A 55,112-nucleotide genomic window follows, 5' to 3' on the forward strand; every position below is an offset into this window, starting at 1 on the left:
TCGCGTTCGCTGCTCTACAGTGTCTAGCAGCTCTCTGACACGCTCTTGTTGTTTTGCCAGAGCCTCTCCGGTGAGCGAGTCACACAGATCTACAGCAGCGTACGGTTAGGTTCAGCTCGCGCTGCGCCCTGACGACGTCCTTGCCGCTCTCGAGTATCTTCTGGCGTTGCGCCTCCAGCTCCGCCTGAGCCGTTGCCGGGTCGATGTTCTGCGCAATGGGCGTCGCCAGCACGTTCATCGCCGCCTGGAGAGGTGTTGCCGGTGCTGCGGAAGACGCTCCCGGCGCGCCGGTGTCGCGCTCCAGCGGTGGCTTGGCCGCACGGGTCGCAGCCGCACGACCAGCAACTTCGTCCGCTGCCTCCTTGCCCGCGCCGGCGGCGCCAGCCATCATCACCTCGACGCTGCCGGCGGCGCGGCCAGCACGAGCCACCTTGGCGGGTCCGGTGCCACCAGCACCGGCGAGAGGCGCTGGCGCACGGGGACGGCGCCGAAGTAGACGCGGTGGCTGCCGAACTCGATGATGCGGCCGTTCTTGGGGAAGATGCCGCCGTTGGCGAAGCAGCCCGCGTTGTCGTTGATGAAGTCGATGGAGTAGAAGCTCTGGACGAGCGCAGACACTGTCCGCTCGCCGGCGAACTCGAGGATGCCCGCCCGAATATGTATTCCAGCATGCGCCACTTCATGCCCCACGGTGGGCGCCAACTGTCGTCGTGGTGAACAGACAGATGCCATAGGATGGCTTAAGTTGGGGCCGAATGGACGCAAGAGGATTCGGGGAGGGTTTGTGATTAGATGGGATGAACTTCCGGATGGTTTCCTCAAGAACTTAGCCAAGGCTAGAGGTTGAAGAAGAAAGACATAAGGAAGAACTCGCTCTAGATCATCTTCTTTATAGATCTCAACAGGTTACAAGTTTCTCAGTACAAGTTCTCCTAAACCTAGCTCTCTTCGTGTGTCTGCGTAAGAGGGGCTGCCCCCTCTCCTTATATAGGGGAGAGGTGGCTTACAGGGCAAGAAACCCTAATGGCATCTTTGACTAGACAAACTACTTTATAAAGCTACTTTAATCATAGATGACACCGGAGTTCTCTTTAATCGGGGATGCCGACGTCCTCCGGCTTCTTTGACCGTCATCCTTCTCTTTATCGTCGGCCCTTCGTCTAAAGTTACTTTGCTTAGCTCATCTTTGTCTTCTAGCTCCGGAGAGAATCTTTGACCAGTCCTGCCGACCTGCTCTTCCTTCCGGTGGCCCGGTATCTTCTTACCTGGTTCCGGCATACCCCTCTTGGGGATACCGGCTTAGCTCTACTTAGCTAAGTTCTTATCTGTACCTTCCGGTACGAACCTTAAACCGGTATCTTGATGACTCAAACCATCCGGTTTGGCATGCCTTTGGCATACCGGGGGTCATCCCCCCAACACACCCAGATGGAAAAGGACCTGCGCAGCACTTATGCCTTGGCTGCGATTGTCAACAAAAAGAGCGAGATTGCAGCCGTCGTGGAGCGGTACGCTCTTACTGAACTACATAAAGCTACCGAGAGCTTGAACTGTGAGTTCCTTGATCTCTGCGCCTTTTTGTCGAAAATGTCTTGTCTAATCCTTTGTTTATTTCCGTGGTAGTCATAGCTTTGAACCGCGCAGAAGAGAACAAACGGATTCACGAGCGTGTGAATGCATTAACTCAGCTGTCCTCAGTTGAAGAGATCTTCTGGCGGGAGCACTCGAAGGCTTCGGCTGTCGCGCAATTTCAGGATCGGGTTCAGCAGGTCCACAACTTCTTTGACAAGTGTTACAAAGCCATGAGGGTTGTTTGGAAGACGATGTTCCCTTTGAACGCAGTTCCCCCGACGCTCCTTACTTTGATGTCTGAATTTGGTAATGCCAAGAATATTCGAGACTTGGTACGTTCGCAGGTTTTTGCAGGGGCCAGGTTTACACTTGCCCTTGTGCTTGCCCGTTATCCTTCGGCAGGTTTGCTGTCGATTGCCAACGCGACTGGAGATTTGGAGGCTCTGTATCCGAAGGTATTGTTGCCTGCCAACATAATTGTCGATAGACTCGAGGAGAACTCAAGGGTACCTGAAGAAGGAGAAACTCCGCAAGGGTGATTTCAAGGTTTAAATGTCCATTTTGTAAATAGACAATTTGGCTATTTTATCCAAGTGTTTGGATTTATGACGCCTTTTTATTCGGTAGGTACATGCATATGTACTTTTACCATGTTATTGCCGTTGGCAAGTTTTGTCTTGAGCGAATCTTAGTTGCTCGTTTAGATGTATGTATATTGGTTGGTTAGCAAATCATTTGAGTGATCAGCTCGTGTTGCGGGTTTTGCTAAACCTGTTGTATGCGCAACTTTGCTTTCAACCGTCTTAAATTTTGACGAGCACTCCCGAATATTTCGGGTGTAGTGGTTCTGCCGATGAGCCCGTTGTTCCTTTGATATTTCCATAAGTAAAATATCGAACATGGGTTGTTGTTTATATGTATTTCCAAACTCTTGCTATTTACGGCACTCGTAGAGGCATCTATAGCGGAGGGAAAGGTGAACGTCCTTTAGCACTCGTAGAGGCTTTTTTGGAGCGCGATCTTCTGCCCTTGTACTATGTTTGCATAGTGATGGGGCTTAGAAGTTTGTCGTTACTGCAATGCTTAACAAGGAATTAAGGCTTAAGCTCTTATTAATAAGGTAAGCATGATGCTAGAGGGCGGAAAAGGGGAAGCCCTGTATATAATAAAGGAAAGAAGAAAATAAAGGCTAGTAAACTGCTTAGTCGAGGAAGGGGTTCTTCTCTTCTTCTGGCTTCTTCACCGCGTTAGTGATTGCTGCAGCGTTGCTGGTTTCGTCAGGGGTTTGAGCGGTGGTTGCCATCGTCTTGCTATCTCCTAAGCTTTCTGTGCCATCAGCTGCCGAACCCTTTGCTGCCGAGGCTTCTGCTGCCGAAGCTTCTGCTGCCGAAGCTTTAAGGGTGAGAGCGGCTGGCTTCTTCTTGGTGTCCCTGCCATCTTTTTCTTTCTTGATTTCTCATATAGACAGCTTGGGCGGAGGGTCGACGATTTCTTGCTGTGACCCGAACTTTGCAGCAATCCTCTGAAAGTCGCGATCACAATTGTCCGAGCGTGAGAAACTTCCATAGACTGTGATGTTTGTCCCGTTGTTCCCAGGCATTTTCAGCTTGAGGTATGCATAATGCGGCACAGCCATGAACTTGGCATACGCTGGTCTCCGAGTATAGCGTGATACCGTGACTCCCGAGTTCACCACTTCAAACTCGATCTTCTCCTTCCTGAAATTGTCGGCCCTGCCGAAGATGACATTCAGGTAGACTTTGCCAAGAGAGTAGCCCGGTGCGGTTGGAAGGATCCCGTGGAAGCATGTGTCTGTTTCTTCCAACATGTTCATGGTGATCCCCATACTTCTAATTGTGTCGACAAATATCAGGTTTAGCCCGCTTCCACCATCCATGAAAACTTTGCTCATCTTGAACCCCCCAATTTGTGCTTCGACTACCAAGGCAGCGTGACCTGTTTTTGGTATGGTCATCGGGTGATCTGCTCGACTGAACGTAATGTTCTGAGAGGACCATTCGACGTACTCAGGGATGTTTGCCATGATGCTTTCTGCCAAGTTGATCTCTCGGGTGAGCTTCTTCATCTCTCTTTTCGAGACACCTGTCCTATGGATCATGCTCATCTGCCCACGTGGTGGTGGAAATGCCTCGTTGGGTTGATGAGGTTGAGCTTGCTGGACCTGATGTTGCGGTGGGGGTGGTGGTGGTGGCGGTAGCTGTTGCTGGCCTGCCTGCTGGATGAGTTTATGCATATCGATGAACTGCCGACAGTCCCTGAGCAGGTGGCTAGACTTTATTTTACCATCCTTGGAATCGGTATATGAATGCAGGTAGCATGGGGCGTTGATCTGCTCAGCGTAGGGTAGTTCGGGTGTTCTCTGTTGTCGTGGTTTATAGTTGCCACGGTTCCCAGAGTTGCTCCGATTACCGTCCTGTCGATCGTCTCGCCTGTCATCATACCGATCACCCTGCCGATCAGAGTAGCCTGCGGCCACCAAGTTGTTGTCATCGTAACTGCGGTTCTTCCTTCTCTTGTTGCGATCCCTTCGACCACCCGAATCATGTTTCGGCTGGTCATCTTCTTCGTCGTCGCTGCGCTGTCGTGGCTTTCGAACGTTGTCTTCGCCATCGGCCCAGCTGTTGGCGATTTCCATTAACTTGGTTATGGTTTTCGGCTTTTGCGCCCAAGTTCCTCTATGTAGCTTTCCCGCTGAACGCCGTCGCTGAAAGCGTCGATTGCTCATGTCGACGGATACGTCTTCGGCGGCGTTCAGGAGTTTTGTGAATCTCCCGATGTATGAACGCATCGACTCCTTCTGCTTCTGGCGGCAATTCCGCAGCTCTTCGATCCCGACGGGCCTCTTGTATGTTGCTTGGAAGTTGGCGACGAAGGCATCTAATAGGTCATCCCATGATTTAACAGAACCTTTCGGCAGCCCCCTTAGCCAGGCCCGTGCTGAATCCTTCAAGTAAAGTTGTAAGCATTGCATTGCTACTATCTGGTTTCCTTTGTGCAGGATCATAGTCTGCAGGTAGTCGTCTATCCAGGATCTTGGTTCTTGCTGCCCATCGTACTTGGCGGCATCGGTAGGGGTAGGCTTGAACTTTTTGGGCGGCATCGTTTCGCGGATCTTGTAACTTAGACAGTCGGCTCCCCTGAGCTCGTCGTCGTACTCCTGGTCTTCATCCGAAGAATCGCTGTCGTCGTCCTTCCTAGCGGCGCGTCGCCGCCTTGCTTTGTCGATCCTGCTCTGGGTGATTTCGTCTCGAGCATCTCTCGCATGATGTTTCGACCCACTGCCTTGGACGGTGGTCCTTTCTTTTGGCGGGGCTAGGTTGTTCGCCAATATTGCGAGACTCTCCAGGGCACCTCGATGAGCTTGAGCCATGGATCCTTCAGGGCGCTGGTTGATGAGGTATGCGGCGAGGTTGGCCGTTGCTCCTGCAACGGTTTTCGGCCGTGGCATGCCGGCGGTGTCCATAGTCATAAAGGATTTGGTCAGATTCGACGTTATTTCTCTGGCGTCATCTTCTGAAAGCCTGGATAGTCTTGACCGGTTCTTGCCTGTTCCGTGAGTGTTTCGGGAGGCACTCCCTTGCGAGCCCCTTCGCCGTTCGCTGGATCGATCCGCCGCAGATAGGCGTCTCTCAAGGGTGGCTTGCTCTTTCGACAAGTGCTCCCGGTTTTTCTCTAGTATGGAGCGGTAAGCATTGAGGGTTCCAACCGAAGTTCCTGCGGGGAGCGGCGTGTTGTTGAGTACTGCTGCCCTTGCTGCCGCCCACTCCTCATCCGCGATGGTGTAATCGCTGTCGCGGTTGCTGGCGCTGTTTTCAAAACTTGCCCTTCTACTGGAACGGGGGGTATGGTCCTCGTCTCCTCTGCGCCTTGCGTTTCCCGTGTTATTGGCGACATAAACCTGATGGTGTGCCGTTCTTCGGGTGGTTCCCTGGATGATGTTGTCGATACTGTCCTCTCCCGATGAATACTGGGCGTTGCAGATGAACGGCGTGTCGCTTGATCCCAGCCCGTGCCTGGTGTCGCAGTTCAGGCAGTAGTACGAAGTTAGTTTCGAGGATGAGGAGTCATCCGACCCTACCGACATGGAGGACACCGAGCGGGGAGTCGAGGGCACGGGTGAGCACGTCGATCCCATCAGCCCAGCCGACAGATCGAGTGACGCGCTTGAACCCGTCGATCCGGAGGTGGGGATTCCAGCAATCGAAGGATTCCCTCTGCGTTGACGTTGTAGTGGACGCTGCCGAAGGTCATCTCCATGTTCCCTTGTAGATCTGAGAAGTTCGAGCGGGAGGAATCGCTGTGTGGAGTAAACTCGTAGGAGCCGAATCGAATCGGGCTTCCCAGGATTGGTGACGATGGTGTCGACGAAGCTGCTGATGAAGCTGCCGGCGAAGCCGCCGGCGTCATGATCGGATCTGCCGATGCCCTGCCTTGTGCCGACAGGGTTCCCACAGACGGCCCCAATTGTCGAGGGTGCTCCTCGGCAATGCCCTCCGATAGGGGCTTAGGGTTGATGGAATCCTGCAGGCTGACACGAGACATCGGTACACAGACAAGCGGGGAGAGCGATTTACCCAGGTTCGGGGCCCTCGATGAGGTAAAACCCTTACGTCCTGCCTGTCTGTTCTTGATTATGATGAAAACAGGTTACAATGGGGTGCCGAATAGTTCGGCCGTAATCTCGTCGAGATGCTAGTTGCTAGGGTAACCTAGTTCTAAGCTTCCGTTGGCTAATCTTGCTAAGGTTGATTGTGTCCCTCGATAGCCCCTCTCCTGGCCTTTATATAGGTGGCCAGGTCCCGAGAGGTCTAATCGAGTACGAGTAGGTTTACAGTAGATCTATCTCCAATCTTTCCTTGTTCGGCTTCTTCTCTGCCTTGTTCTCCAAGTAATCTTCCGCCGCACCGCCCTAGTGGCCCATCTTGTCACCGGGTACCTTCATGGGCCTCCAGTTGGACCGTGCAGGGTAGAGCAACATTGGTTACCCGAAGGGTAATGCCCACGTCACAGCAGGAGGAGGAGAGTGTGCCGAGGTGGTACCCTCGGATTCAGCCTCCTTTTCAGAAGATCCCGCAGATTTTCGAGAACCTGCGGGTTCACTATCAGTGCCAGGAGCATCTTGGTTATCATCATCGATAATGGCTCGTTCTTCGACTTCCCCACCTTCAGGAAGGGGAGGAAGAGAGACAATATCTGGATGGTTCTGTATAAAGCAAAGAGGGATGTCAATGAAAGAGTTATGCACAAGTTGCCAAACAAAAATAGAGAGTCGATAAAAAGTTACCTTGGGGAGCGCATTGGCGGCGCTATATGGTTTTACTCGACAAGAAGATGGGACAGGATCTTTTTTGCTGAGGGAGGAAATTTATCGGACAAGCTTTTCTAAGTCCTTGACCGGTAAATCCACCGACAGAGCGATCCACATCCTTGTCGCCGACATACTTCCGAGAGGGGATTTTTGCGAGCCTGCAGAGGCTGCACTCTGATTCTAAGGAAATAAGTCGTGATCTGGATACCCGATAGTTCTTGGCCGCGGGTGTTTTGCAGTTCGCGGATGCGGGTCATCAATGCTTCCATCGCCGTTTTTTCTTTCTCGGTAGCTTCTGCATCCCAGGAACGGCGGCGGTAGATTTTTTCGGCACCATCAAAGGGAGGGATGTTGTCTTCAGCACATCCATGATTTTCCTCATGAATGTATAGCCATTTTTTGCGCCATCCTTGAACTGAGTCAGGGAATTTGACATCGAAGTAATCAACATCGGGGCGAACGGAGATAACAACGCCGCCTATGTTATAAGCGACATTGGCAGAGCCATTGCGGCGGCAGAAAAAGATACGCTTCCACAACGCCCAGTTAGGCTGGACGCCGAGGAAGGATTCACAAAGAGTGATGAAAATGGAAATATGGAGGATAGAGTTGGGTGTGAGGTGATGAAGTTGCAGTCTATAAACAAAAAGCAACCCCCGAAGAAAAGGGTGAACGGGGGCAGAGAGGCCACGGATGAGATGATCGACGAAACTAACCCGATACTCCATTGGAGGGGTTGGGTAGCTCTCTTCGACTGGGAAGCACAGCGCCTTCGGTTTCTTGCTGATTTCCAGCTTCTTCAGGAGGTTGATGTCTTGGGTCGAGATTTTGGATCTCTCCCACTCAGCGCTCCCAAGATCTACGGAAGCCATCTTGGATTCAGGAGTGCTGTGCCTGGTCAATCTGCGCAGTGGCATCAACAATGGTGCAGGAACACAGTGTGAGAGTGTTTGAGCTCAGGGAGTTATGGAGCGCAAGAGGGGATTTTTGCAGAGGAGAGCAGGGAAGCGGCGCGAGCGAAAGTGCTGGAGGAAGAAGATGAAGACCTTAAATATAGGTGCGGCGAAACGGCGAACCGTTGGATCGAAAAAGTGTGCGGTAGATGATGTACATATGGAACAGGGGTAAAAAAGTAATTTCACCCTACAGGCGTTACAGTGCGAGCGCCAGGAAAAGCGGAGGACGTGTGTCCCCCACCTGCACGACGTGTCAATGTGATGCGTAATTTGGGCCCGCAAGGCAGCGAGAGAGAACATCTCGCGATTTCCAGGAACAGTGGTCGTTGTTATCGTCAGCAATGATGTCACTTCAGCAAGGAAAATTTCGAATCAACATTTTCATAAAAAAGGCGACAGCAAAAGATATTGGAGAGCTTTTGATCAAATACAAGTTTATGATCAAATGCTCGGGGGGTACTTTGGAAAATTGAAAAATTCGAGAAAGACAAAATAGAAATGGTGGGAGCCTATGATCAAATACAAATATTTGTTCATAGCCTCGGGGGCTACTCCCATCGGGAGCGCTGTTCGCGCACCCGAGAGATTTGAAAATATCGGGAGAAAAAGAAAATATAGCGGCATAAGGCGTGGAGCCTACACCCAAGCACAAGTCCTTGGCTGTAGCCTCGGGGGCTACTCCCATCGGGAACGCTGTTCGCGTGCCCGATGAAATTATAAAAAGAAAGATAGAAGAACAAGAGAGTATATTTCGAGTTATAAAGTAACTCTACATATACTCCCATCGGGAGAGCAATATAAGTCATCCGTTGACTCAATAAAATGTGCCATTCCAACAGCCGAATAAGCACTCGACAATATATTCTCAACGCCAAAGTTGCGAACAATTTCTGAATGCCGCAAAACTTTGCGAAGGTAAGACCCCAGATCCGTTCTGAGTGGCGTGGCGCCGTCTCTGACGTCGGTTTGCTACTTTTATCCGTATCAACAGATACGAAGAAAAATCCTAACGGACGCGTTAGGTACCCGATAAATATGACTGGGACTCGACAGAATGGTAAGACCTTAAGCGGCACCTGTCGAAGTTTACACCAGTATCCCGAGATCATGTCCGGGGACGTGATCTTGAAGTAGGTTTTTGCGGATTGCCACTAGAGCAGTTAACTAGTACCTGATCCGTCAGATGAACTAGCCCCAACTACCATTATCCCTGTACAATATAGAAATTCATATGAAGAAATATAGAGAAGTTTAAAGTTGTCGAGTAAATATAAACAGTGGAGATTTTCCCTGACTCTACGATTCAAGCAAAATCTCGGGAGCTATCGACATAGGCATCCCCAATGGGCTTGCCGAAGATAGTACCCGGGGTTTACTGAAGGCCCACGACTCGAAGAATAAGAAGAATCGGAAGCCCAAAGTTGATATTAAGGAAAGTTAGAGTTGTATTAGGAGATGATGTTTGTAATCTTGTGGGATGAGTTGGAAACCCTCCCGGACTCTGTAACTTGTACAATACGAATCCCTCGGCTCCACCTCCTATATAAGGGGGAGTCGAGGGACAAAGAAAGCATCGAATCATTGTCTCTCGAACCCTAGTTTTCATAATCGTCGAGTACTTTTCGGCTGAAACCTTCGAGATCTACTTGCCCTCTTCTTCCAACTAAACCCTAGTCTACAACCCGTAGGCATTGATAAGTTAATCCCTTGTCACATAGACCATTAAACAAACAGAAATTAGACCCATTACATCATAACACATATGCATCTTCACTTCTTCTGAATAAGCAACACAAAGACCACACCTAAGAGCCCTACTACAACTTTCAGAAAAAAGATTGCTTCAGTAAACAGATCAAGCATTGACACCAACTTCTCCATCACTAGCTAGTCATTGCCTGGCATTGTTACTTCTCTTTCTTTGTTCCTTAGCTCCAATGCTTCCTTCGTCTCGTCTGGCCATCAATAGGTATCAATAGCTTCATCACCTATCAGAAAATTATACTCACACAGATACTCAACGTATTCCAGCTCCCAGTGCCAAAAGTTGCAGCCACTCTGTCAGATTACAAGCCCTCAACATCAAAATCCAAACTTGGGTGAACATGCATTGAAGCTTGAGCTAGAGACTGGCAGAGATTCAATAAAATCGAATAAAATTAAAGACATGCAGCACACAGAAGCCACATTTATTGCTTACCACATGGTTTTTGCACTCGTAGAATACCCAACCGTTGTGGTCGTCGGTGACGGAGACGTACCGCTTCACGATGAGGCTGCATCCGGGGCATGCAACATGGGGAATGCAGGGCGCACGACGACGGAACAGCGAAGAGCGGACAGAGCTTGACGCAGACATCGAGGCCACCTACGACGACCCGCGACGAGAACTTCGATGGAAAAATTGCGCCGCCAGCAAAATCTCGGTCTAGGGTTCTGTTTTAAAAAGATGGGAATTTCGAGCGGAGATGGGGATATAGGGTAGTTGTGCTGGTTTAGTATTTTACCCCTCAGCCTTCTCCAATCTTCGACGCAATACCCTCCCGTGACTGACAGTGGGCCCAAATGCGCGCCAACGGCCACAATACACCGCGCGTCGACACGCGGTGATTGTCGATGGGACAACCTGCCGTATTTAGTTATCGTATTTCGCGTATTCTTGAATGTGGTGATGGAGCCGGGCAAGGCAGCCGAGTTTAGATACGCATCATGTATTTTACTCGCGTGAATAGACCAGTCACTTTGCTCACGCCTTTAGCCTAAGGTTTTAACCATTTTCTACTCGCACGGACCAAAATGGAGACGTTCGACCTCGGGCCGCTAAACCACTCGTTCTCTACAGAGTGGCATCATCTATGTCATTTGAACGAAGATTCAGGTCACCCTTTCGCACCGAATGAAATAAGATATGATGTACTTCCTCTGTTTTACAAATATAAGACATTTTAGATATTTTAAAGTGGACGAGATATACATCATATTAAGTGAATAATACACACTAAAAATAGATTAGATAGATACCAAAGTAGATGAATCTACAGAAAAACTAAAACATTTTACATTAGCAAATGGAGAATGAAGGGAGTACCCTATTATTTTATAATAATGCCCCCAACCGTGGTTACTGGCCCTCTCGTGCCGTCTGTCTGGGGGCCAGAGTAAAAAAGGCGAGTGTTCTTTGTTTTGTTTTTTCCAGATGGAAAGGTGAGTGTTGCGTTGGGATGCGCGTGTATGAGGACGGGTCGCTGGGGGATAAGATAACAAGACTCAAAGGATTTGAGCTAAGCCCTTTGAATATTTTCATTTCACAGGTAGGTTAAAAGATGGGGTGAACAAGGGGGGCTTGTATATATATGTCACCTGGTAGGTGGATTCAGTCTCCACTTTCCCTGCCCCTCCAGTCGACTCCATTCCATGTTTCTTTGGCCGCTAACTGCATCTCTCTACGGATTCTCCAAGTCAGTATGCCAGCTCCCTGTCAAATACTTCTACAGATTGATTGCCGACACTTTGAGTAGAGTATACATGAGATGCACCCTGTTATTTTGTATCCATCAATTTGATAAGTATTATCATCTCAGTTCGACAAGCATATTTTTGTGTTCCTTTTCAGGCAATCTTTTGAATCTTTTTTGTATGCAGGGTTTCATCACGACGTTGGAGATCTGCATAGCAATTCAAATTTAGGGCTAGCAGTCCACCTACAGGCAGCACACAGGACAGACTTAGTCCCGGCTCCCTAGTAGGTATGCACATCCTTGCCTAAATGCTAGATCCCACTATTTGGGATTTACTTTTACATGAACAAAATAATTAATGGTTTTTGACTTGAACAAAATCATGTCAGACTTAGATTGCCGTTGTCACCGTATTCTTTGGTAAGCAAGACGTACTGCAGAACAACTTTGTGGTACAATTGCAACGCTGTTGGCAAAATGACTAATGCAGTTGTCGGTCGGTCGTTTTTGCTGCCCTGTATCAATTCAGCTGTGCTTTATTAAGAACAGAAGTATTTCTTCCTAGTTAAAAATCTCAAAATGTGTGGTGTAACAGATAGCGAAACAAATATGGATCATGACTTGCTGGAGCGTATACTAGACGGAACAGAAGAACCAACAAATCTACCTTTTGCATATTTGAAGAACATCACCGAACATTTCTCTGAAGAGCGTGAAATCGGCCATGGTGGATTTGCAACAGTTTATAAAGTAAAATTTACTATTTTATCTTATTCATATAGCATGTAAATGTCTCAACGTAGCAACATATTGCCTGACCTCAAATGTGTATTCAAGCTGTTATTTCATATATATTCACAGACATACATCATGTGATGAATGGTTAAAATGAAATATTCTAGCAAAACATATGTCTATTTGTGTGCAGTAAAAAAACAAGCGTTCAAAATGCAACCAGCGGTGCAAACAGTTACCTCTTTTGTACAACACAGAAGCATGTATATTCTTATATATAATAGAACAAACTTCGTTAAACAATGTATACATATTATAGTTTTCAATATTTGTGTTTAGAACTGTTTTTGTCGAATTCCGCAGAGGATATTATCTTAGCATTTTAAGAAAAGGGAGTGGATTGATACTCTGCAATTGGGGTGCCTCTACACCGTTATGATATAAAAAATTCTTAAAATGAACTATTCCAAATACTTTGGTGGGTATATCACTAAACTAGAATTATTTTGGTTGTGCATATGTAATTATCTCATTCTGCACTTATCCTTAGGGGCTAAATAATCTATAATCGTTAAACCTGTAGGGCATCCTCCCAAACGGGGTTGTTGCAGTCAAGAGGATTCTGAACAACCACACAATCGATGAGAAGCTATTTTATCGTGAAGTGGACAGCCTGTTGAATGTTAACCATCATAACATAGTGCGATTTCTCGGTTATTGTGCTACTACAGATCAGACAGCAATAAAAATTGAAGGTGTTAAAACACATATTTATGCTGAGATAAGAGAAAGATTACTATGTTTCGAGTATATCAGCAATGGAAGTTTACAAAAACATATCACCGGTATGATTTGTTGCATCTGATGCAGGCCATTTTTTTACCTATTTATCTTACTATCTTTTGCTTCTACTTTTGACGTCAGCATTGTTGAGGAGTAACAATATTCTAATACGATGGAATTGATAATTAAATAAGTATTCATACCTCCTTAATAATCTTTTATTTACAGACGAATTGAGGGGACTTGAGTGGGGCACGCGCTATAAATTAATCAAAGACATTTGCCAGGCTATGAATTATCTGCACATGGAAAAGCATATTATCCATATGGATCTAAAACCAGACAACATTTTACTAGACGATAATATGGTAGCAAAGGTTACTGATTTTGGTTTATCAAGACTGGATGGGAAGTCTAAAACCATGAGTGAAGCCCGCTGCGGATCATTGTAAGCTATGCATCAAAACTGGCTATTGTTTTTGGATATCTCCTACATTGTGTTCTCTTTATTTCATAATGCATCAAACCATCGTATTTGCATGCAGTGGATATATGGCTCCCGAATACCTGCATGCTGGGTGGATGTCAGTAAGATCTGACATATACAGCTTGGGGGTTATTATCATTGAACTGGTGACGGGATATAAGGACATCGCACATGATAAGTATAATGCAGTAAGTGCTCGATTTCAAAGTGTTGCATTGACTCCAGTGCACAGTCTGAGTGTTTGTCTTGCTTTATCTGAACATGAACACCACCCTCTCACACTAAAACTTTCCTGCTAAGTACTTTTACTTGATATGCATACTGCAGTGGAGTTTTGGATATCATTTATTGGAAGAAAATTATAGTCCCCATCGAAACAGAAAATAAGTTGGAGAGTTATATTATATTCAAATTTAGTCTTGTCATAGTATTTCCAATAACTAATACTCCACTTAGCTCAAATTTACACTAAACCATGATTCGTACCAGATATTACGCGTGTTTGTACCAGACATTGTAAATATAACATTAAAACCAAACATAATTCCTACAACATCTGATGCCTATTGCTACCACGATAACAACCTATACAGGGGCAATATCAGATGAGTGAGGCCAATTCAATCTTACCGCAGAATGACTAGTTTGAGTAATATATATATATATATATATATATATATATATATATATATATATATATATATATATATATATCGACGCGGATTTGCTACCCGCATGGCTAGCTATGCACCCCCTCTTGACCGCATGATATAGAGAGCAGAATGTTTCAATGGGCCAAGATGTCAATAGCTGGCTAGGGGATGCTTTCACGGTTGATATGGTGCCGTTTAGAAACGTTAGGTATCTGTTGTGGTGCTAGCTGTAGCAACGAAAACGACTTAGCAAGGAGAATGGTATTACCACTGAAACTACGTTTGAAACTATCGTTTGTTTTGCCATGTCTATAATGGAAAGAGTTGGCATTTGCATGCCTTTGAAGGTGCTGTCGGTGCCCATTTGTATTTTTACCAACTTGCTGCTCACTATAGCTGGTAGGAGTAACGAAATATGCAAGACAATGATCCATGCATATGTACAACGAAAATTGCATCGAAATTACTCCTCACCCGAACATTGCTCATTGACCTGGTGGTAGAACTGTTCGTTTAGCCATTTTCCAGATAATTCGTACGTGTCGACAATGCACATGTGTTGTACATCCAGTTTCATGGTTGGTCTATTTCAGGTAGAATTGATGGGTTTTTTGCATTGCGAAAACTACTAACCCACAATGTACATGTTGTGACTCCTGTTTTGCACATCGTGTTGCTCGTAAAAATGTAATCTGGTTGTTTTACTGTCCGTCTTTCTACTAGTGCGCCGTGCATTTCGATCTGTCATCCTGATGAAAGCTTGAGAAACTCCATTTTATTTGTTTCGGATCAAAACAGACCCCATGCTAAAATCTCCAGCAACTGATACTAAATACATTCAAGGATTGCTACAAAAAATGACAAATAATTGGTAGCCGTACAACATACACGCAGAAAAAAAGTACGAATTTACAGATGGATTATCATGTAAATTTAAAGCATTACAAAATGGTTCATGCACCAAAGTAAATCTTGAAGCAGAGTACTATCCCAGTCCACAAGACACCACTACTACACAACGTACGACGAGATGGTGTTCTCGCGCACACCATGACGCCCCAGCTTCCCGGCCATGGCCCGCACAACGCCGATGAGTGCAGCCTTGGAAATACATTACATAGGGTGATACCCCGGGACGATCCCCAACGCGCGCCGTGCTGGTTGTCCAGAGGATGCAGCTGACCTGGTGAGGTACCATCACGCGCGCCGCACGCCTGGTCCAAACGAGCAAGGACCGGAGTCACCGGACGTTAGCCGCCATGATGTCTTCTTAGTCTGCGAGGTCGAGGGATGCGATGGAGTCCGTGGCCTTGGGCCCGGAGACCCCGACATGGTAGTACATGACTTCGAGCCAGCCATGGCACGGCACCGCGAGGTTGACTGCAGCGGCGATCTAGGCCTCGTCGGTCAGGTTGCAGCGGGCGTAAGAGGCGTCCTATCCGAGTTGGGCGTTGACGGCGCGGCCAAGGTTGTCCTCGAAGTCGGCGAGGATCTCGTTGGCACCGGTCCTGAGAAAGTCCTTGGTGGTCGCCTTGCCGATGTCATTGGTGGCGCCCGTGATCACTCCAACCATTGGGAGTTAGAGGTCGTGAAGTCAGTAATCGCTGTCGACGTATCTCCGCTCATCTTCTCCTTGCACACACACATGCACGCATGTAGAATATCGAATATGAGAGAAAATATTATGCTAAATTAAGTGAATATCCGTAATACAAGAACACGAGCAAAGCCTAGATCCACTTGCTTCTTCAGAATGCACCGTACCTGAGCATGACCTGCATCGTGTGGAACATCATGCGACGGAATATTTCCTTCAAGATAAAAGAATATCGATGATGATATAACTACGAGATTTGATGGTCGTGTTATTCTAACAGAAACCAAACCACTATTTCATAGCTCTGCTTGCAACTCGTATGCTAGATGCATTTTCGTTTGGATGCCAGACTGAGCAGCCTCATAGAACTGTGAGCAGGGCGATAGAAAGAAAATGGCTAGACACTTCGCCTGATAAAAATGGTTGGTATATGGCAGCTGCTTGTGCCGAATGGAGTGGATGACGTCTAAACATGCATTTGATTTGCACTTTGATTTCCACACGGGTTAAGACAGACATGCAAAGGTGTGATGGATGGCAACAAATATGCTCTCGATGCAACGGGAGTTTGGAATCTCCGTTAGAATTTCCATACTCTTGCTCTTCCATTTCATGCTCCCTATAGCACATCCTACGGCTGGATGAGCGTGCATAGCTAGCCATGCGGGTAGCCCACTATTTTGCATATATATATATTCTGGAATGATGTGCTCAGGCAATAGAGCAGGTATCCCACTATCATCCTAAATTAACTTTGCTGAACGACAGGTACTAAGAAGATGGAGGCACAGATTGAGGAAATCAGGGAAGGAAACATCCTTGAGTTACCAGCAAGTGACTAAATGCATTGAAATTGGGCTACGTTGCAAGGAAAATGACCCCTTCAGACGACCATTTATAGATGAAATACTACGTGATATCACTAATGTGGAAGATGCTGACTGCCAAATTAGCAAAGCTACGGAATCTACAGTTGGCCAGGTAAGCTCCTAAAGTCCGCAGATCTGGATAATCCTTGTTCCTAATACTTTCTCCATTCACAAAAAATGTCTTAAATTTATTTAAGTCCATATGTATCTATACATAAATATTGTATACATGTATCTAACTTTAGACAAATTTAATACACACTTCTATGAATTGGGAGTACAAAATATTAATAGTCCCTCGTCATCATCTTCTATGTGGCTTTTTAAGAATCTTATCCTAAGAACAACCTCAATTTTTCATTAGTACATAATAAGCCTTTACCCACGGCTAAAATGGCCGGTCATTACCATCACCATGCCGAAGTGTTATGTGTCTACCGTAGTGGCGGTGTGTGCCAAGAGGGCAGCGGTGTGGGGCTTTATGTAACGCGGCAAAGGAAGCGGAATTGTCGGTGGCACAGAGATTTATGTAGCACGTCCGAGGAAGCAGACTTGCAGCGGAGCTTATGTGGCACGCGGGAGGAAGGAAAAGAGGCTACACGCGTCAGTGGAATACCATGAGGCAACCTCCTGAAAGTTTCCTACACTTGGATTTTAATTTATTAGCGTTTAGGATGAGTAGAAGGAAACGAGACAAGAACATTAAAGGAAATGTCGAAAAAAAATTACACACCGTCAATAATTTGCTAACCGTTTGCGATGGTGGGCATATATGTTGACACTAATTTTAGAATGAGCCGTGTGCGAAGTTAATGTTACTAACGTGCGGTAAACCACAGCAATGCACATCCGTGATGGACTTGAGTTTTCGCTAAGAAGCGTGATGGTGGTTTCGATGGTGTACACGCACAACACACATGGGACAAACGAGGTTTTACCCAGCTTGAGACCTCTGATAGAGAAACCCTACGTCTTGCCTGTATTATGATGATGATGATGGTCACATGGAGTCACCGAGAATGCGAAGGTGGTCTCGATCTAGCATAGCTAGGGTTTGAAGCGCGTCTTTCTTGTGTCTTCCTCGCTTAGTGACCCCTCCTGGATTTTATAGAGGAAGCTAGGTATCAGGTTCTCGTGTCCAGGTTTTTTTTCGAAATGCGGAAATATCGCTCCAGCTTCTGCATCCAAAAGGATTATTCACAAAACCTTACAAGAACAATACAAAAGATCAAACTCGAAGCAACCTTACTATACCTACAGTCGGATGAAGAGGGTGACAATACACCAACTCACATCATCCAAAAAACTAAATGCCTTCCCAAAACCGCCCAATAGCAGATGAGAAGCACATCGAGTCGAGCAGACTCTCAACGCACAACAACGCACGCGCCACAGAAGTTGCTCCCGCCGTCTTCCTCGACTCCATCTTCAAGAGAGATCATCGCATTAACCTTGCAAGACCTGCCGTCGATGCCACCATGACGCCAGACGGCTCCACCATCCTGCACGCATACATCATCCCGCATTTATCGTCGATACCCAGCAACACCATGCCACTGAGACTCAGCGCCAACAATGTGGTAGATGAATACCACTCCACCGACATCCGCCAACATCCAGCAGCTGCTCCAAAAATGATGCCCCAAGAGGTAGAACGACGCAGGGCGCGCCGCCATCATCCGATCCGGGAGACCCGGACCTAGGGTTTCCCCCAGAGCAGCACGAGTAAGAGACCGCAGACTGTGATGACGATGCCTTCAAGAAGGTAGCGGCGCGACACGTCGCCATCATCTGCCAACCGAGGTCGGAGCATGGTTTTCACCGGCAGCCGTGCATCCCCAACTCGCCGAGTGTAGTGCCAAGACGGGCAAAGATGACGCCTTCGACAAGGTAACGACGTCGACCGACGCCGCCATCATCCGCCAAGACCGAGGTCGAGGCTCAGTTTTCACCGGCTGCCATGACATCTCGGACTAGATCACCATTGCCGGAGACCTGTGTGAGATCCCATGATCCCCCACACAGGACTACCAGCCTGGTCGACCACCTCCGACGAAGAAGATGACCACCACCACCATGCCGGGGGCTGCTGCCCCAGGTTTCCTCATGACGCGGGAGATGCCCACGAAACGCCTCACTGCCGAGGAGGCAGAGGAACGACATGCAGATCGACGCCCGCCCGGGCCCAAACGGACCAAGATCGGACCCGATCTTCACAGCCGTCGCCCGGCCGCCGCATGTAGATCAACGCCATGGCCGTCGCCTCCCTGCGTCGCCGCATGAAGGAGAAGCCTAGCCGGACGCCACCACCATGCCCTCCGGTCGTGGGGGCGAGAGGAACGGCCGCCGCCGCCATGCCGCAGGACATTTCCCGGCAGCGCTTCCAGCGACGGCGGCGGGGGAGGGGCGCCCTAGGGAGGACGAGGGGAGGGCTCCGGCGGCTGGGCCCCGGCGCGGCGCGGCGCCGCCGGCGCGGGGGGAGAGGTTAGGTCACGGGGGGAGAATATCTGCAGCAGAGAATCTTCTCCTTTTCGTGGTTCTCGTGTCCAAGTAGGTTACAATGGTGCGTACTTTCCTTTATAAGCATTATTCTTGTCATAAACGTCGGATCCACGGGCCATTGGATGCTTTGTGTGGCCCAACTCTTGATTCAACGATGTAATATCCATGGAGCTTTTCTTGGACCGCAACAGGTATACCAATATGAGGGACCCATTTACGTCTGACCACATTAGTTACAGTCCATAAAATACAACTATGCGCGTTGTACCCATGTAGTGGATTGCCCGAACTGTGTGGACACGTTGAATTGGTGGGCGTCCGTTCTTCTGCATCATGCATGGAAAGATCTTCCTTGTGCCATGCGAGCATTAAAAGGCCCCTTATGTACTACTGTTTCCTTTGTTCCAAACGGGACGTCCATCAGTCATACATACAATCCCTAGCTTTAATCGGTTAAGGTGGTTTCATTGGTTCGGTGATAATTCTTGAGGAGCGAACTAAAGTATTTCTTATATATGCCTCTAATGACACATATGTACTAAGAATTGTAAAAGATTGATGGGTGCCTATTTTGGGACTTTGCATGTGTTGTAGGCCTATATATGAATGTCACACCCCCTTTTCCCTTTCTCTTCTATGAAAATGATAATCCTCTCCATAGAATATTCTATTTTAATTTTGAATTGTTTGTGTATAATCAGAACGCCATTGGTGACCATACTCATGATTAGCGGAAGAAATGGTGAAAGGCATTTTTTTAGGCAAAGCCATTTGGCCGCACCTTATCAATATCAAATAACTTTTGGACTGTGCTAGTAAGGGCATCCACTCCACACACATAAGATTTATTTTATTTTTCAAACTTTAAAATGCTTTATATCTTGAACCATAAGTCAAATTTCAGATCTGTTTTCACAGTTAGGTGTTTCGTGATGAGATCTTCCAAACTAGAACTCATGTTAATATATTTTGGTACCTTTTTCCAAGCCTAGTTGCCAGATTAAATTCAATTGGTCACCAGGTTTGCCAAAGTTGATTACCAGGATAATATTATCAGATTTTTGAACAAAAACTAGAGTTGATCGAATGCTTGCCCGCTGAATATGTGGATCATTTCTATACAAAAAATAAATGTAAAACTTAGTATTTGGTAACTCTTAACTATTAACCTAGAAACTACATTATTATAACCTGGCAACTGGAGTTTGAAAAAAAATCGTCAAACATATTAAGATGAGATCTTGTTTTAAATCCCTCATCAATATGAAATGAACGGTGAAAACAGATCATCATTTGGATTAAAGATCTAAGAGAAAAATAATAATTTCCAAATCATGGAAAAGATTCCTTAATTGTTGTTGGATATTCGTCACCTATAGGAAAAAGATGCTAATAACTGTGTTGTACAGAACGATTCCCTAGGGTGTATGTTCCCTAGTTAGAAAAATCGTTAAGTGTTACATTAGTCATTTTGGCGGCTTATCATTCCACATATTAGATGAGCCATAATCAAAAGAGTTTCTAGCTAGCTTGTATGCTACCATATTCAGATTAGGGCTGGAAAAGGAGTGTCCGTAGAGCACAAAAGGAAGGTTGAAGGTAAGCAAACTATTGAACCGATCATTGAGAGTAAGGACATCTCCCGCGGCCCGGCACGAATGGATCATCATGTCCGTGGCAACCCATTTGCAACCTAGAAAATGCGTTGTTGTTGACTTGCCGTAGGCCACGTGAGTGTCCTCCCTATGCCGGCTCAGGCCTGCCTAGCAGCGTCTGCATCCGCTTCGTCTTCAGTACTACTTCTGGCGGGCAGCGACATTGTAACCTTCCGCACCGCAATTAATGCCACCCACTTCTCCCTGAACACACCAGTGCTAACGGGTTGTGTTGGGCTTCCACGCCAGCATCAATGAGTTGGAGGTCAGATCCATCATTTATTGGCAATGCCTGCGTTTTGTCCATGCCATTGCAAGACGCAATTGCCACACACTCCACACCCACATAACGAAAAACCACACCCCGCGCCATGGGCAAGTTCTAGCCCATATGGATGTCCATGAACGTGAAAGGGATTCGCAGCATAAAACAAAAAATCTAACTTAATAAACCCTATGAGCCAAAGATCTATCCATGTAGTGATGTATCAAGGGATAAGATATCGGTGACATACCCTCGTAGACCCATAGTAGTTAACATTCCACTAGAACGTGGTTGATGTAGTCCAACGAGCGACATCGATCTCAAGCTTGTGTAGAAGTCCTCCCGGTGTCAAGTGATGCAAGTGCAACACCTAGTAGATTCACACACGTACGGTGCTCAACGACGCTCCTGACTCAGATCCAGCTAAGTTGCGGAAGTAGATCTTCTGGATCTGGCAGCGCTCGCGTGTAGGTAATTAGGGAGAGATTTTTCCTATTTTTATGTGTGTTGATTTGCCCCAAAAGCCCCACTATATATAGGGGGCAAGGGAGGCACTATGGTTTCCAAGGGGCAAGGTGGGACAAAAAAGGAGGCAACCAGGGGAGGGGGCGGCCGGCCGAGCTTTGCTCGTGCAAGCACCCGCGCGCCCTCTCCTTGGCTGAACCAGTCTCAAGGGTGGGCCGGCTCCCCTTCCCCCTTTTTTTCTTTTATTTTTTCCTTTTTCTTTTTTATTTGGCTCCTCCAGGGGTCTAATAAAATAGAAGTGTCCATTTAATTAAAATAAAAAATCATATTTTATTTAATTCAATATATTTCTACATATTTATTCAATCAAAACATGTACTGGATATCTCTCTTAACTCGGATGGATCCAAAATCATCTATAGTTTCGTCGAACCCTTAAGTGTGTTACCCCACGGTTCGGGTTTGTCATAGTCATGATCTGGGACAACGTCGTCAGTCAATACGTTCACTAGGGGATTCTTGATAACCATAATGATCTCTATGCATTCCATGAAGATATGATCGTCGTTTGAACCATCGCATCGAGTCTTATTACTTTTATTCATACGATACCAGCACTCGTCTCAGACATGATCATGGGTACCATAATACCTAGTTTGGTCTTGTTTCCAACAATGCTATTTCAACTTGTTCACGTGTGATTCCATCCCCATGACCTAGTCATAAGCTGCACAGCTTTATGGATGTAATCTCACCGAGAGGGCCCTATGTATCTAAATTCACGTGGACGAACAAATCCCGCTCTTGATCCATACGCCTCAACCATTCCGTTGGAATACTAAGCTACACCTTTATGATCACCCTTTTACGGTGTGATGGTTGATGAGGACAAAGCAACCTCCGAATATCACAAGTAGATATGATCTCACGGTCTAAGGATTAAGTTACTTTGCCCTTTAATAAACATCGTAACATTGAACTTCAATGTGACTTGATCGTGTTACGGTATTTATGTTTTGGGCATGTCCATCATACACAACCAATTGATATGATCCCATTGTCAATGACGTGTATGTACATGATCGAGAAATTTTCGATCAATTATTGACCACAATGAACCAGTTATGCACATAAGTGCTTTTAGGAGGGACTCTTTGTTTGTTTACAATATCACACGTGTATTAATGTTTTCGCTTAATACAGTTATAGCATGGCACGAAACTCTTTATAAACTTTTCACAATAAATAACTTTATTACTTGTCTCTAGAGCACTAATTTCTATAGTCTCCCACTTGCCCTAGAGTACACATAATGCACCTATTTTTGTCATTCCATCATAACGACTTACTCTTAAGTGTTTATGATTTTCTTCGCTCGTGTAGAAGGTTATTTTAGTGTCCTGAATCCTTATATTCATATATTCTTTGCAAATTCATAATGTCACCTTGTTTGACATTATTCCATTAAAGTGATAATCTAATTATCATCTTTGGCTCATTAAGTGAAACATTCCTTTTCCGTATCACTTGGTTTTTATTCCATTAAGGCGTTTGGTTCAGTGAAACTGAAGTTTACTTTATTTTTCATGAATACTTGGAAGTATACATTTTTGGTGAAAATTCAATTTTCTCAGCCTTTTCATCAATATAGATCTTAATGGGAGTGCACTGGATGCTCAACCATTTTATATACCCCATTCATTCGGGATCTTCCTAATTCTTTAGGTTAGTGTTCGAAACATGTACTAGTGCAACATATTTAGTTCTACTATCCTTCAGGATTTCGGAATTATCACCTTAATTTTATGTTCAGTTTTCTCAGAGAATACTTCAAAACATTTTTAATAAGAATTAGGATCGCATTTCGTCATTTTACTTTTCATAGTGTATTTTTAGAACTCTATGTCTTGGGCATAGATGATGTGACACATCATTTTCTATCATTTAACCATTACATTTTAATATCTTGAACATCACCATGTTCTTCCCTGAATATGTAATGTGAAACATTTCGATGTTTGTGCCCCATTATATTATAAGCCAGAAAACTACTTTCTTTGCTTATCACTTTTGAACTCTTTCAAAATTCTATTCTAAGGACAATTTGTTTGACTTTATGATTAAAACCTTTATCTATCTCAATAGATCTTGTAGTTCTTTTAATATTACTTCTCTAACCATGGTACCCTTTTTGGCATTCAACATGTCATTAGCATATTGAATAGTCCTTTATTCAAAACCTTCCACTCAAATATGTCATCACATATATGATGGAATTTCTCGGGCAGCTCCCACTCAAAATATGTTCCATATATAACAACGAGTTTCACACATAGCTCCCACTCAAAAAACATGTCATAACATGCTAATTTTTTTTAGGGTAACTATTTAGCTACCACTCAAATTTATGCAAAACGCATGTTTAAACTTTATTTTGGATAAATGCAAAATTCCTTTTGATCAACTCATCAAAATTTATAATTCCTCTTGCGATATACTAGCACTCATATGATTTATGAATCCTGTCTGTTGTACATTTACAACTCTTGCCATTTTCAAATGGTCACGGTTCGTTAATCATCACATCAATTCTCATAATTGTTATGTCTGCCAATTCTATAAAACCCATCGACTCAAATACTCTTACAATTTTTCCCAAACCATATCTTATGGAAAATTGAACTTGCTTGTATTTTACAAATTGCATGTTCTTCTCTCATAGAAGATCTTAACTATTCTTATACTTAATAAGATCATGTATCTTGATACATTGCAATCCAAATGATATTCAAATCTTGATTTCATGACTCTTCAGTCATCTTTTGCATTTAGGTCCATCATCGTTTCGTTGTAATTTGTAGGTTCATCCTTTCCATTAAGACAAATGGATCAGGAATATATTCCGCTACGTGACATAATTAATTCTTGAATCCCACTTTTATTTTAGCAAAACTATGGATCCTTTGATCATTATCAATTATCCACCTCTTTATTATTGAGCGTTGCTATGGATAACTTCCATTGCGCTACTCTGATATACTGAGGTAAGGTTCAATTACCTTGTTTTAGTTTTACTTTTTCCACGTCGTATTTATTTGAGAAGATGATTTTTCTCTTAAAATACTTGTCAAATTGTGCAATACCAATTTTGCTAATTTAGCTCAGTGGTTGTTGTATTCATAATTCATAATTCATGAAGAATACGTCACAAAAAACTTGGTTCATTTTTAATTTCAGGATTATCCTGTAATTCCACAACTTTATGTATCTTGCAATGATTTATTTATCAATTGAGTATTAGACTTTAATTTTATTCATGAATAATTATTTATGTAGTATCGGAAACTTGCTAACAGATTCTTTCCAACACTTTGATTATATCAACTTCTTGATGTATCGTATCATATTTTGAAAAACAACTTTTCGCAAATTTGTGGCGCTGAAATATAGCTCAAAAAATTATCACTTTGTTCCAATCGGCGGCGACTTGTCTTTCTTGTTTTAGTTTATATCCTTCTTTATTTCTGAATTAGATTTGATCCCGTCAAATCCTTCTTCAGATTTATGTGTCTTATTTTGGTGAATATTTATATTCACTAAAACTTGACTTTGTTTCAATATTAATCTCCACTATCACTTGTCTAACTAATACATCATTTATGTATTTTTTATTCAAAAATACTTAATGCATTCAATTTAATAGATGCGGTGTTTTATTCATGCGGCATTTAGAAAATTTTCATAAGATTATTCATCTACTGACTTATGTGTTTCATCGAATATGAACAGACACAACTCCTTTGTATGAACTGAACGATAGTGTTATTTTATAATGAATTAAGTTGGATATCTTTCGGCACTATTCAGCAGCAGCTTATAAATGTCAAATTATCAACATGATCCTAATAAGAATAATTAATATAACATGTGTGAACACAAAGACTTTATTCATAAAAGGCGGACACCGAACTTGTCTTTATTACATATGAATGACTTTTCTCGCGATATACAAAACATACTAATAAAAGTTCACTTATAACGATTACAACTTTTATTCTAATTGAAATAACTAAGGTTCGTTGATAAATGTAGTGGGAGAGTGACGTAGGCCATCAACATTTTGTATGCCTTCAAACACTCACGTCACCTTCTCTCCCCATGGCGGGTCCTTAAGCGGTAGGTGCTGCTTTCAAGCAAAATAGTACAAGTATCAAATACTTTGCATTCCGTAATAAGCGTTGGTAAGGAATAATATGTATGTTGCATATATCAAATATATACCTTCTCCATCATTTCTGATTTTGATTTCGTCGACAACTTCTCCTCCTAATGGTTCTACCCTCAGAGCTCGTATATTTGCCAAGGCTTCATGAAAGGTGAACACTTTCTCTTTCACGAAGTAGTCCTCAACAAATTCCTTACAGCTTAAAGGCAGTGATCAAAATACTTCGTCCATAGAACAATGCTCTGTCATTGGTTAACCCCAAGTATCCACCAAGTTATTTTGAATCCTATGCTTATTCCTTAGGTGCATCTCAATGTGGCCACATTCCCCCAACTTCGTTGATAGAAATGCATCTAGACACTCATACGTTGCCTTTCTAACCTCAGCCCTGAACATGACTTGAGTGCAATGATATGTAAATGGCTTTGGTGTTGGCATAGAACACCCTTAGCCCAGGGGCCATGGTGCTCAGCAGTGGCGGAGGCAGGACGTCAACTTTGTGTAGTCAGTTTAAAGTTGTGCAGTCAAATACATGTAATTAGATGATTTTTTCGTAATTTTCTGCCTAATTTCTACAGATGCAAGTGGAAAACTGTGTAGTCATATGACTACACAGCCATAGTGTGGCTCCGCCACTGGTGCTCAGCATCGCATGTCGGATAACTGATTCTAACTTTAGTCGGAGGTTATATAGCCTCTTGTCCTCTTCATCGGTGTAGTCGTCTGGTTCATCCCCTGGAGGTTCATCTACTACGAAAAACATGTAAGTTTTTCTAAGACAACTTCTCAGCTCTTGGTACCATAATCCGAAGTCTGATCCACTATGGGTAAGTTTCGCTTCTCTCACGAAGGGACGGAAATGATCAAGCAAATGGGAGAACACCATGGTCTACAAAGATATTTGAAAAAATTTGAAGACTAAGTTCATAATTTTATGTGAGTTCAAGTTTTAATCAAATTAAATAATGAGATCGCACTAGAATACATTATTCCTAAGAATGTTTCAAGTGATTACATGATCAAATCTACGTCCGTTCCGATCGTTCACAGGAACGTCACAGTTTCAAAAGGTGGACACTAAGCGTCGATCACATCATTCATGTGACTCATGCTCGATCTTTAGATCTCTCGAGCTCTCGGGATCATGTATGTACATGCTAGACCCGTCAAATACTGCTTAGTTGAGAGCATGTGCAACGTGGCTTGCACCCACTGTACATAAATGTGAGAATGTTTAGCACCGATTGACACAAATGCTTCCACAATTACAATCAATCGAGAATGGTGCATGCTAAGGATGAACACTTAATTGGTGTTTTGATTCTGGGATCATCTTGTTTAGAGCTTTGTTTTGTTAGTTCAAGTAATGCTAGCAACTAAGTAAGATGCTATCACGATATCTAGATCAAATGTATTAGTTAACATGTCATGGGTGAATCATCTACACAATTTAATCTCTATCATATGCTCTGGCATGGCACCCACTTCGTGACGCCTCCAGTTGATTGACCATCATGGCAATGGACTATTATTACAACTTAGTAACAACTAGTAGGTAAATCAACTATACACCATGATCAAAACATGTTACAAGCCCCCTTGCAACAAATATAGACGTTTCTACTTTATTAGTTGCATAAGTGGATGTTTTGGCTTATGCGAGAAAGAACCGTTCTTGCCTACAAGGATACAACCATACCATCGATTAGATAATTGTATCTACTACACCCCTGTCGGGTCCCTCTGTTGCAAATGCCATACCACTAAAGTTAGAGAGACAGACACCCCCTAGCCGCGTATGTGATACAAGAAATATGTCAAGTGCGGAACTAGTTCCGCATACGGGGACGCGTGATATCGGTCGTGGCCGCTTCATCCAACAATGTCACAGTATGAACAAGTACACGTGAGAGGGTAACAATTATAGAACAAATTCCCGCATGTAGCACAAGCGTTCTAACCGTACAACATACTACGCATAGATCGGCTCTGATACCACTCAAAGGGATTCGCAGCAGAAAACAAAAAAAATTGAACTTAACAAACCCTAATGCGCCCAAGATCTATCCATGTAGTAATGTAGTAAACGGAGAAGATATCGGAGACGTACCCTCATAGACCGATAACGGTTAAGGTTCCACTAGAACATGGTTGATGTAGTCGAACGGGCACCATTGACCGCAAGGTCATGTAAAAGTCCTCCCGACGTCAAGTGCCGCTAGTGCAGCACCTCATAGTTTCACACACATACGGTGCTCAACGATGATTCGGGCTCAAATCCAGCTAAGTTGCGGAATTAGATTTCTAGATCCAGATCCCAGCAGCGCTCACGCGTATCGGGTGGAGTTGTTTATGGCCCTGCGCAGTTCTTCGGGAAATCGCACGGAGTCAGAAACTAGGGAGATATTTTCCCTATTTTTCTGTGTGTTGATTTGCCCCAAAAGCCCCACTATATATAGGGGCAAGGGGGCAGTAGGGTTTCCAAGGAGGCAAGGTGGGAAAAAGGAGGCAACTAGGGGAGGGGCCGCCCGGCCGAGCTTGGCTCGTGCGCGCGCTTGCACGGCTAGGCTGGGCCGGCTCCCCTTCCACATTTTTTTCTTTTCATTTTCCTTTTTATTTTCTTTTATTTATTCCCTCTAGGGGCCTAATAAAATAGAAGTGCCCATTTAATTAAAATAATAATAAATTATTATTTAATTAAATTTATTTCAATATATTGATTCAACCAAACAAATATTGAACATATCCTTAATTACCAATCATTCGAGGCACCTCCCGAACTAATCCGAACATCCTTCGGACTCCGTCGGAAACCTATTCCGGATATCTCTCTTAACTCCGATGGGTCCCAAACCATCTGTAGTTTGGTCGAACCCTTAAGTGTGTTACCCCACGGTTCGGTTTTTTCATAGTCATGATACGAGACAATGTCGTCGGTCAATATGATCACCAGGGGATTCTGGATAACCATAATGATCTATATGCATTCCACGAAGATATGATCGTCGTTTGAACCATCGCATCGAGTCTTATTCCTTTTGGTCATACGATACCAGCATTCGTCCGAGACATGATCACCGGTATCAGAATAGCTCGTTCGGTCTTGTTTCCGACAAGGCTATTTAAACTCATTCATGTGTGATATCATCCCTGTGATATCGGCATACATTGCGCAGCTTTATGGATGTAATCTCACCGAGTGTGGGCCCTATGTATCTTACCGTCATGTGGATGAACAAATCATGCTCTTTATCCATACACCTCAACTATACCGTCGGAATACTTCGCTACTCCTTTATGATCACCCTTTTATGGTGTGATGGTTGATGCAGCCAAAGCAACCTCCGAATATGACAAGTAGATATGATCTCATGGTCTAAGGATTAAGTTACTTTACGCTTTAATAAACATTATAACATTGAACTTCAGCGGACTTGATCGTGTTACGATATTTATGTTTTGGGCATGTCCAACATACAATTCAACCAATTGATATGATCTCATTGTCAATGACGTTTATGTCCATGATCGGGAAATCCTGGGTCAACTATTGAACACAATAAACAGTTATACACATAAGTGCTTTTACCAGGGACTATTTGTTTGTTTATAATACCACACTTGTATTAATGTTTCCGCGTAATACAGTTATAGCATGCCACGAAACTAATTATAAATTTATGACAATAAATAACTATTATTACTTGTCTCTAGAGCACTAATTCCAACAGAACGACCATTAGGTGGGGTCCCTGCCAGAGGTGGCTATCACAGAGAGCGGTAGTAGTACTACCTCCCAGTTGACTTTCCACAGCAACTTTAAGAGAGGAGGAAGCCCATGCCGGAAAAATGTCAACCTCCTGTAGGTTGACTTATGAAATCACGTCGAGTGCCAGTGCCACACGTTCCATGGGAGGGGCGAGCACTAGGCAATGAGATTCGCCACCAGCACTTCATCCTTCTATCGGATCTGCGGGACGGTCCAGCTTTTGCGCCAGACAACTATATTGGGACATATTTAGAGTTGAACCAGCGTCACTAAGCTAGGTACCTAGGAGAGGTCGAACACTCTAGCAACAAATTCACCCCAACACTAGAAAAAAGCTTAGCAGTGGCGCACCACGCCACTGGTAAGTGTTAGTACTGACTTGGTGCGCCACTCATATGTGTCCCTACCAGTGCCGCTCAACCTAGTGTGCTACTGCTACATTTTTGGTACGCCACCGCTATAGTTTTGAAATTTTGAAATTTTATTTTTTTCCTTTTTATTTTTATCTTTTGGTGTTCCACTGCTATATTTTTGGTGCGCCACTATTAACCCTGCTTGGTGCACCACGAGAAAAAATTTGAAATTTGAATCTGGATCCAGATCTGGATCTAGCACCATATTTTCGCGATTTTTTTGCTCGTTTTTTTGCTTGGGTTGTTTTCTAAATTATTGGTCCCGTTCATCTAGCACCATTTTTTGCTCATTTTTTCCTAATTACATGGGCCATGGGAGAGGTTGCGGGATGGAGAATAGAGGGAGGAGAGGATGGAGAGGAAAGAGGATGGTGAGGAAAGAGGATGGAGAATGAATGAGAGGAGAGGAGGGTTGTCGGATTGGGGGAGAGGAGTCCGGAGAGGAGGAATGGGCGCTGGACTGGAGGTGAGAAAGGAGGAGAGGATCGAGGAAAAGATGAGGAGGAGAGGATGGAGGAGTGGAGGAGAAGATGGAGGAGAGGAGGAGGAGAGGAGGGGGAGAGGAATCTATGGAGGAGGGAGGAGGATAAGGTGGTAGTGGGGGTAGGTGGTGGCCGGCCATTTTAAATTTCGATGAAGGGAAATTAGCAGTAGCGCACCTCTTAATGGTGCGCTAATGCTACTTTTTGTTATTTTTCAAAATCTAAAAGCTGAAAACTCATGTTTCCATTTTGATTTTGGGAATCTAAAAATTGGCTAAACGACCATGGGTCATTGAAAATCAGATGTAAAATTTTGCATAGATACATTTTCATATAAAAATCATATTTATCGGAGGTCCTATGCAACCAGAATTTTTTTTTTACCGATACATGATGTAATTTCGAAAAAAATGTCGAAATTCATTTTTGTTAATTTCTCTTGAAACAACATGATAAAACACATGGACATCTTGAAGATTTTTTTTTTTAAAAATTTCTAACATTTTCTTCGGGTGGGTGGGAATGTTGGGCACCACTTAGTAGTGCACGTGTCCAACATTCCCACGCTCCACCTAGACATAGCAATGGCACATCATGTACATGTGCACCACTGCTATCTCCCCTACCTGTAATAGGGCAGGTCCCACCTAAGCAGTGATGCGTCATTGGTAATCCAAGGGGAGGGGTGGTACTAGCCAGAGCCTTAGTGGTGGTGCACTACTGACCATGTCCGCCACTAGGAACTTTTCTAGAAGTGGAGCACCTCTTCCTCGTGCGCCACTACTATATAGAAGTGGTGTACTAGTATAGTGGTGTGCCACTGCTAGCCATCCTACGGCTAGACCTTTTTCTAGTAGTATCGGTGTCCGTAGCAACGTCGATGGCAATGGCGATGGCAACGATGGTTTGCTCGATCGTCAAGCAGTAGGTTCAGCCTCCCGAGCTCGGTGACGAAGAGGCCCTCGATATGGCCATGGCCTAGAGCAATCTCGATGAGCTTGCCAAGTGGGAGGGCCTACTCATCTAGCTGCGGGAATCCACGACTGCGCATGGAAGGTCTGGCATGCCACCTCTCGTGCCAGTGCCAACACTTGCAACAACAACGTCAGTGATACCATCGATCTAGATTACAGATTGTAGTATTAAAGATTTTTCCTAGAGATCCTAGGTTATCGAATCTATGAGAAGATCGCTTTTAGTGTAAGATCACACACGTGAGAATTCTAGTTTTCGTTTAACTCTTGTCTTACGGGACCAATGTCTTATTGTATTTGGTTGTTTATCGAAGGTTGCAGATAGGCATGGGCTTAAGATAGGATTTAAAAGATATAATGAAGCTCACATGCAACAATATATATATATATATATATATATATATATATATATAAAATCAAGGTAAATATGCAACATAATTTGGGTGATGCATCCTAATGTGCAATGTAATGTCGCATGCCACAGTCTTAATGCATCAATTATCCACTCTGAGTTCCAACGCAGCACGTGGAGTTGTGGTATTAAAATAATTCATATAATATCCTTAAGTTCACATTTACTCCTTAGATGATGATCACACTGTTGACCCATGAATGTTTTCACTTGATCATGGCATCAAATCATGCAACTAACTCTACTCAAACCTTAATACCTTTGGCAGTCTCTTTGCTTCAGATACCCGTCAAACCTTCAAGATCGAGATAAAAAGATCGAAGAATATAAATGAATCTATACTCCCATATTGCACAATATCCCATAGGTAATTGAGGCTAGGCCTCATTGGATAGCCCAAATGGACTACTCACAAATAACTGGATCAACAATAGTAAACATTATACAATAAATATCAAATAGATGAATGATTATTAGTCTTAAAATCCTGCCAATCGTGAACAAATCAGGATTAAAAGTAGGGGAGAGGATGAAGATGATGATGATGATGATGATGAGGCGGTAAAGTCGATGGCGGCTGCATCGAGGCTTTGGTGGAGATGGGATCTGACTATTACGACAAAATGACGATTTTCTCTGTGTGCGTCTCTCAGATGCCTCGGGTATCTCCACATTTTATATTGGGTTTGACGAGGTGTACCCACCGACACCTGGTACGGTCAAGCCGTATCGGCATGCATGACTGGTCGTTAAAGCTTAATTATGGGAATCAGCTCTAGACTCTGATTGACTTGGTGATACTTCCAATCCATCATTCTTCATTTAATGCCCTTGATTTCCTCCTAGTTACTTTCATTTCTGCAGAAAAGAAATAATGATGGATATTTTCACATCTTGGCATTAGTTAGCACTTATTAGTGGGTCTAGAAAGTTATTCACTACATATTATAACAAAATATCCCTGTTTATATAGAGATAATGTAGTTATTTTCACGAGCAATAAGCTTGTGTTTGGACCTCCTCCGGCATCATAGTGGCCATGGCCGAGGGAGCCTCCGGTCTTCAATGATGGCGACGTCAAATTGATGGCAATATCGCAATTTCTCATTTTTTATTTGACATTTTTTTGTTTTTTCTCCTGATGTAAATTTCTTTTTATTAATATAAAATTGTTTCGCAAACTAATATGCGATGGGCCGCTGGGTGTATTCTAGACCTAAACATCCAAGTGATGCGAGATGGCCTATTTTTTGTCTACGGCCCAACCCTAACTGGATTATAGGGTCGGGGTGGGGTGTATGCCGTGTGGCACAACTACTATGTCACGTACTCTATCCAAATCGGATTATAGGGCTGAAGACCATTTTGTGATATTTCGAGATTATTAGTCTAGAGCATTAACTCTTAATTCCTATGCCAAATATTATATGACACATGTATATGTTACTATTTTTATAGTGCATAGTAACATAGAGGTAGTAGTATAATATATTGTTTCATTAATTAGCTTCTAGACTCATTTTATCTTGAAAAGTGTGATGTTATGGTAACATAGCTTGTTACCACAAGCATTTTTTCTAATATCATAATACTTTGTGTCATCAATATTCCTAGTTACATTGAATGTAGTTGCATGTACTTGCATGATGCTACCTTACTTCCAATGTTAATAGTCTAACTGTCGCCTCCCTAACTTATTTTCACTATGAGTAGTCTGGTCGCCTCCCTAGCATTAACTATCCTTAATGCATACACGTTTTTATAGCCACTGATTAGCCACAAAATCTTCTCGCGGGTGAAGGAAAACATGAAACCAAGGGGGGCGAAGTTTGGTGCAATTGAGGGGCAGCACTAAAATCACCGAGATTTTCTCATCGATATATACAAGCCCACATCTCTGTCCCAACAAAATGGCCCACTGGCCATGTAATCCCGTACATATAGAGTGCAATGGTGCTATCTTAACAACGCCCCACATAATGATTTTCTAGTTGAAGGAGAGAGAGAAACAAAGTAAAAGTGTTTTTTCTTCTCTTAGTTAAGAGATGATTACTCAGCATGAAATATATAACATTTTTCACTATTAAACGGGATGTCTTATGTTAGTCACATGTTTTCTAGTTTAATTTTAACCACGACAGAAGGAGCATACAAACATTAGCTATTCGAAGGCAACACTAACATGTTTTATTTACTTCTCTAAGAATTCAATGCATATGATAAAATTTTCTTATCAATTCATGTTCATGCCTTTAAGTAAGAGAATATACATATTACCATCAACCAGTTTATTGTTTTTTTCACAAAAAGGGGAGTTAGACCTGGCCTCTACATCAGTTAATGCAAGCAGCCTTTTCTGCAAAGTTTAGCATTCCTATAATTTACATCTTACGTATCACATATTGTGAATAGAAGATCAACCAACGGAAAATAATAAAACAAATATGCATCTAGAATCCTTTTAGAAATCCGCCAACTAACCTGGCTGAAGAAATCCTAAGCAGTCATCAACAGTCGGTTCCATAATGCAACCATAAACGCCCACCGGTCCACCGGGAGTAGGAAACACCATCACTAAATCTAGTGTACAGGCAAGTGTATAACCTGCAAATTGTTAAACATAATTTTTTTCTTGCAATGCCAGGGTTGCCAACATAAAGTGAAAATACCTATGTGTATCCTAGCTTTATTCTATAAGTCAAGTAAAGAATTTGGCAAATCATGATAACAAAAGAGTATGAAAGAAATAACTGTTCTGCGGCCTCCTCAGAATCACATAAACAACATCTTTTACTTCCATCCCAATTTTGTTTACCAAAATTATAATTTGTAAGTAGGACCTTTTGATTGAGGAGCACATGAATTCCTTTTTTATCTTTATAGTAGGATTTTTGGCTTCCATAAATACTTTCGGAGTAATCTAAAATGTACATGGACTCCACACTGAAGTCTCATGTACTCTGAGATTTCAAAACGAATATTTTTGGCTCATTCAAGGTAGTGAGCATCATTAAACTCTGGAACAAATATAGCCGCCCTGCCCAATTATTATGAACTAGATGCCTTCTAACATGAATATTTTTAAGAATGGAGGATAAAACATTGGCCGCTGAAGAATATTTCCTGCGAACTATGATGTAGAAAGACGGATATATGTTGTTGATATAACGGCCTATCACCCAACCAGGCATCCTCCCAAAACCTACCATTGAAAAGAATAGTGGTATTTTGCCAAATAAAAAGGCGACAAATGTGAAGTGTTTTCTCTCTCGAAGTTACCGTACGATAATGCTCAAACTATTGCAGAACCATACAATTGCCATTAAAGAGTTACCGTCTAGGATTACTGCTAGATGTAACTGTTCATGCACCTTCGATGCAATACTTTTGTTACATTCGAAGAATTATGCGTCGACGAAGCATTACTATTGGGTTATTACGGTCGGAGAACTACTCTTGAGGTTGAACATTTATAGCGAAGAAGTAACGCTGAAAAACAACCATTCGTGCACTATTGAAGAAACAATGCCACGAAATCACCATCGGAGAATAACGCGGCGGTAAAAAAAACTGCTGGCGGGCAATTACCGCCGAATAATTACTATTAAATTAAGTATTTGTCTCAAAAAATTACTGTAAAGAATTACCTGTAGAAAAATATACTACACATATATCACACATTTACTATCGAAGTTAAAGATTCGTGTCGATAATTTGCTTAAACAATTATCTGTGGAAAAATATATCACATATTTACCTATATTGTATCATGTTTATGCGCGTGAGCAGTGCCCTGAGGGACGAGAGTTCTCCAATTTCTAATATATAATATAGATTGATATAGATATGCATGACCAATCGGTGCAGATTGCCATGCCTCACATCAGCAAAAAAACTTGGACAAGTGGAGCTGCATTAGTTACCGTCGTTTTTTATCGGCAAAATCTTACTTTGGTTTAACTCTTTAAATATATAGCATTACTGAAATTTCGTCAAAAAGTACAGTTAATGAATGGCAAATAGGGAGTACATTTGTGTAACTGATTATGCATCTTGCTCTTTTGTCGCAGATATGCCCATACACAGAAGATGATATTCTTGGAATAGAGCCGCTCCAGATTTGTTTTCCTTTCAAACTTAAGAAGCAGATATCAAGCTCATTTCAGCTAACCAACAATACAGATGCGTACATTGTCTTCGATATCCTAACGAGCAGTCCCTTGCCATACTCTATACAGCCAATGAAAGATATTGTGCCACCACAATCCAAGCGTACCGTTAACATAACTTTGCAATCACAAGAGAAGGCTCCACGAGATGTACTGCGTGCCAATGAGTTCACCGTGCGGAGCGCCAAACTAAATGGGCCCCTTGCATGCGAGGATATAACTACAGATATGTTCAATGAAATGCCGGGTGACACGGTTGATGAGGTGAATTTGGATGTTTTTTTTGACACAGAACTACAAAACAAGCCTCTTGATGTCCTCCCGTCCAAGCTCCTATTCCCCTTTCAACCCAATAAGGTTGTCCCGTGCTCACTGAACATAACAAACAACAGCAATGAACCTGTGGTATTTATGCTTAAGAAGAATATAGATAACTGTCACAGAATTTTTGAGGAATTGATGAAAGAGGTGGAGTTGGGGAAGAGGACCTCTACCGAGGTGGAGGAGGAAATGAGCCAACACGTGGAGTGTTTCGTACGACTGCCACTGTATGGCATCATACCAGCACAATCCACTTGCACTCTTGTTGTGACAACACTGAAAAAAGAAAACCTTCCAGAAAAAATAGATAATGACTTGGTCTTAAAGTACTGTAAAGCTTATGAATTCACAGATCACCATACAGGCGACACTGAATATAGCACGGATTTTAGGCTCGCCAGGACGTTTGGATCAGATACAATGCGTAGCGTCGCATTGAAAGCTGCTTATGTTGCACAAGGAGAGATGACATTCGTGGTGAGTTTGTCCGAGCTCAGATCAGTTTTCTTTCCTTACAAAGATAAGTTAAACCTTGGATATGATTTTCCCTACATATATAGGTGATATTATTTCTATCTGCTTTTCGTTGTTCTTTCTTTCTTTCCTTCTTTCTTTTTTTCTTTCTTTCTATAGGTGGGTTTTAGTGAAGTGTACTAGATTAGCCTGTGTAGTTAATCTATTCACGAGATGTAGAGTTTGGGTTGCGATTTTACTTGGTATCGTACAACCTAGTATTAATACCAGCTTTTCCATGATAGTACCTTTGTTTGGACTTAAGTTTAGCTAGCAAGCACAAAGGCTATTCGGCTGTTGGATTGGCCTCCAAGCTTGACGTGTCAACAACGCCTGATTAAGTATGCGCATATCCCTAACCCCATACCGTCATGTGGTTTAGCTCGAGCTAGAATGTCCCAGCTGATCGATCCTCTTCCATATCTCAGCACCCCAAAAGTGGTCTTACCTTTTCGCAAGAAGAGGTGGTCTGACCTAACCAATCATTAATCATGAGTTCATTATATGCGCTAATATATTATTTTATTTCATTGCATTTAAATGAAGGAGGCAAGCACGCCGTTAGTACAGGTATGTACCTTTTTTTGCTATTCACAGAACTTCCAATCCTGAGGTGGTTCCTGTAAAGCTAACAAGAGTTTTCTTGAATCAGAGGAAATACGTGGAGCATACCGACGGGCAGAAGAAGGCGGTAGATACAAATCCTACGAACCCATGGTGAGTGCCTAGTACAATATGACCAACATAATAATAATTAAATATATTTATTCAAGTATGTGCATTTGTTGCGATTATCCAACATTTATTATTTTCTCATCACTTAGAGCAAGTTCAATAGTATAGCCAGCTGCTGGCCTTTTTCGATAACGAGTATATATTAATATCGTGAAGATATCAATTACACCTAGCCTCTCCACCAACACAGTGCCTAGGAGGAATGCGGATACACACATTGGAAAAAAGAAGAATTACATAAAGAAAAGTCCCGCTACAGTGATCAAAACCTAATAGCAGCACAAACACCACAAAGACAACACCAAAAGTTCAGCATGTCCAGTAACGATGCCTCCAAGAAAGAAAACGAAGCACACAAACTGTCGTCACCCGATCAAAAATCATATGTTTTCACCTAGAGAGAGTCCGTGCTCACAAAAAAATGTTTTCAACAAGGCTATTGCTAAGAACAAGCAATTAATGGCAGACCTTGATTTTCCACCCTGCAAACTAGAACTTTGAAGTTCTCATATGTTATCACCTCCACTAACCAAAGCCGCTCCTACGAGGCTAGAACACCAAGCAAGTTCCTCAACAGCGCAGAGACTCGAACCTCCATTGCTAGTCCTCCAATCCAGCCTTCATGATATTCCCCGTCACTAACTTTACCATGGACCATAATGTCACTTGATGGTAGTACAGAACAGAACTTCGCGCCACTCTCTTCATAACCAAACGGTCGGAATAAAAGCACGGTTACGCACGACCAAATACCACCTGATCCAGCAAACTTCAGGCAATAGATGCACTGTTATATTCGCCGGCGGATCCTTCTGAAACTCACCACTTCGGCCAGATTAAGAAGGACATGCCTCAGACATGTCTTCATCTTCGGCCAAGAGGACCCCTAGGACCTCCACCTTTACTCATGCCAGGCCACTAGCCCCCACGCCACTAGCCTGCCACAGAGGAGACGTCGAGCACATAATCCAGGAATGACTGTGGAGCACCTTGCACCTCTAGCAAGCAGCGCTAACCCGCAAGAGGAGCTGCAGGCATGGCAACAGTGTCACCATGCAAAAGCATGCCATCCTTTGACCCAGATTGGGCCCGGGCGGACCCAGATCGAGCCCGGGACACCGTCGCACCAACCTCCCGTATCCTCTTGGCCACCGCACGCCCAGCGCCCGACGTCTCTCCAGCCCCGCCACCATGTCATCAGTTGCTCCTGACCGGCCCTCTACACGAGCAGCACCCGCACGAGCCAACCGCATCAACTCCCCGCGCGAGAAGGCGATGCAGCAACACGCCCACTTCCCCGCACTATAAGTAAGGTGTCATATCATGTATAGTCAATATATAGTTAACATGTACAATAATTGGCTCTAGAAATGCACTACTTTATTAATAAATGATCTTCCTTTTAGTCTCACAAAGTAACTATGAGCACGTGCTAGAGCTAGATCCTGCATGAGAGCCCACTTATCTTATATATCTTCTTCTCTCCCTTCCAACTAAGTATAAGTATTATATTTAAATTTTTATAGCCTACTGACTAGATTTTATTATACTTGCTCTTAGGATTATTGCCGGACATCGGAGCGGTTGTGTTGGTATACGAGACGACTATGAGATAAAGGCAAGTAACTATATTTAACAAATAAACATCTACTATGAGATCAAGGCAAGTAACTGTATTTAACAAATGAACATCTACTATGAGATAAAGGCAAGTAACTGTATTTAACCCTACGGATACCAACAACAGTGTTGTTGATTCTAATATTAGTGAAGTTTTCTTTTGAGTAAACCGCACGGAAAGTTCCAATTCTTTGCCCGTGCCTTCACTTTAGTTTCTATTTTAAAAAATTGAATATCTTAACCCTAAATCTTTGGTTAGTGGCTCACCCGGGGTTCTATTTTGGTTCGACCCACGTTGACCTGTCCGCGTGGTGTTTGACCACTGCCACATCAACGGTGAGGCATAGGAGGCTACTAGCTAGACTTGCATATTCGCAAAACGGCCCCCATCTTTATATTTCTCCCCAAACCACTGTCCCTTTCCCTCTCCTCTCCAAATCTTGGGCGGGATCTGTAACTCACGTGACGGAACAAGCTGGACCCGCTCACGATCTTGCTGCAGTCTGCTGTTTGCACCTTCTCTTAGGGCATCTTCAATGGAGCGATGCATTTCGGACGTCCAAATTGTCCGCGAGCATCCGTTTGCATCGCCTGACAGACGCAAAAATGACCGCGAGATGTAAAATGTCCGTTTGCGTCGGGGGGCACCCCTAGCGGTCCGAAGCATTTTGGAGACCCAAATATTTTGTTTTCAAAACTGCTTTTTCTTTTCCTTCTATCAGAATCCAACCAGATGCATGGATGCAATTGTAGTGCCCATGAATCTTTGAAACATCATGAAGAATATGCGAAAACAAACAAATTTTAAACTAATTCTTTCTCGAATCGAACAAGTTCAAACATATTTAACATACAAACTAGAGAACAAACACGAAAACAAACAAATTTTAAACTAATTCTTGGCCTTCTTGTTAGAAGGTCCCGCCTCGTCCTCCTCACGGACGCGCCTCCTGCTTGTCACCTCCTCCTCCGAAGAGGTACTATCGGTCGACGCGTCCGACGAGCTTGAGTTATAGTTCGACGACTGGTCATTGGGATCTTCCTCTTCGTCAGTGAACGCACGACGAGGCTCCACCTGCGCCCTCGCCTCCTTCCTTGCCGTCGCCGCGTCGTCCGCCGCCTCCAGCGCCTCCAGCCGTGCTCACATGGCGTCGTTGTCCTCCTCCTCCTGGCCTTCCTCCTCCTCGCCCTCCGTCGGCGGGGAGCTAGGGTTGCTGGGCGTCGAAGCCCCATCCCACCAATACCGCCATCCCGGTGGCTTCCCCTCGCTATCTGTGTCCGATGGTAACAACAGATTGCTCATGGTGGCTAGCCGGTGTTGGAGAAGAAGAAGAATGGCAGCCGGTTGGACATGAATTACAACAGGTGCAAGGGTTATATTCAGCGGGGATTAATGTCGGCGCGTATAACAAAGAGGCGTGCGGTTGCTCTTTGGCGGCGGTTTGGCGCTCGATTCCGGCGGTTGGTGGGTCGATCGGCGCTCCGGCGGTTGACCTCCCCGGCAGTTGCTATGCTTTAATTCGCGCCGATGGGGCCAGAGTCGCTGCCAGGTGGGCCCGTGGAGGAAGCGAGCGGATGCTCGGCGCAACCGCGCAGTACCCGCGGAGACGCAAACATGCCATATATTTGTCTCGCGTTTGTGTCTCCGCAGACACCACAGACACGATGTGTCGCCCCGCTAGAGTAGGGTGCAGGCGTATTTCCAGTCCACGAGGACACAAACGGTCGCGCACGCCCCGTTGGAGATGCCCTTACTACCACGGAGAAAGATGGACACCTACCTCCTCTAGTCATCGCACCACGCCAGCCAAGGCGAGGACGAGCCGATGCGCATGGTCGCAGGTGACGCAACTTCTCTGCGGTTGGACTGGAGTCTGCCCTTGCGCGCGATGAGGACATCCACGACTCCCAGGCGCAAGCACTCATCTCGGGGCCGGTCGATCCTCCCCTCGATGCACTCTTTGACCGGGAGCGCAACAGTTGCTGAAGAGGTGTGCACGCAACACCTCACTGACTGTGTGGCCGACTCCCTAGTCGAGCATGAATCCGGCGAGCTCGTCATCGTGTCTGTGCACCAATGAAGGTATGGACCACATGGACGCTGGCCTCGCAGAATCGAATGGCCTCGAGCAGCTCTTCGACCAGCAGTGTTTCCTCTCACCACTCCGGCAGAGACACCAACTCTAAGATGCGGAGTTGTGTGAGGGCACGACCGTGGCAGAAATGGGTGGGGAGAGAAACATGGACCGTGTTTTGGAAGAAATACAATCCCAAGGGCCTATTAGCAAATATGTAGGGTGAGCTGTCTGCCTCCTAGGCCCTAGTGTCGATGTGGCAGGGGTCAACCCTGGTCAGACCAATTTAGGACCTCGGGTGAGTAACTAACCAAAGAGTTGGAACTGAGATATTCAGTTTTAAAGAATAGAAACTAAAGTCAAGGCACGGACAAAGAATTAGGACCGCTCGTGCGGTTTACTTTTTTCTTTTTAAAAGGGAAAGCTCTGGTCTCTATATCCACTGATACATATATCCTTCTATTAATTTGTTAAAGCGAAGTGTTCGGTTTCTTATCTCCGCTAACCAAACTTCAACATTACTTTTGTAATGGACCTTGATTTCAGACTGTGTTTTTGTTTAGATTTGGAATTTTGATTCTCCTCAACCTGATCGTATATATATATACTATGTAATCCTTTATCCAAACAAATATATACTATGTAATCATTACCTGAGTTTTGTTGAATCAGAGCAAATACGTGGAGTGTAGTCGTTGGTCCATAGGGGTGCTAGATGCACATCCTACAGAGCCGTGGTGAGTGCGTCAGTACAATGTAACAAACATAATATTTAGATCTCTTTATTCCAGTGTGGGAATTTGTTACGATTATACAGCATTTGTTTTTTTTTTTTTTGAGGGAGCATTTGTTATTTTCTTGTCACCTAGGATTATTACAGGACATGGCAGCTTTGTTGATATATGGGACTATGAGATTCAGGCAAGTAACTTCTTTCTTAAAACATGAACTTGTACTATTTTCTGGTGATATGCAAACATGTGGAATAACCTTTTTGGTGATGGTTGAAGTAAGATGCATATATGAAAAATGTTCTTGACAGCCTAAAAACTAAAAACTACCGTGCCTCCACAAAAAATATTACAAGATCAATTTGTACCGGCAAGTGTATCCGGAAATCCACTTTCCCTCATAGGTGTAGATGTGCCCACTGCCAAAAACCATATTTCAAAATGTCTACATATTCCAAAAGACAGTATCTAGGTTTATATCAAGACAATTTATGTTTGCACACAAAGTTTCACAAAGAAAAAACATTTTTGTGACATGTGTAAAAAGGCAATTTTTCGTGCTTTTTTACATAGGCCATTGTATTGTCTTTTTTACATAGGCCACAGAAAATATCTTTTTCCGTTATACTTTGCTGTCGAAAGTTGAATGTCGGAATGTACACCTGATTTTTTCTGATTTTTTTTGACATTTGAAATAGATTAAAATACATTTTCTTAATTAAGGTAAAAATACATTTTCTTAATTAAGGTAAAAAATACATTTTCTTAATTGGTGCATCTCTATCTACGACCCAAATTAAACACCTTGCCTGCTTTTTACGTTTGGTTGACAAATGGCTGCTTTGTATTTGCCCGCAGAATTTGGTGGCTACGGTTGAAGTAAAAAATGCTGACCAGCTCACTACAATTGTGTCCGTTCTATTTGTTGCACGAAAGCAATGGTTTTTAGTATGGACATCTGATAGTTTGATCCATGTGTACAACTACAAATCAGAAATGCAAGAAATCACGAGATTCAGTCATGATAGAAGATCAGGTCATTCATCCAACACATCACTGGTCGTTCATCCAATACATCCATATGTGTTGTCATTAGCAGGTACTGAGATAAAGGCCTGGGACTGGGACAAGGGCTGGGAGTGTATACGAACTTTCAAAGACGGAATAGGCCGCCATGTGTTAAATCATATCGCAATTGACCCTACGGATACCAACAGTTTTGCTGCTGCTTCCGAGAGTGGAGAAGTGAAGGTTTGGGTTTCTTAACCCTCTTTTTTCTAACCAACCTTCGACTATACAAAGATACGTCCAAATTATCTACTGGGCCTTGATTACATACTCTTGTGTTGTTTGTTTAGGTTTGGAATTTTGATTCTCCTGAACCTAAGTATACTCTGTCAGGACACTCTAAACAAGTGAACTGCTTGTATTTCTTCACACGTGATGATCAGCAGTGTTTGCTTACTGGCTCCAATGATAAGACCGCCAAGGTCTGTTATTTCAAACATACACCAATAAAGTACGTGCATTGCATTGCTGATAATGCATGCTTTCTTTGTGAAATCAGATATGGGACATGCAGCAAAAGATATGTGTTAAAACCCTGGAAGGCTTCCTGTCTGAAGTCATTTCTGTCATTTCCCATCCCAATCTACCACTTCTAATTACAGGTACAAGACATGGTCCTTTTTATCTGTGGAGTTCCATTAACTTCAGGTAATGTCCATAGTATGTTCTTATATAATGACATCACCTCAAACATATCTTGCTGCAAATGCAACAACAAATGTTCAGATTAGTCATGCATTGTGTTACTGAAGTGTACATTAGGTGCCCCGTTCGCACAGCTTTTTTTTTCCGGTAGCCGTTCGCACAGCTTTACTTGCAGATTTTCCCCTAATGTATAATTGACATTTACTACTCCCTCTTATCCTTAAGGATTGTCGTGGTTTTAGTTCAAAGTTGAACTAAAACCACCAACACTTATTATAGATCGGAGGGAGTAGAAATTACTAAATGAGTACTTCATACTTCTCAGGCTTAAGACAGTCCTCTATGGTGCCCGTGATGGAAGTTACAATAATTTATCTTTTTGTGGTCTTGCATGTTTGATGGTGTCGAAAAGGTAATCAATATTTTCGAGTTCTTTTATACTGTCTTAGCATTTGTTTGCTCCGCTCCATGGTCTGCAGGTGAAAAACATGATAGTAGATAGGCCGCACTGTATCCATTTGCTTTGGAGCGCAACATAGCTCCGTATTTTTCGTAAGCTGGATACATAATTTCAAAGTTTCAAAAAAATCTTTCAATAAGACATAGATAATGTTGTACTCTACCAACATGCAAAATCTCAACCGAAAATACTTTATATTCTAGGTTTCACAAAATTGAAAAATTCTGATAGATTTGGGAGGTTTGAAAATTTGCATTGTTCAGTGCTTTACATATCAGATTTTGTTATTTTTGCGCAACCCAAAATACTGGATATTTTGAGGTGAGATTTTTTCGTGTTGGCAGATTACATTTTTCCTAAATCTATAATTTTTGCTCCGAACTTTTTGAAACTTCAAAACGCCATTTTTGGATGGTTCAAAAAACTAGCCTCCTGTCGCCGGAGTTCTAAAAAGCTGTAGTCGCACTGTGTCCATCTATTTTTTTGTATCCATGTGCCATCCACTCCTTTATACCATCGATCCTTGCTTCGTACGATGCCAGACTTGTAAATTATATCTATATTCTTTATGTATTAGGGTTGTTATTGCACATGGAAAAATACTATCGGTGATGGAGTTCCGTGATGAAGAGGTGTTTGCAGCGAACGCAACAGCGATAATTCCATACTCAAAATAAGTCAGGAAATCCTAGACCTTGATGTAAAATGAAGCCAATAATGGACATGTCTTAATCAGGTACAGCTGACACGCATACATCCAGTTGATTGTGGTTTCTGTTATACTGCTAGTTTTGTACTACTTTTTTGTTTGTATACATTTAAATATATACCTTTTTTTACCTGCAGTGCCTAAAATCCTAAATGCGGGTTGGCACCACAGACTACCAGTTGCACATATCGTCCGTTTGCAATCAGTCACAAGATCCTTTTTCTCTCTGCGAAGACAATCTGCCTGTTTTCTATGTATTGAATTTATCCTAGATTGAACTATTGTACGTATATTTATCTTGCATAGTCCGCAGGCTGTAATACTGTATCTATTAAACTTCAATAGTGCGGCCTATTGGAAGAATAGTGGCATAGGTGGTTAACATATACAGTGGATATTTGATTTCTCCTCGGCGCACCTTTCGCTACGGAAAAACAACACTTTGACATGCAACAATTTGCACGGTAAAGAGCCTCATATGTATGATAAAGTCTTTGCCGTGCAACACCGGATGGCAAAGATCGTACGGCAGTGATGTCGACGGCAACGATTTCTTTGCAGTGCGGCTCACTAATGTTGCACGGCAAAGGCTTTGCCATGCACCTCGATCTTTGCCGTGCACGCGAGCGTTGCCGTGCGCCAAAAAACTTTGCCGTGCACGCCAGAGCGTTGCCGTGCGCCAAGTACCTTTGCCATGCGCTGTCGCTTCGCCGTGGAGCTGCCTTTGCCGTGCGCCCACTCCCCAACACGCATGGCAAAGACTCCTCCAGCACACCCTCCTGCGTGCCAGGAGCACAGCTGCGCGCCATGTGGTGCCTTTGCCGTGTGTGCACACGGCAAAGTGATCAAATGTCCTTTGCCGTGTGCATACACACGGCAAAGGCGCCAGCATTTTCCAGATTTTTGCTGTTTTTCATGGTACCCTGCACACATTCAAAATATATGCAATATATCCATAACAACAATATATGTAGCACTTCAACAACATATAACAAATAGATATAGTCCATACAAGTGCATAGAGTGCATACAAGTGCATATAGAGTCCATACAAGTCCATTACAACGACGACAAGTGCATAGTCGATCAAGTGCATAGAATCCAACAACGACAAGTGCATAATCCAGCAACGACAAGGAAAAGCATGACGACAAGTTCATAGAATGCATATGTCATCAACCTTGTACTCCTCCCTTGCTTCCCATGACATCATCTTCATTGTATTGTCCTTCTCCTACAAGGTGAAAAGGAAAAGCATGACATGTGAGATGCATTTAGCATGCATGGCTACATTTACATATTGACATGGAATTAGCATTAGCATATTGACATGGAATTGCACAAGTACTAACATTTTTCATATTGACATGGAATTGAACAAGCATGGCTCCATGGCTACACTTCAATAAGTACTAGCATTTGCATATTGACATGGAATTGAACATGGTGGCATAGAATGGATAAATTTACAAGTGTCGTGTCATTCTACAACCTAGAAGCACATTGGGCACAAGTGTAAGAGGACTCACTGGGGATCAGGTTCCGGATGATGTTCGTGTTATTGACGGTGAAAGGTGTCACCGGGCTCTGAGTGTCTGGTGCCTGGATGAGCGGCATGTTCGGCATCATCTGCGAAGGCCCCTACATTTGATGTCATGATTGGTCAATAAGACAAGAGAAAATAAGATGGAGATATGGAGTTAACCACTTACCCACACCAAGGAGAAAGGAGGAGTAGGAAGCTTCTGACTCCCCGATGGAGATAGAACGGCTTGGCTCATCATCTAGCTCATATGCTGCTGCATCCGCTGCATCATCTGCACCTGCTGCTGCTGGTAGTCCCTAAGCTGCTGCTCCAAATGCGACTGCCGCTACTGGGCTTCCTGTTCCCTTGCTGCCATCTCCACCTTCGTTGTGTTGCCACGATGTCATTAACATTTCAATGAAAAGCATGTAAAGAAACGTAGAGGGTCGAGGAAGAACATACCCGTAATGGCTCGATAGCTAGATCCGAAGCCCGTGGTCGGGTCTCTACCTGAGGCTGGCCGCTCTTACAACCACAATGGATCTAGCGGAGAGTTGGAACAGTCGCTGGGTCGACGCACCCGTCACCAAGCCATAGGCGGCCATGCTTCATGCCTTCTCCCGCAATCACCGCAACCTCAACGTCAAAGTCCTCGGCCTCTGGCTGGGAGCTCTTGCCGTGCTTCTGCTTGAATTTCGAGACATACGCCGTACACTAGGTCTCGGATTGCTCGTTGACCCAAATGGAACCCGTCTCAGGATGCGGCGTCTTCCCGGTCTTCATCTTTCGAATCAAGGTAAAGACGTTCGGCTTCACTCCTGTCCTGACTTCCTGCAAAAGAGAACATGTAATTAAGTGATGTGGCACACCCTTGCGGAGTTAACAATATATAACATGAATTCAAAGAATGAAGGAACCATTTGCTCAACTCGGCCTGCATGTGAAGACAGAGGGGGATGCTGCCTTGGATATGCGATCCACCTCGCATCTCTACCCACTTCAGCTTGCCCTCCTCGTGCTTCTTGAGGCACTAGGGGCATGTCCACCACATGACCATCGCTAGAAAGCACTTTTGGTTGTTGCCGACGTACTGAGGAGGGTTCTACATACACAAGATATAAAAAGACCCATTATGGTAAAATAAACTACATGGCGTTAAAGAAATCAATAACACATCAATGCAAATACCTGCAGTACTGCCACGGTGCCATGAGCGTGTCCCGAGCGTCCTCCTTAGACATATGAACGAAGCGGCCGGCGTGCCAGTTGCGGACGCACTGAACACGTGCCTCGTAGTGCATGCCAGTCACCCTCATCCTTGCCATCTCGTGTAGGATAGGATCGCACGCAAGTTCCTGACCCTCGGCTCTTGTGAAGTATTTCTACAACCATGCACATAGGTAAAACAAGGGGCATTAGTGCAACTATTGTCAATCAAGGAGTGTTTGAATGCTAAGAAGTCAAAAGTCACGTACCCAGAATTTGCGAACAACCACCTCCTACATGTTGGCATGCTACCCACGAGGATCTGGTGCGAGGCTGTAGTGCGCCCACCTCCAAGCTACGTCGCGGCCACCAGTAGGGAGATAGACAATCCTAGGGAAATAATTTCTAAGCACTACAAGAAAAGTTGCCATGGCCGACGAAGTTGAAGTCGCGCCGTGGTTGCTGGTGTACCATGGCCGACGATTTTGGTCCCTCCGTGGTGCATGTCAAAACTTTTTTTTCTCGTTTTTGAGGCCACCTAGCCCGACGAAAGCGGCCAAAACGTCGCGTATGGTGGCCCGGGACGTGGTGCATCGCGAATTCTCGGGTTCGCCGGCCGAGTCAACGCAAATCCGCACCGCCGAGGGATGTAGGGCCCGGATGGCAGCCTCTCGGCATTGTTTTTTTCTCGATCGCGCCATCTCGTTCAACGTTCTCCGATCGAGCCGTTTACGATGCAGGATCATGGGTCCCGCATGTCATCCTCTATGAACCAAAATTCTTTCTATTCTTGGATTTTTTTGACCCCCGATTTCCGGCTACTTCCTTTTTCTTTTGATCCCTTGCCGCCTTGGAAACGTTGAGACCGCTGCTTGCTAAATGGGACCCGCATGTCATCCTCTATGTGCAATCAACTTTCTTTTCTTGGAGTTTTTTTGGCACCTCAAATTTGGTCACTTACCTTTTTCTTTCGATCCCCTGCCGCCTCTCAAACGGTGATACCGCTGCTGCTAAATGGGACCCACATGTCATCCTCTATGTACTATAAAACTTTCTTTTCTTGGAGTTTTTTTGGCACCTCAAATTTGGTCACTTGCCTTTTTCTTTCGATCCCTCGCCGCCTCTCAAACGGTGATACCGCTGCTCGCTAACCGGGACCCGCATGTCATCCTCTATGTACTATAAAACTTTCTTTTCTTGAATTATTTTTGGCACCTCATATTTGGTCACTTACCTTTTTCTTTCGATCTCATGCCACGTTTGAAACGTTGAGGAACCTGCAGGCTCATGGGACCCGCATGTCATCCTCTATGTACTATAAAAGTTTATTTTCTTGGTTTTTTTTCACCCTCTGATTTTTGGCAATTTCTTTTTTCTTTTGATCCCCTGCCGCCTCTCAAACGGTGATACCGCTGCTGCTAAATGGGACCCGCATGTCATCCTCTATGTACTATAAAACTTTCTTTTCTTGAATTATTTTTGGCTCCTCATATTTTTTCACTTGCCTTTTCTTTCGATCCCCTGCTGCCTCTCAAACGGTGATACCGCTGTCTGCTAAATGGGACCCGCATGTCATCCTCTATGTACTATAAAACTTTCTTTTCTTGAATTATTTTTGGCACCTCATATTTGGTCACTTACCTTTTTCTTTCGATCTCATGCCACGTTTGAAACGTTGAGGAACCTGCAGGCTCATGGGACCCGCATGTCATCCTCTATGTACTATAAAAGTTTATTTTCTTGGTTTTTTTCACCCTCTGATTTTTGGCAATTTCTTTTTTCTTTTGATCCCCTGCCGCCTCTCAAACGGTGATACCGCTGCTGCTAAATGGGACCCGCATGTCATCCTCTATGTACTATAAAACTTTCTTTTCTTGAATTATTTTTGGCTCCTCATATTTGGTCACTTGCCTTTTTCTTTCGATCTCATGCCACGTTTGAAACGTTGAGGAACCTGCTGGCTCATGGGACCCGCATGTCATCCTCTATGTGCTATAAATGTTTATTTTCTTTATTTTTTTTCACCCTCTGATTTTTGGCTATTTCCTTTTTCTTTGATCCCCTGCCGCCTTGGAAACGTTGGGTAAGCTGCTGACTCATGGGACCCGCATGTCATCCTCTATGTACAATCAACTTTCTTTTTCTTTTGATCTCAAGCCGCATTTGAAACGTTGAGACCGCTTCTGCTAAATGGGACCCGCATGTCATCCTCTACGTACAATAAAGTTTCTTTTCTTGGATTATCTTTGGCTCCTGATATTATGTCACTTGCCTTTTTCTTTCGATCTCATGCCGCCTTTGAAACGTTGAGTAAGCTGCCGGCTCATTGGTCCCGCATGTCATCCTCTACGAACAATAAAAGTTTCCTTTCTTGGAGTTATTTTTTACCCCTAATTTCTGGCTATTTGCCTTTTTCTTTTGATCTCCTCGCCCCCTCTCGAAACGATGAGGACGCTCGTTGGCAGGTCGGTCCCACATGTCATCCTCTATGAACAATAAAAGTTTCCTTTGATGGATTTATTTTGAACCCCTAATTAATTTCTGGATATTTCCCCGCCGCCTTGGAATCGTTGAGGATGCTCGCTGCCTCATGGGTCCCGCATGTCATCCTCTCGTAACGGTAAATGTTTATTTTCTTGGATTTTGTTGACCAAACGATTTTTGGCTTATATTTTCTTTCGATCACCTGCAGCCTTTAAAACGTTGAGGACGCTGCTGGCTCACGGGTCCCACATGTCAACCTCTATGAACAATAAACGCTGAGGATGCTGCTGCCTCATGGGTCCCGCATGTCATCCTCTCAGAACGAAAATGTTTCTTTTCTTGGATTTTTTACCAACAGATTTTTGGTATATTTTTTCTTTCCATCCCTGCCGCCTTTAAAACGTTGACGACGCTGTTGGCTCATGGGTCCCCGATGTCAGCCTCCCCGTACAAGAAACATATGATATCTTGATTATTTTGCATACAATAAACAATGTATTGCGCTCTGAGCTATTTCAAACGGATAATTAAATCTTTATTTTTACATAAACAAACTTATATGTTGAATCTCCTTGTTTTTTTGTCTTTGCGAAGCATAGGACTTTCCTGTTTTTTTAGAAAATTCGGAACTTTCCTGTTTTGGAGTGGGCTGAAATTGTACGAGTCAAAAGGCCTAGCGAGGATAGTTCGAAGGCCCAGATGTCCAGATGCAGCCCAATTGAAATCTTTCTTCTTGGATTTTTTTCACCCCCTGATTTCTGGCTACTTCATTTTTCTTTTGGTTCTCTGCCGCCTCTCAAACGGTGAGACCGCTGCTGCTAAATGGGACCCGCATGTCATCCTCTATGTACAAGTAAAATTTCTTTTCTTAGATTATATTTGGCTCCTGATATTTGGTCACTTGCCTTTTTCTTTCGATCTCATGCCACGTTTGAAACGTTGAAAAACCTGCTGGCTCATGGGACCCGCATGTCATCCTCTATGTACAATAAAACTTTCTTTTCTTCGATTTTTTTTGGCACCTCATATTTGGTCACTTGCCTTTTTCTTTCGATCCCTTGCCGCCTCTCAAACGGTGATACCGCTGCTGCTAAATGGGACCCGCATGTCATACTCTATGTACAATCAAGTTTCTTTTCTTGAATTATTTTTGGATCCTGATATTTGGTCACTTGCCTTTTTCTTTCGATCTCATGCCACGTTTGAAACATTGAAAAACCTGCTGGCTCATGGGACCCACATGTCATCCTCTATGTACTATAAAAGTTCATTTTCTTGGTTTTTTTTTCACCCTCTGATTTTCGTCTATTTCCTTTTTCTTTGATCCCCGCCGCCTTTGAAACATTGAGGACTCTGCTCGGCTCATCGATAAAACTTTCCTTTCTTGGAGTTTTTTTACCCCCTAATTTCTGGCTACTTTCTTTTTCTTTTGATCTCAAGCCGCATTTGAAACGTTGAGACCAGCCGTTGCTAAATGGGACCCGCATGTCATCCTCTATGTACAATAAAGTTTTCTTTTCTTGGATTATCTTTGTCTCCTGATATTTTGTCACTTGCCTTTTTCTTTCGATCTCATGCCGCCTTTGAAACGTTGAGTAAGCTGCCGGCTCATGGGTCCCGCATGTCATCCTCTACGAACAATAAAAGTTTCCTTTCTTGGAGTTATTTTTGAACCCTAATTTCTGGCTACTTCCTTTTTCTTTTGATCCCGTGCCGCCTTGGAAACGTTGAGACCGCTACTGCTAAATGGGTCCCGCATGTCATCCTCTATGAACAAAAATCCTTCTTGATGGATTTGAGTTTTGAACCCCTAATCAATTTCTGATATTTCCTTTTTCTTTTTGATCCCCGCCGCTTGGAATCGTTTGAGGATGTCAAGTCGCTCGGGTCCCGTGGTGCCATCCTCTCTCCTAACTGCAATGTTTATTTTCTGATTTTTGAATACCAAATGATTTTTGGCTTATTTCTTCGATCTCCCCCGCCTTTAAAACGCTGAGGACGCCGCCGGCTCACGGGTCCCACATGTCAGCCTCTAACATTAAACGCTGAGGATGCCGCGCTGCCTCATGGGTCCCGTGATGTTATCCTCTCGTAACTGAAAATGTTTCTTTCTGGATTTTGTACCAACAGATTTGTTGGTTTATTTCTTCTTTCCATCTCCGCCGCCTTAAAATGTTGGACGTACGTTGCCGGGCGCATGGGTCCTCGATGTCAGCCTCTCCGTAGTAAGAAATCATGTGATATCTTGATTATTTTAGGCAGATAAACAAGTGTATTTTGCTCGAGCTATTGCAAAGGATAAATTAAATCTTTATTTTTACATAAACAAACTTATATGCCGAATCTCCTTGTTTTTTTGTTCTTGCGAGAGCATAGATTTTCCTGTTTTGGAATGGGCTGAATATTGTAATCGAATAAGCGCCATGATAGTTTGAAGGCCCGTCAGATGGCCGTAGACGTCTAATTGAAATATTCCTTTCTGATTTTTTGACACCTTGTATCTGCGTCCTTTTCTCTTTGGTCATGCGCATCGCCTTGGAAATCATTAGAGAACCGCTGCTGAAATACCCGCATGTCATCCCCTATGATAACTATGGAATGTGTTTCTTCTTAGATTATTGTTTTTCTTCGATATTTGGCCGACTCTTCCTTTTCTGTCGGTCTCATGACGCACTTATGAAACGTTGAGAAGTCGCTAGTCATGGTCCCGATATGTTCATACTTCTAGAAACACAAAGTGTCCTTCATTGATTATATTTTTTTACTCCTACATTTCTTGTATTTACCGTTTTCTTTTTTGATCCTCACTCCTTTGAAAACGATGAGGACGCTATCGGCAGTGCCGGTCCCACATCCTCTATGAACAATAAAAGTTTCCTATGATGGATTTATTTTTGACCTCTTTTGATCTCTCCGCCGCTTGGAATCGTTGAGATGTCAGCCGTCATGGGTCCCGCATGTCAGCTCGTAATCGGTGAATGCTTCTTTTCTGATTTTTTCTACCAACTGATTTTTGGCCTTTGTCTTTCATCTCGCCGCTTTAACATCGCTAGACGTCAGCTCAGTGGTCCTACATGTCGTTCCTCATGAACACAAACCTTATTGCTTCGAGTTATTGACCCATAATTTTTGGTATTTGCCTTTTTCTTCGATCCATGCGCCTCGAACGTTGAGACGCTCTGCCTAGGTCCCTGTCAAGCCTCTATGAACGTGAAAGTTTCTTTGTTTGATTTATTTTTGACTCCTAATTACCGGCTATTTGCCTTTATCCCCGCTCTCTCGCTAGACGATCTGGGTGAGGACGCCGGCCCAAGTGGGTCCCACATTCCCGCTCTCTCGAACGATAAACCTTCTCCTCTTCATCCGTGCCGCCCTGGGAAACGGTGAGACTGCCTGCAAACGGGACCCATATGTCATCCCTCTATGTAGCAACGTTTTTCTGATTATTTTTGGTACCTCCTCCGATATAGAGTCACTTGCCGTTCTCTTCGATCCCCGCGCCTTTGAAACGCTGAGAGACGGGCCGCTGGGCTGCATGGGTCCCACATGTCACTCTCTAATGAACATTTAACATTTACTTGATTTAGTTTTGACCTGCTGGATTTCGGCAACTTTGCTTTTTCTTTCGATTCCCCGCCGTCAGCTTCTGTTGTTAGAGTTGAGGACGTCACGCAAATGCGTCCCACATGTCAGTCTTCTTCTGGGTGACGATAATTGTTTCCTTTCTTGATATAATTTTTTTTTTTTCTGACGGCTGGCCGATGGTCCACGATGTCAAAGCTCTATGTACAAGAAATATGTGATTTGACATGTTTTTAACCCAGATATGGTGATACTGCTTCATCCCTTTGTTTGTTCCACTTTCAAAACGTCGCTTGAGGGACGCCAGTCGGCAAATGGCCGTCCCGCCTCAGCACTCTCGAACCTATGGAAAACCCTGAAATAGGCTGCCTATTTCATTTGTTCTTCAGCATCTGACATTACATAATCCATGCCTTAATCGTTGATCCATGTGGGTTAATTTTAGTTCAACTTAATTAGTCTGTAAATTTGATTCTACGAGGAAGTATGTAATATATTTTGTTCGTGCAACACCACACTTAATGCTAACATAACAACTCTGATGAAGAGGCTTGTCATTTTTTTTTAAACTACTACAAATACAACTCTCGGTGATCTTGTAACCCGATTAGAATAAATCTTGAACTTTAAATACTTATGAAAATTTTTTGAAATCTAACCATATGAATAGTACATCAAAAACATAGATTATAGATGACAATCGCCAGGCGATTTAAAAAGAATCATAATCAGGCATCGATAATGGGCAATGCAAATAATTTATATTAGAATCTCATTTCTTGAGGGCCAATCATAGGATTCCGTGTTTTGAAATTGGGGCCTCAATGGCATGAGTGGGAGGCTCATTAAATGTTTTGGATTGTTATCGTGAAGCAAGCGTGGCTGACGACAATCACTATGTTTGTCGGTGGCAGCCAAAGTATAAACAGTGGCCCATGCAGGGAAGGTAGTACTTTTTTTTGGGAAGGTTGTGCAGGCTAGCAAAAAAAGTGGTGCTACATGAGGGTGCCCTTGGACCCGGAATGAGACTATGAACGTACATATGCTACATGCTGGGTACTTGGTTGCTTAGCTATCTATTTTCGATCCAACGTCCAAATCTACAAGTCGACTAGTTGTTCATCTGTGGTTGCTTTATGTCAAGGCCGCTGGATCACAGGCCTTGAACCCATGATCGTTGTTGGGGGGTTGCCTATTTGCGCCTGTATGTTTTGTCGGGCGGCCTTCACTAGTTTTGTGCAGGCTGTTCTCCGGCTACAGGTTTGAAAAAAACAACACGTTTTTTCTTTACGAGGAAACAATGAAGACATCTCTGTTATGCAATCCAGCCAACATAAGCACATATCCAATTAATGGCGCTAGAGGCTGTACATATACATGCAGGTTGTCAAGCTTCAAATGCACTAGCCAACAACCAAAAGTCCGGCGATGGAAAGGGCTGAGCAATCCCTTATACATCTGAGACTTACCCTCCTCCGTGTGGCGTAAGAAGGAAGAGGTCGACACAAGTGAGCTCTCAAGGCATATGCGTGGATTCGGGGAGGGCAACGGAGACACCAATTTTTGGGGTCATTTACAGCCGGTCTCGGGCTGGGGCCAAGATGCGATACCATGCCAAAGCTATTACACAAAGCCAACGCAACAAAAGTCCGAACTCATGGAAAGTAC

General features: G+C 43.7%; 1 protein-coding gene across 1 annotated transcript; it reads left to right on the forward strand.

Annotated features, from left to right (window-relative positions):
- Positions 1 to 11,078: 11,078 nt before the first annotated feature.
- Positions 11,079 to 43,961, forward strand: LOC124681399. Its single transcript, XM_047216324.1, has 12 exons — positions 11,079 to 11,168; positions 12,634 to 12,805; positions 13,062 to 13,281; positions 13,379 to 13,508; positions 16,339 to 16,404; positions 16,441 to 16,551; positions 35,672 to 36,188; positions 36,270 to 36,568; positions 42,624 to 43,016; positions 43,124 to 43,255; positions 43,333 to 43,481; positions 43,958 to 43,961. The coding sequence occupies exons 1-12, from the start codon at positions 11,079 to 11,081 to the stop codon at positions 43,959 to 43,961; spliced, it is 2,283 nt and encodes a 760-aa protein (XP_047072280.1).
- The last annotated feature ends 11,151 nt before the right edge of the window (positions 43,962 to 55,112 follow it).

This window comes from Lolium rigidum, unplaced genomic scaffold (genome assembly GCF_022539505.1).
Source record: "Lolium rigidum isolate FL_2022 unplaced genomic scaffold, APGP_CSIRO_Lrig_0.1 contig_41757_1, whole genome shotgun sequence".
In the NCBI taxonomy this organism is placed as follows: Eukaryota; Viridiplantae; Streptophyta; class Magnoliopsida; order Poales; family Poaceae; genus Lolium; species Lolium rigidum.

Excerpts from the sequence above, each read along its gene's own strand:
- LOC124681399 (XM_047216324.1), top strand. The coding sequence starts at position 11,079 with ATGCGCGTGTATGAGGACGGGTCGCTGGGGGATAAGATAACAAGACTC. Across the intron at positions 13,509-16,338 it reads CACATGATAAGTATAATGCA|GTACTAAGAAGATGGAGGCA; the intron begins GTAAGTGCTCGA and ends GCTGAACGACAG. Across the intron at positions 36,189-36,269 it reads ACCTGTGGTATTTATGCTTA|TGGAGGAGGAAATGAGCCAA; the intron begins AGAAGAATATAG and ends CCTCTACCGAGG.